At 36.0% G+C, this 72,089-nt stretch overlaps 4 protein-coding genes across 4 annotated transcripts in view; 2 read left to right on the top strand and 2 right to left on the bottom strand.

Annotated features, from left to right (window-relative positions):
* The window catches only part of LOC145567485 (T-complex protein 1 subunit delta), a 2,062-nt gene extending 1,059 nt beyond the window's left edge, over positions 1-1,003 (top strand). The window contains exon 1 of the mRNA XM_081626779.1: positions 1-1,003. This exon is cut by the window's left edge and continues 1,059 nt beyond it. Within this exon, the coding sequence (XP_081482905.1) occupies positions 1-667 (667 nt within the window). The 3' untranslated portion in view covers positions 668-1,003.
* A 9,209-nt stretch (positions 1,004-10,212) lies between these two features.
* On the bottom strand, positions 10,213-13,889 carry LOC145568724 (WAT1-related protein At3g18200-like). Its single transcript, XM_081628143.1, has 7 exons — positions 13,226-13,889; positions 13,030-13,092; positions 12,816-12,932; positions 12,242-12,503; positions 11,801-11,959; positions 11,568-11,719; positions 10,213-10,726 (listed from the first exon to the last, which is right to left on the bottom strand). The coding sequence occupies exons 1-7, from the start codon at positions 13,417-13,419 to the stop codon at positions 10,558-10,560; spliced, it is 1,116 nt and encodes a 371-aa protein (XP_081484269.1). The 5' UTR covers positions 13,420-13,889; the 3' UTR covers positions 10,213-10,557.
* A 7,067-nt stretch (positions 13,890-20,956) lies between these two features.
* LOC145566442 (uncharacterized) lies at positions 20,957-22,057 on the top strand. The gene has a single exon (XM_081625862.1). The coding sequence runs from the start codon at positions 20,957-20,959 to the stop codon at positions 22,055-22,057; it is 1,101 nt and encodes a 366-aa protein (XP_081481988.1).
* Positions 22,058-36,471: 14,414 nt separating this feature from the next.
* LOC145568723 (Protein phosphatase 2C family protein) lies at positions 36,472-64,606 on the bottom strand. The gene is made up of 10 exons (XM_081628142.1): positions 64,206-64,606; positions 60,590-60,698; positions 53,300-53,336; positions 53,178-53,222; positions 48,140-48,192; positions 40,214-40,369; positions 39,020-39,103; positions 38,011-38,100; positions 37,864-37,911; positions 36,472-36,966 (listed from the first exon to the last, which is right to left on the bottom strand). Exons 1-10 carry the CDS (start codon positions 64,535-64,537, stop codon positions 36,856-36,858), a joined length of 1,065 nt encoding a protein of 354 aa, XP_081484268.1. The 5' UTR covers positions 64,538-64,606; the 3' UTR covers positions 36,472-36,855.
* Between the last annotated feature and the right edge of the window lie 7,483 nt (positions 64,607-72,089).

Below are 72,089 nucleotides of genomic sequence, written 5' to 3'. Positions count from 1 at the left end.
GGCTAAAGCGAAGATATTGGTGATTAAGGATATCGAGAGGGATGATATCGAGTTCATTACCAAGACTTTGAACTGTTTGCCTATTGCGAATGTCGAGCATTTTAGAGCTGAGAAGCTGGGTCATGCTGATATGGTTGAGGAGGTATCTGTTGGGGAATCGAAGATTGTGAAGATTACTGGGATTAAGAATATGGGAAGGACTACAACTGTTCTTGTTCGAGGATCAAACCAGTTGGTTCTAGATGAGGCTGAGAGGAGTTTGCATGATGCTTTGTGTGTTGTGAGATGTTTGGTGAGTAAGAGATTTTTGATTGCTGGTGGTGGGGCTCCAGAGATTGAGCTCGCAAGGCAGCTGGGGGCATGGGCCAAGTCTCTTCAAGGAATGGAAGGATACTGTGTTAAGCATTTTGCTGAGTCTCTTGAGGTTATCCCGTATACTTTGGCTGAAAATGCAGGTTTGAACCCAATTTCAATTGTTACCGAATTGAGAAACAAGCATGCTCAAGGAGAGATCAATGCCGGAATCAATGTAAGGAAGGGGCAGATCACTAATATTTTAGAGGAGAATGTGGTGCAGCCATTGCTGGTCAGTACAAGTGCAATATCCTTGGCAACAGAGTGTGTTAGGATGATTTTGAAGATTGATGATATAGTTACTGTGCGGTAGACTTATGTGGTATGATTTTGCTGATCAATGCCAATTCGTTTCTTTTATTTTTGCTGTTTTAGGATTTCGATTTGGCACTGTGCTGTCCACATGATTAGCTATGGTTTTATTGTAAAATTTTGAGTGCTGTTCTCTGCTGAAGTTTACTTTTTACTTTCGATTTATTATGTTTGCTGAAGATCTTTTTATGTGCATCTGAGTTTAATCAGCTTTTAGGTTAGTTCTCTTGGTCACTGGAAGATATAGTCTCGTTTCTCTCCTCAGATGTGGATTGTATTGATTCTGATGCAAAAAATTTCTTTATGTTGTGTGTTACGAAGTTTGTACTTCATATTCCTTAAACAGATTTACTATTATGATTTTGTGAGTGACTTAAGTATAGAATGTGCTCTGATGGTGTTTTATTACACAAGGCTGGAATATTCTAGTTGTCGTTTCAGTTGAGAGTCATCTACTATGGTGTTTACTATGATGCTTATTTCACCATACAATTGCTTATTTCACCAGACAATTGCTTATTTCACCAGACAATTGCTTAATTTACACAGTTTCTGCTGTTAATGCTATCTTGTTTGATGTATCCTCCAGTTTAATCTAGGTTCCATGCTTAATTAAGGGAAGTCTAGCATGTATTTTGGATTTAAGTCTAGAGAATGTGAATACTTAGAACGTAAACTTGTTTTTCTAGGACTGTGATGTGTGATACTGAGAATTGTTGGAAGCATATGCTGTAGAGAATGTTTGCATATTCTTCCATTTTTTTAGAATGTGTGTGTGTGTGGGTTGTTGGAAGCTTATGCTGTAGAGAATGTTTGCATATTCTTCCATTTTTTTAGAGTGTGTGTGTGTGTGTGGGGGGGGGGGGGGGGGGGGGGGGAGGAGTGTGTAGACTGAAACGGCTCAAGGAGTAAATATTTTGAATTCTTTACTGGGCATGGACTTTGCTGGGATTTGAAAAGTGTCCCAGTTGCCTGTCAAGTCAAAGGTTCTGTTTTGGCTTTTGGGCTGGAGTGAAATCTTTGGATATATGACAAAAAATTATTGAAAGTCCTGCATATTGTTTTGTGTTGCTGTAAGGAAGAAGCTGGAATATGTTCATCATATTTATGCTATATATGTATTAGGAAAACCTAGTTACAGACCCAAAAAATAAAGTTTTACTTGCATCGCTTTGCCAAGTGTTACTCGTAGCTACATAAACCAAGGAAAAGTAATGATGCATGAGGACCATGCGTTGATGCTATTGGTACTTTAGTATTAAAGAAGAGAGATAGAGAGTAAGAGATTTATTAAATAAAGTTTGGTCCTAGAAAGTGAGGTTGTGGATGATAAAAAATAAATAAAGAGTTGTCGTAAAAGGAATAAAGTGAGTAGAACTTAGGAAAACGGAGGGAGTGTAAATTATAAATAAAGTTCAAGCAAGTAGAATCCATATTTTACTTGCTTGTAATGAAGGCACATCTTGTTTCAAATAATTCATTTTTCAAAATGGGCAAGCCCTTATTTATCTATGTAATTTTATTCTATCCTATGTTGCACATACTTGTATTTGGGTGAAGTGTCCGACACGGTGTCGGTTCCTTTAACATTTATCATATAAGGCCACTATATATTCGATTGTCATGTCAAGGTGTCGGAAGATCCGCACCGGACACTTGAAGTATAGCAGGGTGTCGGAGTAACATAGATTCTATCTTATTTTTGTTTTTATCTTGGGATGGGGGTAGGTTATTGCTTGCTTTATAGATATATATAAATATACATATGTATATATATATATACACACACACACACACATATACATACACACACACACACACACACACACACACATATATATATATATATAAGTATAAGACCAGTTGATCAGCAATAGAGGTAGGACACTCTAACCCTAGCTTTCCCTTGCAGTTCCATGCTGCCTTTGACTTGAAAAGTTTTACCCCATCCATCATCGCTTTAGAACATGGTTCCCTGCTCCCTTACAAAACCATTTCATATGGACCATATCCTGCATGCCTTATATTCAAATCTTAAGTTCATACCATTCACAGTAGACTGGAGAGTTGTCAGTTCTCTGTATCTACCTGTCTATCCAAGCTATGCATAAACGCACGGAACTGGCCACAGTAGCTGGAATTTAGGATTCTAGATCATGCTTATTGAGCCATGAATAATCCTGTGAACAATTGTCTATGGATTAACTGGAAAGCTGAAGTTGATACATTAAGTAAATTAAGTTGTTAAAGATGGACAGACTGGTATCTTTGAACAAAAACTGGCTGGGGCATTGTGATTCTAGCCACAAATGATGTATTAGCAGTTTGTTACCGTTGATAATAGGGATTTATATCATGCTGATTCTGACGTCTTGTGTATAGCCTCTTCAATTTTTATTTGTTATATGGATTTGCCCACTGTGCTTTGACTTGTTCTAGAAGGATCTGAGGTGATTGTTTATCGATCAATTTATGCTATGCAGTTGACAATGAGTGCTATTTTTAGATCTTATTTTTTTTTGCTTAAGTATGGTGATGACTGAAAAATGCATCAAAGCTCTAGTTTTTTTTAAAATCTAGGGCTATCTTGAATTCCATGGGAATGGATAGAGAAGATGAGGGCCAGCAGTAAATAATGTTGTTACTCATGTTACTCTGTTTCAATATTTGGCTGAGTGGATTTGATTAAAAGGTAAAATAGTAAGGCAACATGTTGATGAAAGTATGGTAATGGGACTACATTCCTATAAAGGAAATGGAGCAATTTATTAGGGACATCCAAATTGGAAAATGGAACATATAGGGACAAAGAACCACCAATTGGTTATGATAACTGTACTGTGTTTGTGACTGAGCTGTTTAAATTACTGCACCCTCTTTTTTAGCTCATGACTGCATTACAAGTGTTCGTTCTCATAGGATGAAAATGTTTATACTTTAGTCTAACTTCTCTCAAGAAGGAAGTATTGCTCCATAATTTAAAGAATGGGAAGGCTCATAATTTATTGAGTTTTACTTTTCCCCAGTAACTGATATTCCCTTCACTATCAAATTTCACTTTTCTCTGTCTTCTCCAAAATTATTCTGTCCTTCCAATAATCTTTCCTCTTGAACATCTCCCTTTTTCTATTACACAGTTAAATTTCTCCTTTAAATTCTTTTTAAATTTTTTTTTACTGTGTTTCTTTATTAATCTGTATTTGGATTATGACGAATATGTTGGAAGAGAGAAGGTATTAGCTTGCCATTATTTTAATCCCTTTTGCTTAATCTTCCCTTAATTTCTTGGCAATATTTCTATTTTTATCTTCTACTCATCTTTTATTGTTTGAATTTGTTGTGATTTTTGTTTTGAGGTATTGTTACAAGTTTGATATAGTTTTCTTTTGATAAAATTAGAGAATTTTTTATTATGTGAAAGAAAATTTGTTAGTTAAGTGTTTAAATGTGATGAACTATGTTGAGGCGACTCTTCAATATCTAGCAATAGTTTCCTACTTGGATGACAATCACGGAAATTGAATTGGTTTCATGAAGCTGAATCTAAAGTTTACCTGAGGCTCCATTTACCTGTTGATTAAGATATCCTGAGGTGTTAAAGACAGTCAAGCCACCGGAGAGTAGGGATGGCAATGGATCGGAGGTGGGTCGGGTGATGCTTCATCCGCCTCCATCCGCCAAAAATTCATCCATCACCCGACCCATCCATCACCTAATTTTCCTTCATCCACATCTGATCCATCCGTCATCCATGGATGAATCGGGTGGATCGGGTAATAATTCGGGTGAAATATATATATAAATACAACTTTGCACTTTAATAATTAAAATTGAGATTTGAAAAAAAAATGATCAATTAATTAAAACTTTTATACATCCTTCTAATACTCGTTCCTATTTACTAAATTAAAAACAAATGTCAATTGCTAACACTACAATAGACATTAATTTATTAAAAAAAATATTTATTTTTATTTTTTTATATATAAATTTAACGGGTGGATGGATGGGTCGGGTGATGGATCGGGTGATGGGTTGGATGTATCATCATCCGTATCCGACCCGATCCGTCACCCAACCCATCCATCATCCATCCGTCATCCGCTTAAGTTCGGGTTTTCATCCATATATTTGGATCGGGTGGATGGTTATCCATCGGGTTTGGATGATATTGTCACCCCTACCGGAGAGGTTTTGATAGTTAATAGCGAGAAGGGCTTTTAATGTTTGAAACTTTGAATAAACGATTTTTTAGCTGTTTGCACGAGTGAATTAGTTTATGATACACAGTGTAGCTGGCGTGTCCTTGAGATGTTAGATTTTGGTCACCGGAGATAATGTGTTGTTTGGGCATTTTAAAGCTGTTTGGTTTACTTATGACATAGATGCTAGATGTGGGAGATCAACTATATACGGGTTCCTAGACAACAGAGTAACTTTCTTATGAGTTATGAGGCAAGTAAAATCTGTCTCCCTTAACTTAACTTGGTCTGTTAACACTGAACCAACACCTATGATTTGTTTGAAGGGCAAATGAGTACAACTGTACTAAATAAATTGCCACAAATGTCTTCCACGTTCAAGATAACCCTTTGAGCATGAATCTCATCAAACTTTTTGTTGAAAAATTATGAACAGTTGATGTCTAGGAAATTCACATTGATATGAGTCCTAACGAGATATAATTTGACTTTATTTTTTTCCTTATATGTTGATGGGAACTTCAATGCAAGTTTGTGAAGGAAGTTCTTGATAATCTTGTACGTAGTAAAAAGATTTGTGGCACTATTTTGGGACGGAGGGAGTAATTCTTTTAGTGACCATAGCAAATTTATTAGTATATTGCAGGGAATTTCTGCAGGTGTTAAAATTGCAAGGAATTTCAGCAGGATCTGTTCAATTTGTCAACCCTTATATTATTTAAACCTGTAAGCCAATTAGTGAAATTGGAGGGAGGTTATTAGTGAATTTGCAGGGAATTTCTGCAGATCTTTAATTGCATATACCTTGATTCTTATATGCTGGATAAGTAGAGGAATTCTCTTTTTGTTTGAACTGGATGCCTTTTGTTTCTTTTATTTTCTTTGTCAGATACTGTTTCAAGATAGAATTTAATTGGAGATATTATGATTATAAGATTCCCATCTCAATTACTTTCAAACTAATTAAGAATAACCTTTGAGCTGTTAAATTGTCATACTTGTTGATTAATTTCCTTGATATGCTGTCTCTAACGGCAGACTTCTAATCCCTTCCTTTAGTGCATACAATCGATGGTATTACTCTTTAGGAATGTGCGAACGGGATGGTAAAACCAATAAACCTAGTAATTTTTTTTTTTTTTTGACATTATAACCAAGTTTAGCGTCTATCTTAGTGATTAGCCCCTGTATGTAATCTATGTATGCACGTTGAACTATATAATTAGAAGAAAATATAGAAAATCTATCTGCTTGTATAAATATTTTCAAGCAAAATCTGAAATGTTAACTTTGCTAACATGCTAAGCTGATTCATGAACTTGAAAAGCATATTGAGCCATGTAGGGCATTTTCTGGATATAGAGGGAATAGAAAGTGCGACTCATCCCCTTTTCTCCCCTTGGGCTTCAGATGAATTTTCGATCTAAACTTGTTAAGCCTGGATAACAATAGTGAATTTTCGATCTAAACTTGTTAAGCCTAGATAACAATAGTGAATTTTCGATCTAAACTTGTTAAGCCTGGATAACAATAGTGAATTTTCGATCTAAACTTGTTAACAATAGTGAAGGGTAAGGGAGGAATGGGAAAAAGAGGGAAGTGAAAGGGAGGTGAGGGGACGGGGAGAAGGTGAACCTTTATATGGAGTAGTTTTATTTTCATTTCAAGTCTCTCTGACAATGGAGGAATTTGGTTTATTAAAGAAGAGAAAAAAATCTTTCTAATTACCTCTATTTCCTTCTTTGCATTAGAATCCAAACAAAGGATGGTGTGTTCTTTTTCTTTTCTCTTTTCTCCCTTTCCCAGTTTCCTTCCATTTCTATCCATCCAAACATAATGTTAGGAGGCGTTTGGTTTGCAAAATGGTATGGCCGTATGAGTTTAAAATCAGGAATAAGGTTATGGTGGTATCGGGTTGGAATTTTATACTTAATACCATGTGTTTGATTCAATTTTGAAATGGAATCTCATCCCCTTAATACCATGTATTTGATATCTAAGGGTTTGAAATGAGCTAAATCCACCTTCCTCCCAAGGTTTCTAAGCCTCATACCTCATGCGTTTGAGGTATGAGTTTAAAATTCTTACTTTTGACAACCACGCATATGGTATGAGTTTTTATCATTTTAAACCCATACCTATATTTTGCGAACCAAACGCCCCTTTAGTGTTTTTTATAGTAAATGAATTTAAAATTTTTGTTTAAGGTTGGATTATTTGACTTTTTGTTTATGAATGTGTTTGCTTGTATTTTGGGTTTGAGATTGAACTTCGGAAGTCTTGTGTACAACGGGTGTACATTAATTTTATTGTAAAATGGTCAGTCTAAACGTAATTTAACCATTTTTATGGTAACTTTAACCACTTAAAAGACAACTTTTAATTTGTCGTCGGTTTGAATTTTATTTTATTTTAAAGTGTAATTTCTTATAGATACGTGATTACATACTAATAAAAACTAATATGATTGATCTAATACATTATAAGTTTTTTATAAGATAAAATTTATTAATAAAAAAATAATAACTTTTGCATTATATAGGATAACTTTAAATACTTTTAACATAATTGTAACCCGTTTTACAATAAATTAAAGTACACACCTGCCTTTTTGCAGAATTTGTGATATTGTTATATCGTAAACTATTTCTCACGATACCACTACGTAGGCTTGGATGTCATAAGCTTTGATTTTTTCTAGCATAAACCACTAATAATGATGGCGGTCTACTTAATATAGAACCACTATAGAATCGCTAATACATTAGATATGAAGAACCTCTATTACCATTGAAGGTTTACATTTTCTTTTAACTATAGGATAAGAAATATGGAACTTTACTAAGAATTGCACCATAATGAAATTAAAGCCAATATTTGAAAAATTTGTCAAAAACAACCTTTTAAAGTGTCCACTTTATTTAAAACAACCTTTTAATTTTTTTTTTTTTTTTTTTTTTTTTTTTTTTTTTTTTTTTTGCAACTTCAAACCAAATTATAATTTTTTGTTTATCAAAGACAAGCTAATGATACTTTTCGGTGTTGACTCTATCTTTTCCTCTCTTGACCACGAGTGTGCGAGGCACGTGACCGTATATTGCTTATTACACCCCTTTCCCTCCAATTCACAGGTATTAAACCCCCTCCTTCTCTCTCATTCAACTTTGGAGACAAATATCGCTACTTGTCATCAATCCCCTCTGCAATTCTTCTCAACTTCCATTAATTAAGAGATTCCAAATAGAGTTAGTATTCATTTATGCAATTTAGTTTAAAGTTTTAAAATTTCTCATATTATCGCTTATTCTCTGATTTTTTCCCTTTTTGTTTTCCATTTACTGGCATGGTTAGAGATAAAGGGAAGAAGAAAGCTCTGTCACCTTCTAGGAAATTGAGGGTCAATTATCAAGTAATACAAAATCCAATGAATGCTGCATAATTGAAAAATCCTTTGTCAATTATTTCGATTTCAAAAATTTGGGGGGAAAAAACCCTAATTTTAAAAAACAACAATTACAGGAAAACAAAATACTTTAAACAATAGAAACCACAATACCTAGTTCGAAATTGATGAAATGCTTGGTTGAAAATTTGAATTCACAGATTCAGATGGCTTTAGAGGAATTTACTCTGCAATTTTTTCCATGAACGTAAAAGAGGGATGAGAGAGAAACATGGGTTTTAATAGGAGTTAATTGGAGGGGAAAGGGCTGTAATAAGCAATATAAGAGGTCACATGCCTCGCACACTCGTGTTCAACATCGGAAAAAATAGAGTCAATGCCGGAAAGTAGCATTAGGTTGTCTTTGAAACAAAAAAAATTATAATGTGGTCATAAGTTGCAAAAAAAAAAAAAAAAAAAAAAAATTTAAAGGTTGTTCTAAATAAAGTGGACACTTTAAAAGGTTGTTTCTGACAAAGTTTTCCCAATACTTTTACCATGATTTCAATGTATTTCATGCGTAAAATAAAGATTTACAGCTACATACAAACCTTTTAAAATTATTCGTCCATAGTTTATATTTCATATGATTATATTGCTAATAATAATGTGAGCTTGTTATGTTGCACTCTAATAGAATATACATACTTTTGTTTTAGTTAGTTTTAGTAATATACTTTTAATATGGGATAATGGTAAAGTAGTTTATTAAGATGTAGATTAACCTTAGAACCATCAATACCATTATATAACCACTAGTGGTATTAGCGGTTCTACACTAGAAAAAAATAAAATAAAATTGAAGCTCAAATCCGAGCTTTTGTGGACGGTAGTGTGAGAAATACTGTAGTTTTAAAACCAACATATGCAAGGAATTAATGTATTATATAGCATTATTCATTAAAAGCGCTCCAAACATTTAAAAGTTCTCATACAAGTATACAACTATTTAATTTAATCTATATATATTTTTTTTTCTAAATCTAATATAAGAAAACCACACAAGTGATAAAAGATTAATTTGTTTAATCTTGGCTTAAATTATAAACAAGCTATTTAAGAACTTTAACGCGTCAAATGTTAATTTATTTATTCTTGGCTTAAATCTATACTTATTTTATATATTAAAAAGCGTTCCTAAAATCGTTTATGTACCACGTCATTCTCTCTCTAACAAGCATTGTGTCATGTCATTACTTTACAACAAATCATCACCACTTAACAAAACATTCCTACTATTATTGAAAGATTAATATAAAAAAGTATCATGGGTTTTAAACAGTAAAGCTTGGGGAAATAAGATCAAACTCCTTACCATCTTAGCCAATTACAAATCATGTCATCTTTATAAATAAATACAAATATAAAAGGTAGGTGTAAAATAAAAAGGAAAACTAATTTGGGAAAAAAATTAAACATTTCACAAATAATGGAGAATTAAAAATTGTTTTCCTATAGTTTATATTAATTAATAGTATTTGTTTAACAATGTTAAGTAGTAACATTATGTTTACCATTATTTGTGCACAAGTGCACAACATACTCAACAACCTATATATGCTTTATTAATTTATCAATCATAATACCATAATTATAATACATGTTTGACAAAATGAAAAAAATGATGAAAAAAAGAAATTTCTTAAAGAAAAAAAATTAATCAAAACGGTAACTCAATGCAACGTCCGAACCGAACACTAATTATCTATAAAATTCATGATTTTGCTTTAGCTTGTTCACGAGTAGTTCTCCTACTCACTACCTTTAATTTCCTTCCTAGCTTCCCTCTCACTTTTCTTTTGCAAAAGCTATTAGAACATGTCAAATAAAGTTAAAACTCAATGGGTTTCAAAAGTAAGATTGTCCTATTGTATGCAAAATATTCTAACACATCATTTTGCACAAATATGATCATTTTTTGATTCGCATAATAATTCCACAATTCACCAATAGTTTGGGTGGGAAATACATGAATCAATAATTTTAATGATTGGCATCGAAATTAAATGTTGGTTCAATTAATCAACGCAATCAAAGTTTCTAATAAACTAATACTAGTACAAGAATATACAATTGAGGGGGTTAAACTCTCTAATTAAAAACCTTAAATTTGGAGGCTCAAAGGCCTCCACCACAACCATATAGACAAGAAAACATGATTTACATTTGTATTTGCTGTCATGCTGAAGTTCTCTTTCATTTCTTTAGTAACTGTATATTTTATTAATCATTATCAACTTGCTGATTTCAAGGGATGTCAGATGTAACTGAATCTTCTCGTGCTTCTTCTTTATTGTCTATAAGATGTTTTGTCAATTGATCATCTTCTGTTTCTTGATTTACCTTGTTGTATTCATTTGATTTACCCCATAATACCATGTAAAGGCCTATTGTTATTATTATTGCTCCTAATATCCTGCATTAGATTAAAATAATAATGAATTTATTAAACATATGACGAGAAGGAAACAAGCATGGGGTATGACACAAGTAACAATGACAGATATGATAGGTCGATATCACTATTTAGGGTTCGTTTGGCATTGCTGTGGTTTTCTGTTTTTTGGTCTTTTGTTTTTTAAAAGTATGTGATATATGTCCCATAATGAATCAAAAATATTTAAACTTATTAAAATCATGATAATTTTGAAAACTGACAACAGAAAAGTGAAAACACCTTTTTCTTGTTTCCTGTTTTTGATTTTTGGTTTTCAAAAAAACTAGAAACTGAAAACCAAAAATGATGCCAAACAAGCCCTTAGATTGTGGATTAGAGTGTATAATGCTCATTGTGCACGAAAACATATTATAATTGTGTAAAAGAAGGTGAAGTATGTTTAACATTTGTAGATATTATAAATAGAAAAATATTTTTCATACTCTTTCAACGTAGTAAAATGTTCTTTTACATATGCACCTATATTTTTTGGTGCACAATGAGCATTGTGCACTCTGTCCATAATTATAAACTTATTATAATATACAAAATATTTTTGAAAAGTTTATTTATACTCCTATTTTCTAAAGTGTCATATAATTATATTTATGACTGCATTAAAAGATGAAAAATTTTACGGGGAGTTGATTAAAATTACAAAACTACTCTCTGTCAAAGGAAAATTTTCACTTCAAAAAAAAGTAGTGAAAAGAAAATTTGCAAAATTGAGTTTATATTTCTTACGAGTGGTCGGAAAAATGTGAAAAATAATATTGAAATAATCAAACATAACACATTATTCTTAAAAAGAATGACTTACCCTCCAGAGTAGAGTTGATCACCAAGAAAGAGAGCAGCCATAATAGCAACTAATATTGTTTGTACAGGTTGGAATACAGCTACACATACTGGGCCTCCTTTATGAATGCACCATGTTTGTAGGGAAATCACCACTCCAGATGCTATGATCCCCTGCACATTTTATTTGATAATACATGTAAGAATCAGGTAAACTTATTTTTGTACAAATAAAACTAGGCAAGAACTACTTACCGCGTACAGAATGGTTAAAACCTCCTCTCCTGATGCAATTTTCCAGTGCTCGATATCTGTCTCTGCGAAGGCTGCAATAGCCAGGAATTGTACTAATCCGAAGAAGCATGTGTATGATGTAAGGGATAATTTTGCAGGGTACTTCTTCAGCACTGATGCCTGAAAAATAAATTCATTTTGATCTGTTGTATTTCTAATTTTCTATTCTGGTTGTAACCACTTTAACAAATTATGTAACCATTTTCTGGTTGTATACAAGACCTACTGATTTTTCTATATTGGCGTTAGAACTGAATATAATTCACAATACAAAAATATGCAACTGTGAACTGCAATTGATGCGCGAGAAAATGAGAGAGATTTCATGTTTGTGAATTCAATTTATACTATCACCACCAAAACTTTACCAGCTAACAAAATTTTATAATTTAAGAGGCTAACCTGATAAACCATCCAACCAGCCCATGAGAAGCAATGTCCGAGAAGGAAAATGCAGCCCCAAGTAAAGTTCTGCGTCATAATAGGAGATACTACTGCCATATCTCCATTTTCTGCCAAAAGATTTATCCCCTGAGGCTGCTCAGCAAGGTGCAGCAAAGGAAAGCCTTTGTACAAAGTTATGATGGTCGCTCCACCAACACTTGCAATCGTTCCCACAACTTTTGCTAATCCGTGTTTCCTGAATATGTTCACTTCTTCTAGTCTACAAAATTATACACATTATAAGAAATACAATCAATTTCTGAAGTAGACTCACGATACCAAGAGACCAAATAAAACATAGTATTGTCAAAGTGTGAATAATGTCTGAAACTTTAACTGGTTAAGTCTGTCTTTTAACTCTTATGACCAAGAGGTCAATAACGGGTGTTGTTAATGTTAAGTACTTCCATAAAATTCAAATGACAATTGCCTTAAAAGCTTACTAAAAATTCATAAAAGTCCTTATTAACTGTTTTTATTGAGGGCATATAATTTGAACCCAAGAAGAACTGCTGTAACACCAGTTAATTACCTTAAAAAAGTGGCCAAAACAAACGTAATTGCAGGAACCGAATTTTGCATTGCTGATGCGAAAGTAGGAGATGCATAATACAAACCCAAAATGTAGAATCCTTGATTTGCAGTGACCCTATTGCACAAACAAGTAACAACGTAAGACTTTCTTTAAACATCTCTGAAAAATAACAGGGCTAGAAATTTAAGTGGTACCAAATCTTACAACATACCCCAGAAGTGCTAGAAAGAAAAATTGCACCAGCAAGGAGAAAGTTAAAGGCGGTCTCTCTTTCCTGCAATACATATGATGGAAGTGCACGATTCAAATATCGAACACATATATGTAACGTACATGATTACATGTGTCTATTATACGTACGAGTCAACATAATACAAGGGACAACAAGAAGCAACACGAATATTTACCTCTCAAGAAAATAGGCAATAGGACCTAATAAGAGCAAAGCAATGATGTTCCTATAAACTGGATATACAACTTTACTGACACCAATGTTCAAAGCAACTCTAGAGACTATGTGATAACCTGCAAAACATAATTGAAGTGCAAGTAATCCCATTAACAGCTTCATTTTCTCTGAACGTTTACTCAAATTTGCCATTTTTTTTTGGCTAAATTAGCAGCTATTTTTCTTTTTCACTTTGTGCTTGAAGCTTATGTTATATTGATCAAGTTACTTGTATAATATTAATGGACCAACTTCTCAATCCGAAAAAAAAAGTATATAATATACATAAATATATAAATAACTTAATAATGAAAAACTAAAATAATAAATCCCAAATTGACATCATAGCATAGCCATCATGCAATGCATACAATATCATTAACTGCAAATTTAGAATATTTTCATGTGCATACTATCTTATGAATTACAACTTACAAATTGATTGGAAGTAAAATAATTTAATAGTTCTAAAAAAAAAAAAGTAAAATAATTTAATAAATAAGAAGTTGTTTTTGTTGATTTGATTTGGCAGTTAATTAGGTTCCTCAAATTCATAGCATGGAATTATTCTCAAGTGATTGCATAACAAATTATCTAAAACATTGAATCTATATTAGGAGACAAAGTTGAAGCATGGCATGTTGTACAGGTAGGTCAATTACCAATCATTGTTCAATGTGTTAGGCCCAAATTGATTTCTCCATTACGTACCAACAACAAATTTATGAGTGAGATTTGTACCGTTGACTTCATAAATTATCATAACTTATTGTTATTGATTGTATTTTCGACAATATTTTTTTAACAAGATTGTTTATCTGTTTTTCTTTTCTTAAAAAAACAACTAATGATATAATTAGCATGTCTTGAATGATATCATATCAGTTTCATCAAGTAATATACTGAAATCCGATGTTGTCCACATATGAGTTGTTCTACATAGGAGAAAATCAGCAACATTAAGATTATTAACAAATTTGCAATCTTCAAGAGCTACTTTATTCATTGTAAATTGATTTTGAACTTGTAGGTGGTCTAAACTCTCTTTCTAGGATCACCAAGACCCTTTTTTTTTTTTTTTTTTTTTCATTTTTTAAATTTTTAAATAAACATAATAATAATATTATTATGAACCTGAGATTTATACGGACGTAACTGACTGTATTTCAAACATAGTAACCCTAATTTGAACATAGTAACTTTAAGTCTTTAATTTTAACACGGTAATCTTTATTAAAACTCATGTGACATTTAATATCATTGTGAATCTAAGTATGACGTTATGTTGAATATAGTGACCTTAATTTTAATATAGGGACTTTTATTATTCATATTGACCTGTATATTAAAAATTTCATTTAAAAAAAAACCCTTGTATGAACTTTATGATAACATAATGATTTTATATAATAACTATTATTTTAACCATATTGACCATTTTTTTCCATTAATAAAACGAGCATAGTGTCTCTAATATTACTTGGTCCATAATAAATTAATGTAAACCAAGGATTTTTTTATTTTTTTTTTTTTTTTTTTTTTTTTTTGGGTTTTCAGAGAGCCACAAAGGCGGGTGATGAGAATCGATCCCAAGATCTCTTGGAATCGGGAGGAGAGCTCTAACCACTTGAGCTATCCCTCACTCTCTGTAAATCAAGTTTATTTAAGAGTTTATAATAATGTAAATAAGTGAGCTTTTTTAGTTACACCTAGGTGGTCTACACTCTCTTTCTTGGATTACCAAGACCCAGTTTCTTTTATATCATATATAATTAATATATAAAGCTAAACTATTAGCCAGGCCACGAGATAGTGACACTTGGCATTCCAACTTTCGCCAAGTTTCGCACAACATAGGCGACAATTAATTATTAACTAGTCTTAAACCCGTGCGATGCACAACTGTTTATTGTATTGTAAGTTCTTATTTTAAAAAAATAAACCTTAATAAAATAATATGGGATCTTAACATTACACATAATGGGTTAATATATATTTTTTTAAATATATAAACATTACCATCAAATCTTATAGTAATAGTCAATATTATGACAATAGTGTTAGGTTAGGATTTTTAATGTACAATACACTTAAAAAGTCTGTCAAATTTAAACAATTTGTCATTTATAAATGTTGTTCGAAAATTTTTATAAAGAAATTTTGTACTCCGCAATACAATATATATACATTAATACATATAAGGGCTACAAATTTTTTTTTTCTAATTTATTGTTCTATAATATACATAAAATAGAAGAAACATGCTTGCTAAATAAAATATATGTAAATAAAAAAATTGGTTGTAAAATGAAATACCAATTAAAATTTGTCTAAAAAAAATATCACTTAAAATTTAAAATTAAAAAATAAAGCTAAGTCAAATAAAAAATATATCCACTTATAAACAAAAGTTAGGATAGGATCTAATGTTAAAAAAAAAATCAAAATAACATTTAAAAAAACTATAAAACACAAACAAAATCAGTTTTAAAAGGTAACTAAAAAATTATCTAACCCCAAATAAAAATGAATAAACACAATAAACTGAAAAATGAAACGATATTAAAGAATAAATTATAATCTGTAAATAAAACTAAAAATAAAAAAAGAAAATCTGTGAAAATTGAAAATTTAAAAATTGTACATATCTTTAAAAAATGCTTAAGAAATTCTTAAGCACAATTCGTTTCAAAATCAATAAAACAAAATTCCTTAAAAAAAATCAAAAAGGAATTTTTAGAACAAATATATTAAAGAAAATTACCGCATCAAATTTAAAAAAAAAAAGAGTTCAAAAATTCTTAAAAAATTGAAAATGATGTAAAACTAACACGAAAATTAAAAACTGTTTCTTTTAAACAATAAAAACTGGTTTTAAACATTGCAAAAGAAAATAATAACTACACTAATCTTTAAAGAAAATACAGATGAAATTCTAAACAACAATTTGCTTAAAAATGATTAAATTTAAAATCATTAAAAATGAATTTTGGAAAATATAATTAAAAAAAATTAATATAAAAATAAAAACCAAGATTTTTAATGTACAGGAAATGTATGTATAACGAAATTTTAAAAAATAGTATAACGAAAAAAAATATATTATATATTGAAAGTAAAAGTTAAAGATGAATTGTAAACAAAGTTGAAAAAATTTACCTTTGAGTGCTCTAAATTAAAGACTACCAATTTTTCTTGATGTTTGTATAGATATAGTCAAATATATATATTTTTTTTAATTTACATGAAATAAATTAAAAATTATATATTTTAAGGGTGAAAAAGAAGATTATGTGGAATGAAAAAACAAAGTGGAGAATAGTGAGAGAAGAGAAAATAAACTAAAATTAAACGTAAAGGTAGAATAATATATTGAAATTTAGAGAAAGCAAGAGACACAATTCATTGTGAATGAATGAAACATTAAAACAATATATTTGTGGGAATAAATCAAAGAAGCGTTTCACCTTTAAATTGGTTTCACCTTTAAATTGGAAAAAAAAAATAACTCAAAGAATTAAAAGATAAACATCTGATAATTAAGCAAGAGATGTATTTTTAAAATAAAAAAAAGGAAAACCAAACGTGGCTTTCTGTATTTCTTGTAAATCTTCCTATTATTGATAACTGATTCCTCACCCAAAACAAAAAAAAAAAAAAATGAAAAACAAAAAGGATGACGTGGCACTCCAGATTTCTTTTAAACTTTCTTGTTTTAAAATAATAGTATTGATATGACACGTAGGATTTGTTTGAATATATTTTTTTTAGAATGATAAAAAAGTTGGATAGATTTAACATTTAGGATAATAAAGTTATTTTAGTGTTTTATTTTTAATAAAATTTGGATGATTTATTAGGATAAAAAAAAGAGGTTATTTTAGAGTTTAATTTTCAATAAAACTTTTGGTTTAGAATTTTATTTTTAATAAAATACCAATATTTCTATACAAATGACAAACATAGAGAGGTTCAAAAGAAAAAAATAAAAAATAAAAGATCAAAGAGAACTGTTACTATACATAATCAATCTCTTAAGTCTTAACATGTGACCAACCTTAGATGTTCAGAGAAAATGAAAAGAAATCACGGCTTTAGGGCTGTTCACATTTACTAAACTGAATTGATTGGAGCTGAACTGAACTAAACTAAACTGAAATGAGCTGAAATGAATATTTCATGAGAGAAGGAAATTAGGAGTTGAACTGAACTGAACTGAACTGATTAGAGCTGAACTAAACTGAACTGAACTGATTGGAGTTGAACTGAACTGAACTTAAATTAAGCTGAAGTGAACAGGCCCTTAGACGACCGTTCTTTTTGGTTGTACATTATTACTTCTAATTTTTTTAGATTGGGTAAGTGATTATTAACCCATAAAATACCCATAAACGGATAAAATTCAAATAACATATATATTTTAAATAATTTTTTTTTTATTATAAATTCAATAAACAATTCGAGCATCGTACGGGACACAAAACTAGTATAAAATAAACATAATCTAAATAAGTGAACATTTTTAGTTACACCTAGGTATAACTAGCACTAGTTATACCCTATACAAAACGATAACATTTGGTAGGGTTTTGAAAAAGTATTTATAATACTCGTATATTAAATTTACTTATGCCCTATTCACTTTATTTTATTTTTGCTGAATTGAATTTATTTTACTGAATTGACATTAATTTTATTGATTTTCTGTTTTAGTTCTTTTTTAATGTTAATGACTTTTACTAATTAAAATTATTTTTACTAAACTGAAATTATTTTTACTGAATATTATTATTTTGAGGTGGAGTGAATAGGGTCATAATTGGAAACGAAATCTACTTAAATGGTAATAAAAGTACTTTCGCAAAAACACAAATTCCTAGATAGTTTTTTTGAGATAAGAAGGAAAAAAAAGGACCTATGAGAGATATAGAGAAAATTTATAAACTAAAAAAAGAAAGTGATACATTTAATTTGAATTTCTTTTTTTATTTAGAAAGTGATGCGTCTAAAAAAATATAGATATTATATTGATTTGAATACGAAAATATGATCCTAATTAATATAGATATTATCAAGTGGGGGTCATATAATATAGATATTATCAAGTGGAGTCATGAACATTGTTTAACCCCTTAAAGTGTTAATGCGAAACGGAGGGAGTAGTGTTAATATAGTTTAACCCCTTAAAATATTAATATAGATATTAACACTTTCATATACTATTAATTAGAATCAGTAGTGTTAATTAGAATCAATATAGATATTTCATATTGTTTGGACCTCCTGTGGGCTCACGTTCATTAAATACAGAAATTACCAAATTGTCTTTACTTAAACCCTGAACGGGAAAATTCCAGAATCATGTACATCACGCATCCCGAGAAACCCTAACATAGGCCAACAGGGCGTAATACGGCCCAAAATGGCCAGAAACCCTAATCCTAACCCTAATCAAGTTAGTTAATCCTCTCCTATAAATACTAATCTTCACATATTAGCGAGGTAATTAATTTTCTCCACTCTCTCTCTCTCTCTACAAACTTTCTCTCTAAACACAGTTGATTGACTTGACCGTCGAAGGGGCTTTCACGAGAACACCCCCGAGGTAGTTGACTTTTGTTGTTTTGCAAGACTCGGTTTGACCAGACGAGCAAGCTCCCCCACAACTCAGATCCGGTAATTCTTTTGCGGAAACAAGTGGCGATGTCTGTGGGGATTTGTCAAACAAAAAGTCATGGTTACCACCCTTCGAACCGATCCTTCTCAAAACGCTGGTGGACAAAATCAAACCCAAGGGCAATCGCGCCCACCCCGTCAGCCGCGAAATAACCAACAGTCCAATCGTGAAGATCAAGGTGACAACATGGAGGTTGAACAACCTGTTGATCAGGGAGATCAGCAACCTGTGACCAGATAAGATCTGGAAAAGCTGACCGAACATTTCAACACAACTCTCCAAGACACCCTCAAACAATTGACCGAAGCTATGAAAAACAACCAGGAAGGTCCCTCTAATTGGCCGCCGCAAGACCAAGGACGCCAAGCGCCGCGGAACAATCAAAGGGCACAACCCCACGATGTTCCCCGACAAAGTGGAGGACATAGCCGTATGGCACATCCTATTGGTGCGGCTAGGTCCGTCCATAGTAGATCTGGAAATCGTCGTCGATCACCCCAAGATCGGCCCATCATATCATCTGTCCGCATAGAGGCCAGTCAACACTTTACTACAAGTCGATACCGGAGGGATGGTGAACCAGCTAATCATGTTAGAGACCCGGATGCTAGGAAACTCATTGATGAGATGCACCTACACCGACGAGAGATGGATGCCCGAGAGCTCATTAATAGGCGTAGGGTAATAGAGCAACGCCAAGCCCGTGAAAACGACCAGAATGGGGCGTAAAGTCATAGGCAAAGCCGAAGCCCTAGGTCACCTGATCGTCGATCACCTTCTCGTAGGGAGGATGTAGGGGACTTGGAAGATCCACCAAGGCAGGACAAGTCTGAGCGAGATCCCATATCACGTCATACAAGCCATAAAACTCGGGACGAAGGGAGAAATCGAGACCAAGATGAGTACCCACCACAGTTGCCATCACATTTATCTGCGCCACTAACTCCCTTGAGTCAGGAGTTGATGAATTCCCCAAAAGCGGACAAGGTTAAGATGCTAACCATAGAGCCTTTCGCTGGAACTACCGATCCAGATGAGCACTTAGCCGCATATGCCGCGCAAATGAGTGTACAAATGAGTTACGAGGCCACCTGGTGCAAGTATTTCCCTACCACACTAAAGGGACAAGCCTTGTTATGGTTCTAGAAGTGTGTACCAAAGGGTAGTATCCATAGCTACCAAGATCTGGAATGTGTGTTTGTTAGCCGATTCAAGCACGCAGCAAGATAGAAAAAAAAAAGTGTCAATCTGATGGCTATGACGCATGGGAAGACGGAGACCTTGCAGAACTATATACGAAGGTTCAACCAAGAGTCTTTGAAAATCCAAAACTTACCGGATGAGACCACACTAACAGCCTTTTTAGTCGGGCTGAGTTCCACAGATTTCAAATTTAAGCTTATCGAGTTAGGGGTTTCAACCCTCACTGAAGCCATGGAGCGAGCTCACAAGAATATACAAGCCTTAGAAGTTTGTGGCACAAGCCGTGAGAATTCTCAACTAGAGAAAAAGAGGAAGCATGAGGATGAGCCTTCAGAGGATGAGCCTTCAAAGAGCCAACCATCCACACGATCCAACCTGATCACAGATCATGGTAACGACCCTCGGTACAACCGTAATTATCGTGAGATCTATTTGGATATCAAGGAGAAAAACATGTTTCCAAGGCCTCTTGTAGTTCGGACCCTTGAGGAAAAGAGAGACAAGAGACTCTGGTGCGAGTACCATCGTGAATGCGGGCATACCACAAAAAATTATAGGGAGTTAAAGAAAGCCCTTGATCAACTTGCTGACGAAGAAAAACTTAAAAAATACCTTAAGGGGTCTGACCATTCAAACAGGGAAAAAGAAAAGGCAAGAGAGGCTTGCAGCGACGACACCGGAGGACACGTTACTGTCATTGCCGGTGGATTAGCGCTTGGAGGATCGGTAAGCAAAGCAAAAGAAAACCTACGCACCTTACAACATTAAGTGCTCAAGGTCACACCAACTTCAACGCCCTCTTCGCCCATCATGACGTTCGGAGGAAAGTCAGAGCGCCCACTGCAAGTCCCTCACGACGACCCCTTGGTCATTGAGATGAAGATTGCCAACTTTAGAGTAAGTCAAGTGCTCATTGATAGTGGGTCATCATCAGATATCATTACCCTTGATTTCTTGAAGTGTTTAAAGTACAACAAAGAAGATTTGTCACCTGTGAGCCAACCCTTAATTGGCTTCGGGGGACAGTCCGTCTTTCCCAAAGGGACAATACGTTTACAAGTTCGACTTGGTCCCAAGGGAAAGGGAAGATCGGTGGTAGCCAACTTTTTGGTGGTGGACACACCCTTGCCCTACAATGTCATACTGGGGCGGCCGCTGATGAACAAGGTAAAGGCGGATATATCAGTTTATCAGTTGCTCATGCAATACAAACTTGAAGATGGAACAGTTGGGAAGGTATATGGAGACCAAAGATTCGCTAGAGAATGCTACGTCAATAGCTTGAAGCGGGGATCAGAAGCACCAGCTGAACCGTTAAAGAAGAGCAAAACAACCGACACTTCCGTCCTCTTCACTGAAGAATCAAGGGGAATGGACAAACCCCAGCCCATAAAAGGAGATAAGGAAGAAGTCATTGGTACCACAAAAGAAACGGTGCGGGTCGGTACAAATATCGACGCGGCATTACGCACACAAATAATTAATGTGCTAAAGGCACATCGGGACGTCTTCGCCTACATAGTAGACAAAATGCCCGGCATAGAACCCGTCATTATGACTCATCGCTTGAACATCAAGCTAGGCTACAAGCCTGTTAAGAAAAAGTTGAGACATCAAGGCTCGAAGCGCACCGCCGCAGCTGCGGCGGAGGTGAAGAAGCTACTTGAAGCAGGGTTCATCAAAGAGTGCCAGTATACGGATTGGCTTGCAAATATTGTGTTGGTCAAGAAACCCTCTGGGGCATGGAGGATGTGCGTCGACTTCACTGACTTAAATAAAGCGTGCCCCAAAGATGACCATCCTCTCCCAAAAACCGACAAGCTTGTGGATTCGACGGCTGGACATGATTTATTCAGCTTCATGGATGAAAATGCGGGATATCATCAAATCCCCATGGCAGAAGAGAACTAACCACATACCGCCTTCATCACTAACCAAGGAGTATACTGCTACAAAGCCATGCCTTTCGGCCTTAAAAATGCAAGAGCCACATACCAGAGATTCATCAACAAAATCTTCGAAGGGCAATTAGGGAGAAACGTCGAAGCCTATGTTGATGACATGATAGTAAAGAGTCGCCACGAGAATGACCATGTCACAGACTTGGTCGAAACGCTTGTGACATTGAGAAAATATGGGATGAAGCTGAATCCCAAGAAGTGTGTGTTTGGAGTTAAGGGCGGCAAATGCCTTGGCTTCCTTGTCGATGAGAGGGGCATTGAAGCTAACCCCGACAAAATTAAAGCCATCCTAGACATGCAGTCCCCTAGAAGGGTAAAGGAGGTGTAGGGCTGATCGGGTGAATAGCCGCCTTGGGCAGATTTCTTTCAAAGTCGGCGGACAAGAGCTTATCTTTTTTCAACACCCTCAAAAGAAAAGTATACCAATGGGATGCACCAGCCGAGATCGCCTTCCAATAGTTAAAAGAGCACTTGGCCGCTCTTCCCAAGTTATTTTCCCCTTTTTCTAGGGGAGACGTTGTTCTTATATTTGGCTATATCAGAATACTCTTCTAGTGTCGTGTTGGTCGCTAAGAGGGATAGGATGCAACACCCGACATATTTCATCAGCCATGCCTATAGAGGAGCAGAATCAAATTATTCCCAAATTGAGAAGTTGGTGTTTGCCTTAGTCATGGCAAGCCGGAAGTTAAAGCCATACTTTCAGTCTCACCCCATTAAAGTTTTAACTAGCCATCCTATCAAGAAAGCAATCGAAGGGAGAAACCACTCGAGTAGAATGATAGATTGGGCAGACCAACTTGCTGATTTTGGTCTTGAATATGAGCCTAGAAGGGCAATTAAAGCACAAGCTCTAGCAAAATTCATCACCAAATGCACTCATCGCCCTGATGATGATGGATCCAAACCATGGAAATTGTATGTAGATGGCTCCTCCTCCAAGGCAGGGAGCGGGACCGGCATTTTGATCATGTCACCAAGCAGTGAAAAGTTTGAGTACGCAGTCAAGTTTGACTTCAACGTCTCAAACAATGAGGCAGAATGTGAAGCTCTCATCTTAGGGGCTAGAGTTGTGCTAAGTGGCTGGAGCTATGATAGTTCATGCCTTCTCCGACTCCCAATTGATCGTGAGCCAGGTCCAAGGGGAATTTGAAGCCAAGGAAGATAGCATGCGCATGTATCTCAACAAGGTCAAAGAAACTGCTTCACCCTTGTCCGAATTTCAGATCAAACATCTTCCAAGGGCAAACAACCAACAGGCCGATGCCCTCGCACGGATGGCTAGTTCCGCCCAGGGGCTCGGCCCTCGCTGTATAATATGGGAAGTTCTCAAGCAACCAAGCATCAATGCACCAGCAGTTCATTACCTAAACCGGTCCAATACTTGGATGGATCCAATAGTGCAATACCTGCGAGACAACAAACTTCCCAGAAGATGGGAAGTTTCAAGAAACGAGCAGAATGGTTCGTTTGGTACGAGGGAAACCTATATAAGAAGTCGTACACTCATCCCCTACTCAAGTGCATCACCCCAGAAGATGGAGATTATGTGTTACGAGAGATACACCAAGGAGCTTGTGGAAGTCATTAAGGGGCTCGATGCATAGAGGGCAAAGCACTAAGGGTAGGGTTTTACTGGCCTACCCTAAGGGAAGATGCAACCAAGTTAGTACAAAAGTGCGACAAGTGTCAGAAGTTCGCCAATGTGCAAAGGCTCCCCTCGAGCTTGTTGCAAACAATCATCGCCACCCTACCATTTGACAAGTGGGGCATGGATTTGCTCGGACCATTCCTAGCAGCTTCGAGGAAAAGAAGAGTCCTCATGGTCGCTATAGTCCTACTTTACTAAGTGGATTGAAGCCGAATCCCTAGCCTGAATCATTGATAAGAAAATTCAGAAGTTCATATGGCGCAACATCATCACAAGGTTCGGGGTGCCTAGGAGTCTTGTGTTAGATAATTGGAGGCAATTCTATAGTCGACTGACTGTTGAGTATTGCGAGAGGTTTGGAATACACACAAACTATAGTGTTGTATCTCATCCTTAAGAAAATGGCCTAGCCGAAGGCGCGAAAAAAATCATACTCCATGGCCGACAAACCATGTTGGAGGGGGCCAAAGGGTCGTGGGTTGATGACCTGCCAGGTGTTCTATGGTCAACTTGAACAACTCCGAAGGATGCAACGGGCCATATCCCATTCACCCTCATTTATGGCAGCGAGGCGGTGCTACCAGTCGAAGTAGATATCCTTTCACCTAGCGTCACATTCTATGATTATGACATAAATGAAGCAAACAAAGTCATGGATCTAGATCTATTGCCAGAAGTAATGGCAACGCCCTACTCCGATCAATCACACAAAAGCAGAAAATAACCCGTCACTTCAACAGGAAGGTCAAGGAGAAGCAGATCGGATTAGGAGATTGGGTGCTACGCAATACAGAGGCCACATGTCGCAAGCTCGAGCTAGGAAAATTATCGCCCAACTGGGAGGGACCCTACAAGGTCACAGAGCAAGTCGTAAAAGGGACCTTTTGCTTAGAAACTCTCGCAGGCAAAGCCTTAGAGAGGCCATGGAACGCGGAGAATCTTAGAAGGTTTTATGTTTGATTCATATTTTTCATCATTCAATTTAGTTTATTTTTAACTCTTAAATGATGTAATGGGGGCATGGGTACTATAGAAGCTATGTGAATATTTCATCATTGTAAGACGTTTGCTCAGGAAATAAGTGCATTTGTTGCCACAATAGTAATCAATTTCTATGAATAGCAAAATTCATTTTTCCATTTCCATGTTACAAGTCACTAAAACGCCGGATATGTCGGCAGGCATCAAAGCTTTCCATGATCGCCAATCCAAGGGGCTCATTAGCCCAAGGGGCACCAAACACATCATCGCCCATCCAAGGGGCTCATTAGCCTCAAGGGGAACCAAACACATCATTGCCCATCCAAGGGGCTCATTAGCCTCAAGGGGCACTAAACAGATCATCGCCCATTTAAGGGGCTCAATAGCCCCAAGGGACGTCAAATATAACAATGAACATAATTTTGCCAAAACACAATTGTATAACAACAGACATAATTTTGCCAAAACACAATTTGCTTCAAAGTGAGTTTACATGGGAACAAGGAAATACACGAACAAAAGGAAAATAAAGGCAACAAATTAAAACGAGAAGCTAGTCATGGTGCGAGTGAGAGCTTGAAGCACCCTCCTGAGAACAGTTTGCTTTCAGCACATGGTATTGATCATTTCCCACTAGGTATTGATCATTGCCTACTTCGGATTGGTCACCGGTACCCGGCTCTTCATCACAGACCGAGAAATTTTTAATCATCTCATCGAGCTCCCTCTGGTGAATTTCTTGGTACTTGTCGTAGACAGGACTAAACTGGAGATCAGGGTGAACAAGCTCAAAGGCGGCTTGGAGACGACAAACGCATGTTTCTTGGCCCAATTCATTAGCTTCAACACTCTCGTCTGGAAGACGTTTTCGACCGTCGTCTGTCTGAAGCCAAGCCTTTGCCATCTCTCGCTAAGTGATAGCCTTCTTCAACTTCCCCTCGATGCTGGCTAAATTTTCCTTTGTCGACTCCAAATCCGCCAGAGCCGTCTTCAACTTTTCCCTAGCCTCCTTCCGCTCTCTCCTGATCCGGTTCACTTTCCAAATACCTTGTTGCCGAAGACGTTTAATTTCTTCGAGGTGCGACTCCAGGTTCGCAACCTGCTGCTTTAACGAGGTGACTTCTTAGATGGCTTGTTCTCTCTCTTGGGTCAAACGCTCCACACTAAGCCCATGCTTTGCAAATGCGGTGGCCCATACTGAAAACTGTAGCAAAGGCATGTTAGTTACCACACAAAAAAAAAGAGGGCCACTAACCTCAGCCCACGACTGCTGCATGATCCTAAATTCATTTTGGTGATCCAAGTCCTTGAAGTGGTCCGCGTCAACTCTCGAATAAAGGTGACTTAAGGCCGACTCGGCACGCCCCTCTTTACCCGAATTGTCGAGGTTCCAAAAAGAGGCCTTACTAGATGAACTATTGCCATCATCGTGCCTCTTCCTTTTGGGGCTTGGCGAACGCTGAGGGGATGGCACCATCTGGTCATTGCCTTCTTGCATTATTGAAGGTTGACATTCCTGATCCCCAGGAGCCGTAGTGGAACTTTGCACTTGTACCTCGACTGCAGCTGAAGTAACTCTTCCCGGGTCCTCTGCATAAATTACAGATCAGTGAGTTTCAAACCGCCAAATGCATTCAAAGTCAACCAAGAAAACTTACCAAAGGTGGGGGAGGTATCTCCCTAGTTCCCTTTTTTAGTTGCTTCCTAACTGGGACAGCTCGCAGGGCCAAGACTTTCTGGTTGTTCAACGCATCTGAATCCACGAATCCAAGAGCTGCACAAAAAATGGAAGAGATTTAGGACAACAATGCAAAGGCATCTACAATTATAATACGTACGAAAGACCCCCTCCCGTCATACCCTGTGAACGGAAGCCAAGGCTTACTGTACATAGCTTCCTCTCATCCTCTAAAAAGGCCCGGTCGGGTATCCAGGTCATGGGTAACTGAACACGGACGCCTTTGACCACGAGACCCTAGGTGTAGGGAATATTTCAAGCATTACCCCAAACTTGAGCCCCACTGTGATCATACACTTAAGCCAGGTGGCGTCCAAAGGGAAGGAAGCTAGAGCAAAGGAGTCGCCAACAAGTTTTAGGAACTTGTAAACCGTTCACAGGGTGAAGGTTACACCCCTTAACGATCCAGGAGATCGTCAACTCCAAAAGGTCCTGAACCAAATAGGGTTCGGGGATGAAGGTACAAATCCAACCTAAAAGAGATTGAATCTGCCCTAAAAAAGCCTCTACTTTATTATTCTCGTATTCATGTGCGCTTTCTGACTAACATGCAATCAATAGGTTAACCCTAAACCTGTTTAATCTATGTTGGTTGAATATAATGCACAAATAAAACTATTATTGGCGATCACTTGAATTATAATCAAATTAACCCTAAACAAGATTATTAATTATCTTATTAAGCGTGGTTACAAGTACAAATTCCCTTTAAACATGCATAAAAGGCGTGATCAAGCAATAACAATGAATATAATATATCAAGAAACATAATAATCATCATAATCATAATAATTATAAAAACAATAATTATAACAATAATAATCATGTTAAAACATAATAATAGCAAGATCCTAGGCATGATACTAACAAGATTAATAACAAATCCTAGCATGTCACTAAGCAATAAAGATCAAAGTTTTAGCCCTAACATGATACTAACATGATATTAGGAAAGAAAATAGGAAGCATCCTAGAAATCATAATTGATATAAGCAAATCACCCTAAATATCATACTAAGGAAAGCATCCTAACATGATACTAGGAATCAAAATAACAATCTTAACATGATTTGTATATCAAAATATCAATTAAATAATTAAAGTACTTACTTGGATGCCTCGTACCTCTTTCTAATAACAAAATACACACGTTAGTAACTTCAAGGAAAAGTATAAAATTTTAAAGAATTAAATTAAATAATTGAAAGAGAGATTTGGGACCAAACCCTCAGAAATTATAACCTTTCACGTCTAGGGCGAAGACAACTTCGAACTTGGCTAGGTGTGTCTAGTGCTAATGTATGAGGAATTTTGTAAAAGGGAAGGTTTAGAAAAAGAAGAGAGAGAAGAAAGCTTCTAGCTTTAGAGAGAGAAAGATGATTGTTGTAGATGATTGAAAAAAGGGAGATATGACCTCTATTTATAGGAAAAAAGAGAGTCTAAGAATAAGAAAAGAATCCGAATTCGAATCGAAATAAAACTCGTCGGTCAGCAGTTTTTGCGAATTTTGTTTTTATCATAACTTTTAATCCAGAAGTCCAAATAAGTCATATAATATGTCGTTGGAAAGCTCTTGAAGTATAATTTGCAACCCAATTAGAATAAGATTAAAATATTTTTTATATAAAAAGATATGGCCGAAATAGTGGGACGGTGTCAGTTTTGGATAGAGTTTTGTATTCCATTCATATCTTTTTGGTTATTGCTCGGATTTAATATTATAATATATCATTGGAAAGATAATTTCAAGATCTGTCCAACCATATAAGATTTGGATAAATATTATGAGGCACGAAAATAATATCTGACTGTCTTTGAACATCTTTAAATTCGAATAGAATTAGGACTTAAAAAAAGGAAAGTTTTAAAAAAGGAAAGTTTTATTCAATTACAAATTCTATGATCTTATCTTTTCAAAAAAAGGATAATTAAGATCTTTTAGAAAATTATAGAAGCTTCTAATTAAATCCTTATTAGTTTAGGAATAGGATTAAACCTTTGGACCCTCCACATGATCATTGGGTCGTAGGTAAAATCCGGTTTGAGCTCGGTTTAGTATTTTGGCCATAACTTCCTCATTATTCATCGGAATTGGGCTTATAATATATCGTTGGAAAAGTCTTTTCAAGCCCCGTCCAACTATACCATTATTGGACCCTAATCATGGACCAAAGTAAACTGGAATGCACGTTTTCATAAAATATGGTAAGAAAAGAAATATTTTTAAAAACAAAAAGAAGAGATATTTTAATAAAAAAATCCTCATCACTAGACTTTTCACACTTTCGCTTTGTTCGATAATCAAATGACATGAAAGGTATTCATTACTGGGTTTGGTTTTGGGGAGACACATTTTGGGTGTCTACACTAGGTTTCTAAACAAAGCGCAACTACAGCCTCTTTCTTCGTCATTGGAGGAACGTCATAATTCAAACTCAAGTTGGGTTCCCCTAAATTTGGAACCAATGGGATGTCCCAACTACGACAATAAACAAACATAAACTGACCACGCTAGTTTTTGACGTTTGATCTTAGATCTTGCACCACTTTGAAACCATTGCGAATGCGAAACGCCCACCAACCAGTACCAAAATCATCTTGGAGGGGATCAACTTGAATAAGTTTCTCCAAAGCCTTAGAGTCGGAGATCGTCCTATCATGGAACACACCACCAAAAAGGAGTACACTTTAAGCCAAGAGTTTGGCGTCAAATTGCAAATAGCTATGTTGTACTCCCATAACAGAGTCCTCACAAAGGGGTGGAGGGGAAAGCGCATTCCCTACTTCAATAAATCCCAATACACGGCGGTACACCCCGAAGGTGGAGTGGCCGGGGTGTCCCCGTCATCAGGAGCGTACCCCACATATTGGTTAGTTACACCATATTGCTCAGCCATTGACCGTGAAATTTGGCCTAGACGGTTTCCAAACACCGCCCTCAACCCATAAGCCTGCAGGCCTTCCTCAAGTGGCTGATATTGTTGTTCGTAGCCTTGGTGATTGCGATCTTCGCCTTGGTCTTCCGTAGCATCCATTACGGTAACTACACTATTTACAAGGTGCCTATAAAATAAACCGTCTCCCTCTGAGAAGGCCATAGTCACCTCACCTGGACCATAGTCCTCCTCATGAGACGAGTAGGGAGACCCACCAGGAAAATCCGGCAACACATCGGCAAAAAGGGATGCCGGAGGTAGCAGAATAATCTTTCGCTACTTCCACGGCGGGCTTACCTTGCTCAATCCACCATGTCAGTCTAATGCTAGAGGAACTGGACGATGAAGCCATTAAAGAAAGAAAGTATAAAAGAACAAGGGCGTACCTTAAAAGAAAACGTCTTTCAACTAAATGGAGCTCTTGCCAATGTTGAACCACGAATACTGCCTCGTTTACCTTCGACAAAAGCATACAAGCTTCCTTCTACCAACTCGCGTTACAAACGCCTTCTTTCAGTAATTTATCTCATTGATTTATCTCATTACTTCTTCTCACTACTTTCTCTCACTAATTTTTCTCTTCTCACTAGAAATCTTTTGAGAATGAAAATGTGAATGAGAAATGTATGAGAATTTGGCTATATAAAGAGAAACATTTGCCTCGAAAAATGAGCTAAATGACACTTGTCACTCATGCAAAAGAAGGGTGTCACAGACATTTGTTACTCATGCAAAGGAGTGCGTATAATTATACGAAATTATATACAAAAGAATATCTTTTATCATCGCCCACCCAAAGGGCTCTTAGAAAGCGTCAATTATATCATCGCCCATCCTAAGGGCTCATTATGGGGTGATCCGAGCACTACACCCTTCCAAGCCATGCCTCAAATCGAGACCGTAATCAGAAAAATGGCATTTTCACCATGCTAGAGGCCTTTTTTTGCAATTTTGTAGAGCTTGAAAAAACACACAAGTTAAAAAAAAAAAATTTGTTCGATTCGGACACCCGAGGACTAAGTTGTGGCCTCCCGCAGTTTTTGTCAAAATTTACTAAGTAACGGACAACATTGCTTTTAGTAAGTGACGAGATGGGTCATTTTTAAGCATTCTTAATAATGATAGAAGGTTCCCAAGACACTTCATTGCCCACAAGATACACGAATGCCAAAAACACCTCTATTTTTAAGCCGGAATGACGTGCAAACGTGATAAAAAAGTCCGGAGCCATTGGCCGAGGGTCGAATCATCGCCCATGAAGATAAAGGGCTGCAATGCACAAGAAAATCATCGCCCACCATGGGTTGGCCCAGCTCAAATCACCGCCCATTCAGGCTAAGGCTGCTGATGTGCAGCCACATTATCGCCCAGCAGCCCTAGACGCTTGCTGGCGCGCAGCAGACCATCGCCCAGGTCGAGGTGCAAAGGCTGGTGCGTGCTGGTGCGTGTTGGTGCGCGCTAGTGCGTGTTGGAGAGCATTGGTGCGAGCTGGTGCAAGTTGATGCGTGCTGGTGCGTTCTAGTGCGCGCTGATGCATTGCCAGGCACATCATCGTCCTACTCTCCTAGCATCATCGCCCATCATATGCTGGTGCCCAGGCTCGCCCAGCAGCCCTGCAAGGCATTATCGCCCAACAGCCCTGCCAGGCAGCTTCGCCCAGTAGCCCTACCAGGCAGCTTCGCCCAATAGCCTGCCAGGCATCGTCGCCCAGCAGCCTGCCAGGCATCGTCGCCCAGCAACTTGCCAGGCAGCTTCGCCTAGTAGCAGCACTGCCTAGTCAGATCTTCGCCCAACAACAACACTGCCCAGGAAGATCTTCGCCCAGCCAGCCCGGGCAGCAGCTCACCTAGGCAACAAATCACCTAGGTAGCAACAACTTACCCAGCCAGCTAGCCATCTTAGGCAGCACTAAGGTAAGGCTCAAAAAAAAAATATCGACCTTGAATTATGTGGGGCATAGTCTATGTTTCCAAGCCGGTTGATTTTATTCAATCGATTTTTTCCGACAAACTCCCGAACCGCAAAGTGCGCTTTACGAATTTTTCATCGGGCTAATGTTTGGACCCCCTGTGGGCCCATGTTCATTAAATACGAAAATTACCAAATTGCCTTTACTTAAACTTCCAGAATCATGCACAACACGCATCCCGAGAAACTCTAACATAGTCCAACAGGGCGTAATATGGCCCAAAACAGCCAGAAACCCTAATCCTAACCCTAATCAAGTTAATCCTCTCCTATAAATACTAATCTTCACATATTAGCGAGTTAATTAATTTTCTCCTCTCTCTCTCTCTCTCTCTTTACAAACTTTCTCTCTAAACATAGTTGACTGACTTGACCGTCGGAGGGGCTTTCTCGACAACATCCCCCGAGGCAGTTGACTTTCGTTGTTTTGCAAGGCTCGGTCTGACTAGGCGAGCAAGCTCCCCCACAACTCAGATCCCGTAATTCTTTTGCAGAAACATATATAATATAGATATTATCAAGTGGGGAGTAAAATTATATTGATTTGAATATGAAAATACATATTAATTAACAAGACCCGACTTGATATATTTTTTCCTTATAAATTATCGTACACTTAAGGTCAAAGTTTGATCAAATTTTGACAATCAGATCAGATCAGATAAAATCAAACTAGATAAATTCAGATAAGCGAAAATAAGGTAAAATTAAACAAGTCCTAAGTCATGATGAACATAGGAAACTTTATTAAACATTTAAATGATCCTTGATTTATTATTAATTAGAACCAATAAGTCTTGTGTAAGACGGGTTGTAGGCGTCTTTCGAAGTGTGCCTACGTTAAAGCATGTGTGAATATGCTTGGCACTCATAAGAAGTGGGAATTGACATAATACGATTAGGGACAAGGAAAGTAGGGAGCCGCCAACAAGTTTTTAAGGAACTTGTAAACCGTTCACGGATCATAAAAGGCAACAACGATTAAGGGACAGCCAAAGGCAACAACGATTGACCCGTGAATGTTACACCCCATTCATAATCCATGAGATTACTAACTCCATATGGTTCGGAACCACGAAAGGAGGATCGGGGATGATGGTACGAAGTGAGTCATGGAGTCACATTCGCCCATATTGGCCTCCACTCGATTCTTATAATGAAAAGTGATTCCTGCGATCTCAAAGGCATGCAAACAAAGATTCAATTTTCTCCAAACTATTATTAGGCTAAATTGGTTGAATATTAATGCAACATATAATTCTAAAATATTGTGATCACTTGAATTAATAACAAGATTAAAAAGGAACCTAAACCGGTCTTCCAAATTATCTTATTAGGCGTGATTTTCAATTACATATTCCCTTTAACATGCAACATGGTGATCAATAAAAATATAATAGAATAAACTTTAATATTGGAAGCAATTCAACAATAAATTGTTAATCAAATCAAATATAAATTAACCTAATCATTATACTAGCAACATAATAAAATAAGTAATTAAATTAATTGATTACTCACATTACGTGCGTTCCTTAAAATTGCTACATCATAAATAAATTGTTAGTAACTTCAATAAAATATAAATCAAATGGAAATTAAATTAAATTAAATTAAAAGAAGAGTTGATTTGGTCCAAACCCTCAGTTAATTATACCTTTCACGCCTCGATTTAAGGATGGAACCTCGGGTTAAGTATGGACTCCTTGGAGTGCTTAAGGAAGGAATGATGTACTTAGAAATACAGGTTTAAGGTTTAGAATATGAGAGAGAGTGGAGAATGATTTTTTTGGTGTAGAAGAGAGGAAGAGAGAATGATTTGGTGTAGAAGAGAGGAAGAGAGAATGATTTGGTGTAGAAGAGAGGAAGAAAGAATGATTTTGTGTCCCGAATTGTAGAAAGGAGGGGGTATTTATAGAGAAAATGAGTAGAGGGAACACACGGAACCCTAAAAAGATAAAACCCTAGTTTTGGGGCGCCGTGACACGGGTAGAGGTTGCCGCGACACGGAAAAATATGTCGCGACGTGGGAAAATAACTGCCCTAAAAAGATAAAACGCGTGTAGGTTTTACGCGGAGAAAACACGGAAACATTCCGTGACACGACACATGTACCGTGACACGGCAGAAAATGCCGTGACGCGGCAAAGTCTACCGCGGCGCGGCATGTGGCGCCGTTCACGGTGTACTTTGTGATACAACACATGTACTGTGACACGACAGAAAATGTCGTGACGCGGCAAAGTCCACCGTGGCGCGACACGAAAAAAGCACCATGCCACGTCAAAAAGCACCATGCCACGAAAAAACACAAAAAAAGCACCGTAACGCGGTGTAGAGTACTGTGTCATAGCAATAAGCACCGTAACTCGAAATAAGGCATATAGTATATCATTGGAAAGCTTATAAAGTCTAATTTCCAACCCAATTAGAATCACGTCAAAATCATTTGTAGATTTTAAGAAATGGCCGTTTTAGTGAAAGGGTGTCGGTTTTGGGCTGAGTTTAGTATTTTGCTCATATCTTCTTCGTTTTAAATCAGAATTGGGCTTATGATATATTGTTGGAAAGCTTATTTCAAGGCCTATCCAAAAAAATAATAATTGGATCAAAATTATAGGATCACAAAATCAGTTTTTCTCGGTTTTGTGATGTGGACACGAAAAGAGGAAAATAAGTTATGGTGTAGGGAAATGAGCTAGGAAATGGACTGGTTTATGAAATGTATTGATTGGAAACATGGATTTAAGTACTCCAAAGATTAAATACTCAACCCGACCAATAATGGCGGTGAAAGGTTGTTCATCATCGGGTTTGGTTTTGGGGAGACACTTTTAGGTGTCTACACGAGTATACGCTAATTTAATTATAAAACAGTTAGTTTAAGCGTAACTTTTATCTACTCCCTCCATTTCGCATTAGTTGCAACAGTAGGTTTGACTCATAGTTTAAGTATAGACTAGACTTATAATATAAAGTATAGTTATTAAGAGATAGATTTAAAAAAAAAAAATGGTAGTGTGGGTGGGGTTGGTGGGAAAGAGAAATAATAAAATATTTGTGAAAGTGGGTTAGTGGGAGAGAGAAAATATAAAATAATTGTGGGTTCTTTCCAAATATAATAGTGTTACAACTAATATAAAACGGTCGAAAATGGAAATAGTTGCAACTAATGCGAAACAGAGGGAGTAATTTTATAGTGACTTTAACCCCGTAAAGGGTAACTTTTAATTTGTCCCTGATTTGAATTATATTTGAAGGAAATTTTGCAAATTGCAGCAATTTAAAGTTAGTATTTTGCAAATTGCAGCCCAAAAGTTGTTATAAATTGTAAATTGCAACCTAATTCAATTTTTTCATCGGTTTGAGTGTCGAAAAATGTTCGATTAAGGTTTTAGCGGTCATTTTAGTTGTTAAGGAATTAAATTAAGCTCGAAATTGGCAAAAATTAACATAAGTGGCTCATTTTTACAGTAAAAAATAATTGCCCACAAATCAATACATTTTTACTACGCAAAACGAGAGACTTACGTTATTTTTTTGCTAATTCCGAGCTAAATTCGGTCCCTTAAGAACTAAAATGACCCCTAAAACCTTAACCAAATATACCGATGAAAAAGTTTAATTGGATTGCAATTTACAATTTATAAGAACTTTTGGGCTGTAATTTGCAATTTTTTTTTTAAATGGCTGCAATTTACAAAATATAAACTTTAAATGGCTGCAATTCACAAAATTTCCTTATTTTAATGTGTAATTTCTTATAGTTTCATAATTACATAATATAAAGGCTAATATGATTATACATTATAAGTTTTTTGTAAGATAAATTTTATTATTAATAAAATAATAACTTTTGTAGTATATAGGGTAACTTTAAAGTTTAAATACTTTAAAGATAATTTTAACCCGTCTTACAATAAATTAACATACTGCATACACACGCCTTTTTGGAGAATTAGTGAATTCGAATTCTTAAACACTTGCTAATACTGTATTATATAAATATATATAGAGAAAGTATCTATGTAGTATTTAAAAACTGAAAAAAGTAATTACTTCCTCCGTTACGCATCATGTGCAACACTTGTCAAAAAGGAAAACTACACATTATGTGGAACAAACTTTTTCTTTCCTTTTTTGGTAAGTTTTTTACATGAAATTACTATAATACACCCTGTTTAAGAACTAATAGCACAATTTTAGTTACTGATTTAAATTAATTAGATTAGTTAACATTAATAATTCAAAACCCCTTCTCTCCCCTGCCACCATCATCACTGACCACCACCAGCATCGCCGACCACCCATGAGAACCACCGTACCAGACCACGAACACCTTCGACACCAAACCACCGACACTAGATCGAAACCAGACCACCGACAGCAGATTGAAACCAGACCATCGACACCTTTGACACCAGACCGCCGACGCTAGATCGAAACGAAAAAGAAAGAGAATTAGGTGTGCGATTTCGCTGGTGGATTTCGCTGGTACAATTTCGCGTTGTTGTGCTGGTGGATTTTGTTGTTGTGCTGGTGGATTTCGCTGGTACGGTTTTGCATTTTCATGGTGGATTTTGCTGGTGGGTAGGGTTTTGGGATTTTGCAGGTGGTTTCGCGTTTTGGTGCCTGTGGTCAGGGTTTCAGGATTTCACTGGTTGATTTCGGAGTTTCTAGTGGTGGTCGTTTCTGGTGGTTGAGGTTTTAGAGTTTCGCTTGTGGTCAAGTCTGGTGGTGGTGGATTTGCGGAGTTTCAGGTGGTGGTCGAGGTTTAGGGATTTCGCTGGTGGAGTTTATGGTGGTGGTCGTGGTCGGGATTTTGGACTTTCTAATGGTGGAGTTTCTGGTTGTGGGGTTTCAAGTGGAGTACGAATATAATAGTGGTGGTGGAGAGGTGTTAGTTGGTGGTGATGTGGTAGATTATTAGTCATACCTCTCTTTCCTTCACATAATCACTTACCCTTCAATCTTATTAATCAAGACTTAATATCTTTTATCTTAGAGTCTGTGTCAACCTATTTATTGCAGATAATACGTAACGGATGAAGTATTTTATTAACACTAGCTTCTGAAAAATCTTTCAGGTATAATAAAATGTTTTTCATTTGTTATTGCACTGGGAAGCAAATGCAAAAATAATAAAAAAAATTGCTGATCCTAAGAACCTTCTGCGAGGCAGATATACACAATACCAATACAACAAATCAAATAATATCATTCAACAAGCCAAAGTGAGTAAATCATACGTACACCACACGGTAGTGTATGGCCAAATTACAGATGCTACCACACTTTCCCATCCTACGCCATAAAATTTTGTCATTTGAGAAGATACATATTGCACAACATAAATGCAAACCTGCACATATTTAGATATACAGGCGCTGCTGTCAGGACTCACAGCTCATTAAACTTACTGGAACAAATCCAATATGCCTACTTCCTGAAACACTGACTAAAAGAAGTGTGGCCTAATTGCGTCTGAAAACAACTACAACTGCAGTGCAGTTATCCTTGCAGCCTCTCTCAAGAACAGCTTCTCGGACAAGCTGGCGACACACAGCAGCAACGGGTACATTCTCCTGTGAGAGAGAGTCCACATCAAATACACCACACTTGAGATTATTAATGCCAATGATATGTTCTGCCTCTGTTACCATGCCAACACCATAAGAATTTAATTTTAAAGCTGTACCTCAAATATTGATTAATATAATAATTAAGATCCATGTTACTCTTCATTTTACACTTCACTCTAGGCCAAAATCAAGGAAGTCGCAAAATACCCTAGTCAGACACTTGGACACATACCCATAACCAAGTCCGAGCAAACATGAACAATCCTAGTTGTAAACCCTTGCAATTCTACATCTAAGCTCTATTGCCTTATTTCTATTTGTTTTTTCATCCAAAAACTAAAAACAAAGAAAAAAAATGTACTATCTTGGAACTCATGAAAGATATTCGGATGCTCTTGCCTTAAGCACATATGATGCGATGGAAAAGTGGATAAAATTATATATATTGATTCCAATCTCCTTGTATGAAGGCAAACTGCAATAATTGACAATACCCATCCACCATTATGGAAATTTATTACTCTACCTACGGAGTGCTGCTGAAAAATAGGAGCATCATCTTCAATACAGTTTATTTGTAATTCATTTCATTCCTAGACTAGAATATTCCCAATGACCAAGCAGGCACATACACAGATACTTGCATAGGGAACCACACACAACCGAGGAGTAACCAATTAACATTTGTAAAAATACCCATGGCTACTGGCCAATCATTATGTTATAGCGAAGTAATTTGTAAGATAACCTTTATGGAAATCAGTAGACATACAAAGATGACTTGGTCTGAACTCAAAGAACAGAAGGCAATTGATGGAAATACAGAAAGCAATATATTCAAAAGACTAATAACCATAGTAAAAGGGAACTCATAGTAAAAACTAATACAAAGTTACTTACTTTTAAAAGCTTGTGCACAAAATCAACAGCATCAATAGGTCCAAGCACCTAAAATCATAATCATGTAATATAAACCTCCACATTAAGGCATACAATTATGACAAAAAATAAAACAAAATAAAAAAATGGAAGTGAACAAAGCCATACCCCCCAAAGGCCATCACAGCCAAGAATAATGAAGTGATCTTTTTCGGTGAGATCAAACGATTGGATGTGCGGTGTTGCGATAACACCCACCTGCAATTAATGAGTTCATTTTGAAAATATTGACAAGTAGGACAAGGATAGAGCTATTGCCTCTGACATGTCAATCCCATTAACAAATATTATTCAAGTCTCCTTATTTTGTTATACTTGATCTATGAGAAAAATTGAAGTGGGAGCTCATAAAATAGAATAAGCAGTAGAAATGAGAAAATAAATGACACAAGTCTTAAACCAGGGTGGAGAGGAAACAATAATAAGTATGCCTAGGCTTCATTGGAATAAAGATTATCACATGCATGTGGAGTGAGGATGTCTACAACACCCTTAGGGAGTGATGAATTGCGCTCATGTACAACTTAAGTCAAAACAGAATCAATGCTACAAGCTCTCAAGGTAGAAACAACACAGCCATTCTACCAATGAGAATCATGTAGCAACAAACCAGAATTCTCATGAGCACACCAAGCCTATAAAAAATGACTCCTGTCTTGCGTGATACGGTAAAATGCAGGAGTCAATGGTGTCATCTGCGACTTCCCCATGCAAATGATCCCACCTGAAATGTAAGGCCAGGAAGCTTCTACCATCTCATCTACACCATGTGACGATCCCCATATACAAACCTAGTCTACTAGAGTAATTTGATCAGTTTGTAGGCTGGAAGCAACTAGAGTATACAAGGCAATTTGTATGTGTGTGAGTACATGTGCTACTTAGGCTCCAGTGGTGCATATACTTGTTACCCATAGGAAACTAATATTAAACCAATACAAGATGACTTCCAGATGTCAAGAAATCATGAGGACCTCAAAATGACAAATTAATCTCATACTTGCCTCATTTGACTTGTATAGTCATAAAAAATCAACTACATTATTTACAATTCTTGAAAAGCTAATTGATGAAGAATAACTGACCGAAACTTTAAATAATAGCATTTAGCATTTACCTTTTTAAATTGTCGATCACCAAAAGCTCTAGAAACTTCAAGGCGACCCTGCAAACGTCCAGTGGTGCTCACTGAACCTCCAGCCTGCAATCACAGCATGTTGAATATTCAACATTACAAAAAATGATTGGAATTTTTACAAGGCACAATAGTACAACATCTAAAAGTGTTGCCCCTAAACAAACTTGGTGATGACAATGCAATTCATAGAGTTTGCTTATGTTAAGGGTTTATGTTGGATTCTTGAAAGCTTAATTGTCAATAGTAGTCAAGGAAGATCCATAAGTGGAGTTAATCTTGTTTTGTTACTGACAATTGTACCTAAATAGTCCAATTTGTTCCTAGAAACACTTTTATGAGGAATAAAGTGGATAATTTTAACATAGTTGTACAGAACAAAAAAAGTTAAATAATAGAGGAAATAAGGGATATAACCAGCGAGAAGGGATAATAACCTTTCCTCCCATGGAAAAATAAGAAGAAACAAGAATTTTAATTGCTTATGCTGCTTTCATGAATTTAAGATACTATTGGATGGATGTGTCTACCTTTCTAAATCATTTTTTTAAATGGAGAAGCCTATGCAGAACAACATTCAGAAGTATACATCCCTCTCGCTGTTGTATCTCCCAAACCTTTCAGGCCCTAATCCCTTGGAATTATTTTGACTTATTTCATACAACACAGGTTCATATAGATTCTGACAAAAATAAGTCCATACAATGTTAGATAAGTTTGGATACCTTCTGCCAAATGATCCACTTCCTCCATTTTATTATAATCGCACCATTTGGTATAGGCACAAGATCTAAGAAAAAGAGAAAAAAGGGGGGAGTATCAAATTTTCCCATGGGATACAAACAAATGAGAGAGAGAATAGGTGGGGTAATAATGGTTGTTATCAGTCCTTATCACATGAGAACAAGGGTAGTTAGGGTATTTTGTGTGTGAACACAAGCAAAAGGTGAATAAAACATACTTAATAAGGAAATGGTGCTATTAATATGCAACTTCACAAAATAGAAAATGGTGGAGTTAAAAACAAAATGGAGAAAGTAGATGTTATCACATAAATCTGTCCCAAAAAAGGATCAAGAACTCGACAAAAATTAGTGGGTAATGCAATCACGCAAGGAAACACAACCCTTTGAATCTAATTATCTGACAACATTCTTTTCCTGCATCTATTCTGACCTTTTGAATTCGAGCACGCTCCTGCGGGTATATAGCTTTGTGTTCTCTAGTTAAAACAATGGCCCTCAAAGGACTTGAACCATTTGAGTTATTCTGGTCACCACTGTGAGATCTCGCTACCACTGCCTTTGCATCTCCAATGTTAGCAACAAATACCTATAGTGATATGTAATAGAGTGAAAAATAAGTACACAGAAAGATGCATCAAGATTGACATTCATGAACACAAATCTATATTAATAAAAATGTCAGATTTTGTGAGAGCTCTAAACCCCCCCCCCCCCACCTTTGCAATTCTACAACATTTATTATTATTTTATTAATTTTTAAATAACCAATAACTAACTATTCCACATTGTAAAAAGGGATATTCGATTTGGTACCACTAAACTTTAGACTTTTCCAAATGGTATCCTTTTTTTTCTTTTTTTATTTTTTTATTTTTTATATTTTTTATTTTTTATTTTTTTATCTTTCTTCCAAGTGGTACCACTATACTTTCACACTAGTCTCTACTGTAAACCTACCGTTAATAAAATGTTAATACATGCATAGGATGTACATAGTTGATTAATCTATTTACCACTAACTAATCTTTAGTCTTATTTCCCTTATTTTTTTAATTTCTCACTAAAATACTTTCCTATTTAAAGCTTTTAAGGTATCCATCTTAAGCATTTCTCTTTCCTTCTCTTATTCTTAATATGTCAGAAATTTAGAACATATTTTCACTCAAAATTATTGGGAAACATATTAATGAAATCAAAAGAAATTGATAACTTGTTCTAATAACAAAAATCTAACAGCTCCAAAAGCAAAATTCATTTACCAAATCAATTTAGTTCCAATTACAGAAATTGGACTCCAAAGCAAAACCAAAACCTATTCGAATCCATACAACCAAAATTAAAACATCATAGTGGTATATCTCACCTGCCAAACAACCAAGTGAACCAACTATGTAACTGCACATTCCTAGCTCCAAAAAATTGATCTAAATTCTAATAAAGACCATGGTACTGATATGAACATACACCAAATTGCATGTCAACTATTTACTTATTTATTAGCTAAAGTGCATGTCAACTGAACAAACACGAACCATACACAAAATAGAGCCCAAGTCAAAAAATTAGCAAACTCTACATTAACTTGAAAAGGTGAAAAGGGATAATAACAGAGTATGGAAAACCTGAAATCAGTAGGTTGATGGGTGGGGTAATTACGAGAATGCACAACTCTGGTTTACTATAAAGACTAATGTAATTGTTTAATGGTCTTCAGGTCTTGAAAGAAAGATAAAAAAATCGGTATCATTTGGAAAAGCCAAAAGTTCAGTGGTACTAAATGGAAAATCCCAAAAAAAAACCACCTATTCTGCAATAATTAATTTAAAAACACCCATAACTAGATTTGTTTTTCAACACAAGAATATTCCTTGTATTTCAACCCAAGGAATATATCGTGCATAAGCACGGGTTGACTCTAGTCTATATAATATTTCTAGAGCCACTTTTAATGAGATGCTCTAAAAGCCACTATCAATCCTACCTAATTTAAATTTCGAAAATAAAAACGCACTTTGTTTAGAATAGCAACCAATATTGCAGGTTACAATTTCACAACTCACACTTTCTTCCTCTCTCAACAATAAACTACTCTACCAACCATCTCCAATTTATCAACTCTCCCATATGTATCCTATCCACTTCCTCTCTAAACCTTCAATTTCTTAATTTGGGGATTTAAAAACTTTGACACAATTAAAATGCAAGTTGGTCAGTTTCCTCTTTGTCTCTCCTCTTTTCGATCTTCTTTCCACCTTCTGTGTTTTTCTTTTTATCATAAAATCAACTTTTGATACTATCATATAATGGAGTCTTCCCCCCCCCCCCCCCCCCCCCCAAATCATTTATATAGTGTTTAATTCGTTTTCTTATTCATAGATATTAACACTAATGTATAATTTCTCGCTTTTTATGGGAATAATTCAAGCAACCTTATTTCATGAAGATATTAATATATAAAGGAAAAGCATATTCGGTTTCTAATCTAGAGCTTATCCTTGTAGTTTAATCTTACAAATATACCAATAACCAAATGAGAGTGAAATGTGGTAATCAATCAATCGAAGCCTTAATCCCATAAGTGGGGTCGGCTACATGAACCAAATTTGATTATTCCGTGTAATCATCGACAAAGATGTTCCTCCTCCATCCCTTACGATCCAATGCCTCATCCTCACGCAAATCCATATACTTCATATCTTTCCGAACTCCTTCTAAACAAATCATTTTCGGTCTCTGGCTCCCGCGTTTAACCCCTCCATGATCCCACTCTTCCACTCTTCGTACCGGTGCACCATCAAGTCTCCGTCTTACATGCCCAAACCAACGCAGGAGATTTTCCGTTAGTTTGTGAACAATGCTTGCCACACCTACTTTCTTGAGAATAACCTCATTTCTGATTTCATTTCTTAGAGCGTTCTCGCACATCCACCTCAACATGCGCACTTACGTAACCTCCTTCTTTTTAATGTGCTCCTCCTTAGAAACCCAAAATTCTATACCATAAAGCAACACTGGTTTTATGTAGTCTTGTAGAATTTTCCCTCCAATCGTAAGGGAATGCTTCACTCACATAGCACTCTGTGGTCACTCTCCATTAAGCCACCGTGACTTAACCCTGTGGGCCACGTCTTGATCACTGTCACCATTTTTTTGGATGATCGACCCAAAATATTAAAACATTCGCTGAACTCACCACCTCATCGTTTGTCCCCCACCGAGTATTAAAGCGGAATACCAAATATTTAGTCTTACTCCAACTTAACTTGAACCCTCTAGATTCCAACCTTTGCCTCTATTGCTCCAACTTGGCATTAACCCAATCTTTAGTATCATCCACCAAAACGATATCATCCACAAACAACATACACCATGGGACTTCATCTTGAATTGGTCTAGTTACTTAATCAAAAACGGTTGTTAAAAGGAAAGGGTTAAATGTAGACCCTTGATGCAATCCAATTGTAATAGGAAAATCTTTTGTCAACCCTCCAAATGCCCTCACATTTGTTGACACATCCCAATACATATCCTTAACCAGTTCCACGCATCTTCACGGGATACCTTTCTTTAACATTGCCCACCAAAGTACCTCTCTTGGCATCTTGTCATATGCCTTCTCTAAATCAATAAAGATAAATATATTGAAATGTGGTAATAAGAAAAATATATTAGAATTTTGATAATTATGAAGATATACCAAGATACAATTTCAAATTTGTTGAGCATTCCACACGAGAAATTCTCCTCTAATCAGTATGTGTGTTTTTAGTGATTAATATGTACCTAATTGATATTTTAATCAGTTTTGGAGTTTTATTATTAATATGATGGTAAATATAACTCTTGAGAAGGTATTGTGGAATGATACCAAACTCGACAAATTTAAAATTGTACTTTGGTATATCTTCACAATCATCAAGCACTTCTACTATATTGATCGTATTACCCAATTTCTGTCTCATTTGGTTATTTGACATATTTGTAAGATGAATTTAAAGGTATAAACTCTAGATGAAAAATCAAATAGACTAATTCTGTTATCAAGTTGTCTTTATATATAAATCAATATCATCATTAAATCATGTCTCTCGAACTTCATCAACCTAGAATTTGAGAAATTATACATGAGTGTTTATATCTACGAATACATAGAAAACAAATTAAGCACCAAGTAAATGATAAGAAAAAAAAAATCCATTACATAATAATATCAAAACTTTTTATATGTGGCTTTATTATGATAGAAAATTTTTTCTTGAAAATTGTTACTTGTTGGTTATATATGGGTTGATATTAAATCTATTGAAAGACAAACATTTAATAGAGATGACTTACTCTACAACATAAAGTAAGAGCACATTATACAATTAAGTTACACTTGCATTATACCACAAACAATGAAATTATTATTTTTTTGGAAGGAAAAAATGAACATTTGTAATGCATAGTTTTTTTTTTTTTTTTTTTTTTTTTTTTTTTTTTTTTTTTTTTTTAACAAATCACATATTTTGATATGCAACATGAAAACTGTGAGGTTAACTTTTGAAAACACCATCAATTTATCCCTATTAAATTTCAACCAAGATTCTCTACTTCCATGGCCTTCTAACAAGTGCCATATGGTCCTGTAATCCCAATTTTCTCCATGCAAGTCATCTCCCCCGCCCCCCCCCCCCCCTTTTCTTTTTAGATTCGTACTACAAAATCCCCTCTTTCCTTAATGGTGCGAACGATGTTCTCACCTTGCATGCTCAAATCAACACAGTTAGTTATACCTTATTTTAACCCTTAAATGTCCACAACTACTTTTCTCTGAATATCTTTGTTTCTAATTCTATCTTTTAAATTGTTACACACATCCATCTTATCTTCCTTATATGATCCTTCTTAGATCCCCAACATTTTGGCACTAAGGTGCTTGAAACTCTCACTCTACATAAATGCCTTACCTCACGCGGGTTCCAATCCGAATTAGCAAGGGTTTAAGCTCCAAGCTTTGGGAATTGTTTTGTAGATTTAAAGTGACGAGTTTAATGTGAAATATGATTAAAATTCAAGGAGTAATGTTGTAAACCTAGCAAGAAAGAGCGTCTCTTCTTAGTTGCAACTAGAAGAAGATCACAAGTCGCAACAAGTGATATATTTTATTAGCAATCAAACAAGCAATGCTTTGAGGATTAATTTTAAAACAAGTAGAAGTTAGAATAGATAGTTTTACTAAGCTAAGGAAAGCTAATCCCACTTTGCCTTGAATTTCAAGTAAGACACGTCAAACTAACTAACAAAAATCATATTTAAACACTAACTTAATAATTAAAGAAAAACATGGTCAAATATATAAACTATAGAAAATAAGATTCTAATGCAGTTGAGCCCATAAACAAACCCATATGTGAGTGAAAGTGTTGTCCCACGTTAAGCGAGTATAAAAGTAAGAGTGAGTTTTGTGATGTATATCCCATATTGAAAAAAGAGAAAAATGTGGCCAATTCATAAGCCTAAGGGGTACTCCTCTTATTGCCATACTGTTTTGAGGTGGAACCTCCTTGGACTTGTAAAGTGGTAATTCGTGGCGGGTGCGACTGATGTCCACTTAACATGGTATCGGAGCTAATCTGGAATCCGATCCTAAACCAAAATTTACATTTAAAAAAGAGTCGTGAGTGAAGGAAACAAGTATCAGTCTTGTTTCATTAGTGTTTGTGCGTAATATTATTTTAAGTGAGTGAATTTATTGAAAACCATGCCAAACGATGATATCAACTCGTCGTCGCAACCCATAATTCCAATGTTTTAGGGGGAGAATTACCATTTGTAGAGTTTGAAGATGAAAACTTTGTTCAAGTCTTAATAGTTTTGTGAAATAATTGAGCAAGGTTGTAAATAACCCGAGGAAGCACCGTTCGAACCTAATCATAAGTAACAGGATCATCGGAAAAGAGATGCTAAGGCTTATTGCTTCATTCAATCGTCATTGGATGATGAGATTTTTCCGTGACTTTGGGTTCGAACAATGCTTTTTGAAGTTCTTCATTACCTTGGTCTCATAACTCTTGAGACTTGAACAAAGTCTTCATTCTTAAACTACACAACTGGTGATTCTCCCCCTTAAACATTGGAATTAAAGGTCACGACGACGAGTTGATACCACCATTTGCAATGGTTACCAATCAATTCACTAGAAAATCTCACTCAAAAAAAATTACGCACAAACACTAATGTAGCAATGCTATTTTTTTCCTACACACAACTCTTTTTTAATATGAATTTTGGCTTAAGAACAGAACGTGGATTAGCTGGAATACTAACTTAAACGGGCATGGGCCACACCTACCAAAAATGTCTATTTTAGACTTACAAACGAAATAATGCAAGTAACTCTACATTGATCAAAATAAAAAAGTACAAATTTTCCTCCTATGAGACTATGCGTATATATAGGCTAAATACCACTGCAAAAGCATCCCTAAAGAATAGCACTAGAAAAACATAATTATGGGAAACGTGGCTATACACCACTTATTTCCGTTGCTAAAGCATGGTCAATTTTAAAGCAAGAATATTTCAGTGATAAGAAGGTGATGTTGTTAAACTATAGACTCTACATAGCAGTTTTTAAAGCATGGCAATGCAAGATAGTGAAACTTTCCAAGGTTTCTTGCCTAGAGTATCCAGAATTGTAAGTCAAATGAGAATTTATGGTGATACCATCACTAATGAGACTATGATGAGTAAAGTGTTAAGAAGTCTTCACAAAATGAAATACTATAAGCATGTTGTTACTGCAATTTTAGAGTCTAAGGACTTATTAACTTATACATTTGATAAGTTGATAAATTCTTTGATGGCTCATGAGGAGAGAATAGATAAGTATACAAATGAAAACGTCAAGAGGAGAAAGCTATTCAAGTTAAGGGGCAAATGTCGAATGATTAGCATTATCACAAAGGTCAAGGTCGCAGTATGGGTAGTCGTGGCAGTGGTCATGATGGAGGTGGTCGTGGTTCATTCAAAGTACAACGTCAATTCATGAGTAGCATTCAATGCTACTATTGCAAAAGGTATGGTCATAAAGAAGATAGGTGTTCGAATAAACAACGTGATGAGAAGGCAAAACAACACACCAAATTTGGAGAAGAAAGCAAGTTCTTCTAGTCATGTGTTCTTGTTTGTCAAGGTTCATGGTCAAGCTATCAAAGTGTGCATGTCGAGTGTTTTTAGTAGCAATCATCAAGTCCAAGTCCATTCCAGTTTAAAGTCAAGTGTAGCAAAGAGTAGAAGTTAATGGAGTCGTAATGTTGTATACTCCTTTGAAGCAAGGGGGTATGTTAAGTGGCGTGCTTCAAAGTTACCAGGATGTTAGGTTCCTAGTTTTACGCTTATCCTAGGAAGTAGATTTAGTTGGTTGTTTTGTAGTCAAATAAACTTATCACGTATTTGAATTTTAAGTCTAGTGGGATAAGTGGTTTATGGCCATGTTCCCATATTTCTGTTTTCCTAGTCTTAGTCTTTAAAAATGTTTTTGTAGTGGTATTTAGCCTATACATAGGCATAGTCTGATCTCATAGGAAGAAACTCTGTACTTTTACTTTTTGATCATGGTAGAGTTACTTGCATTATTTCGCTTGTAAGTCTGAAATCTTTCGTTTTGTTTTTTTTTTTTTTCTTTTTTCTTTTTTTTTTTTTTTTTTTTGAACAAGAGAAGTCTTTACAAATGAGATTTAAGAGCTTGTAAGCAAAATCTACTTAGAAAAACATTAAAGAACTGTCGAGAATTTTCAAGAACCTTCCGGAATCTTTAAGAAAATTCTGAGAACAATTCAATAAATATGAAATCTTATTACCATCCAATGTTACTATATTCTCGCTTGATAACCTATTAGTACTAAAAGGACCATTCTATGTACTTCATTTTACTCTGATAATTCTTGCCCTCCATTGCTCCTTTTTAGCATCAATTCTAACTCCAGTCTCATCGTTATTGTTCAATATCATCCTCAAACAAAATTCACAATGGAATTATAACCCAGATAGAACTTATTAATTCAAATAATGTTTTAAAGAGAAGGGACTACGTACAGATACTAGTTGTAGCCTAATCACAATAGAAAATTTGACCCCATGCCCAAGAGCAAAATATAGAAAAAACTATTCTATTGACAGACATTAATATGGATTATTCCTTTGAAAGGGGAAAAAAAAAAATCTGCATGCATCCAATGCTTTTGGTACATGAGTACATGAATACTAGTTATCTCATTCAACTGATTAATCAAAGGACTTATAAAGTCATATCTGATCACAAGGTACCTAAGCAAAGTGACCGTAAAAATTTAAGAAACAAATGCTAACTTACTGTTTGTTCCAATAACCATACACATACAGCTGTAGCACCATCCTGCCAACCTCCTGCCAGAGATCACACCAGAAACAAAGACAGATTGTGTTATAACAAAATTTAAAAACATTACAGATGCATCAGAGCAGTTTACTTCATCTTCTGAACACTAAGATAAAAGTGAGGAAAAGTACAAAATTCTCAGAAACAAAATTGCTTATATGCTAACAAACAGAAAATAAAGTGCTTTTCATGATTCCCTCATTTGAATCCTTCCCTTTCACTTACCTTTCCCCAAAGCAATATGATATTAAAAGACAACTTTATGTCTGTATTTCTGTTTTTACCCCTTCCACCCAGGTCATATTTTGGTCTACATGGCTTTCTTTTTCTCCATTATTCAAACTCTAATCTTCCTAAAACAATGCTTCTTGATATTGGGATTTAATAAGTCAAAACTGGCATCAATTTTCCTTCATCTGATCCTTGATAACTGATACTCCGACCCTTTTGAAGTTACTTCATCTTATCCTGAATATACAACTCATAACCTAAGGAGATTTACACCATCTAACAGTACATGTACCTGGATATCTATGAAGCACTGACAGATACGCCAACGGGGACGAAAACGAGGACAGGGGGGTGGAAAATGGCAAAATAAAATTTCAAAAACGGGTACAGGTTACAGCATGGATTCATAAAAAAAACCAATTTAAATCAATACCATTAGACAGATAACTTCATACAATGTGTTGGACAACAAGTAAATTGAATAATTGATATGTATATGTAATTCTTATTTTTATTTTTTATTTTTTTTTTATTTAAATTGTCATTAGTAAAATATAGGGAATCATACCATGTAACCTTGTGTTTTATACGATTTTACTATGTAACCCTATCTTTTACCCTGAGGCAACCCTAAACTTGCAAAACATCATTAAATTGGATCGGTAAGGTAACTCCGTTAATAGTTTTCATTTTTTTTTCTCTTCAATCTCACTAGTTGAACACTCTCTCTCCATTAATGGTGGATCCAAGTAATATAATCTCTCGCCACCTCCTTTTTCTTCTTCTTTACAATTGAAAAACCTGACTTTGAACCTAACATTTTACTCTAAAGAGTGATTTTTCTTCTTTTCTTTTTATTTTAACCATTTTAATTTGAAAATTATTAACAATGTTACCTTTTCCATTCAATTTAATAAGTATTTGAAAGATTAGGGTTAGGAGGGCAATATACATAAGAATAACACGTAAAATACAAGGTTATAAGGTATAATATCCCAAAAATATAAGTATTAGGGTTCATTTAGTATTGCTGTGGTTTTTGGTTTTTTGTTTTTCAAAATCATATGAAATATGTCATATAATGAATCAAAAATTAATCAAACTTAGTATAATCATGATAATTTTGAAATCTGAGAATAGAAACGTGGAAACACCTTCCTGTTTTTGGTTTTTTGTTTAAAAAAAAAAAAAACTGAAAACAAAAAACAAAAAAAATGTGAAACAAGTCCTTAACTTTTTTCTTTTTGTTTTTGACACATTGTTAGTATTGGTACATAAGATAAGTAGCCTTATTTCTCCTCCCAACATGAAAAAATGTAAATTTGTCAAAATAATAAATAAATTACTAAGGGTCCGTTTGGCATCGCTGTGGTTTTCTGTTTTTTGGTTTTAAAAGTATATTACATATGTTACATAATGGATCAAAAAATATTTATACTTATTAAAATCATGATAATTTTGAAAACTGACAACAAAAAAGTGAAAACACCTTTTTCTTGTTTCCTGTTTTTGGTTTTTAGTTTTCAAAAAAAAGGAAACTGAAAACCAAAAATGATGCCAAACAAGCCCAAATTAAAAGAGTGAGATTCACAAACTAGTATAGTTGCCCAATTTATTCTTTTTGCTTGTGGTGAAATTTCATATTTATGAAGTGGGATGGCATAGGGATGGCCATCCCCAAGGTGCCCCAATAATCACTCAAAGTTGTACCCACAGGAGTTAGTCGTACCCATTTTCAGTGAGAGTTCCCAGGGACGTATTTTGGACGTACCTGAGTCGTACCATACCCTATAGGTCCCCGCTACGAGAAACACCTATTGATAGGCGTACCCGTGCTTCATAGCTGGATATTTGTGGCTGGATACACGTTATCCTTATAGTCATCCCTATTTAGTAACACGTTAATTTTTATCTATAAAATAATGATCTCAAAAATCTATAAAATAATACTATTGGTCCCACTTTTCTCCCAACTTCCATGAAACAATAAAACAAATCAATTTTACTCTCCTACCAATTACATTAAAAGATTACCCCTACTACCAACTTACACATAATAAAATACTAAAGTCAATTAATATGGTTAAACCTTTGTACCGGTCAAACCAAGTCAACTATATAGGGATGGGGGGAGTATTATGATCAGACTAGTGTATTGGAAACCGTGAAAAAGAAAATGGAGCAACTACTTAGTAACGCACGAAGTATATTAAATTGATAAGGAAAATTTCTACTTCTTTCCATGAGTCGTTGATAGGGATTGGTAACTAGCAACTAATAAGTTCATTGTACTTCTGATTAATGGTAAATAACATTCACATTTATTTAATAAGAAAATAAAAAAACAAAGTATTTAATTAGTTTAACCTATTCAAAAGCGACATAGGTAATATGTATTTAATTAGTTTAACCTATTCAAAAGCGACATAGGTAATATGTTACTTACGCAATTTGATTATAGTGAAAATTAAACATTGTGAAACAAAAAAAAAAAAAAAAAAAAAAAAAAAGAGTATTAAAAAGTTTGTTATTCACAAAACGGCCTAAATCCACCCAGGCACCCATATAAGAATTGAAAAAAAAAATAGTTGATTAAATTATTATGATAATGTGATCAAAAAACCCATTATAATATTGTTATAATGGTACATATAATACTATTGTACTCCCTTCGTTCCTTATCTACATACTTGTACTCTATTTCGGGGTAACCAAAACTACATGCCTATCTCTATCTAAAGAATGTACTTTTTGACATTATTCCACTCTTTTTGATGAATTGTCATCATTTTTATTTTTTTTTTTTTTTTTTGTACTTTTGATATCATTTACTAACACTTACTCTCTCCATCTCTTTAATAATTACCAACTACCTTTTCTTTCTCTCTATCTCTCTCTAACTCCACATGCATATTTATAATTCCCAATCATGTGTTTTATGGAATCTCCAACATCCTTAATTCCCGTGAAAAATGAGGAATAAGCTCTAGTTAAGTGACAAAGGGAGTAGTTTCATATAAAAGTGGGTGTATTAGTGTATATAATAAGATAACTTAAGTCAACCCAGAAATTCATAATCCATTAAAAGTCAATCATGTGTAACGATTGCCTTGAGCAAGCAAAAGGACTAGATCACATACGTAAGAATGGGTAAGAAAGGACAGAATGAGCCGTTAAGGGAAGGAGTAACGGGGCAGCCTCAAAATCAGTTAGCAGCCAAGGCTGTGAAGAACTGGCAACATATCACATTGTGACAGCTGCAACTTTTGCCTTTTGTCATTATCTTCTTTTGGATGTTTATGTACATATAAAAAGGGGAGGTGGGAGCTTCCTTAGGTAGCTAGAATATTGTAGTCATTTGGGTGAGGAGTGTTGTGACCTCAAGTAACAGAGTGAGAATGGTGGCCTCAAGCCTCCTTGTTAAGAAAGCTTTGCTCTTTATTAATGAGATACCAGCTTGCTTCTTCCCTCCCTCAATCAGTTTATTAGCTTATGTTCTTGAGTATTTTAGTTGTTTAGTAGCACTAATTCGCTACATCATCCCATAAAGGCCATCCCATATCCCATACCCTCCATTCTCACTACCCAAAGCCTCCATTTAATGACAATAGTAATAGCAATAACGTAAAAATGGGATGGAACATTGTCAAATAATTTTAATTTTTCATACGCTAAAAGTCTCAAAACCTTCTTTATATAGTTAGATTGGTTCATATTGAAGTGTTGTAGCATCACTAGCAATTAATGTAGAGATTCTTTTTTCTTTTTAGGTATAATTTATGTAGTACCACAGGCTATGTTCACAGGTAGATGCAGGTGGGTACCACAGTTCAATCAAAAAGCTATAAGCCTATAATAGACACGAATAAAGAGATGCTATCATCATTACCTGAAAATTAAGGTAGCCTCGACCCTTCCCCAAGTGTCTTTTCAACACCCTAACAATGTATAAAAAAAGCTCAAAGTGCGCTAAAGTGAGAGAAATTCAGCTGCGCCTAGGCGCGCCTCAGTATGAACAATTAAAAAATTTGGCTGTAGTTTAGTTCGGATGCGCCTCAGGTGCTTTTGCTGCCCCTAATGCGTCTAACCACAAACGCCTCACCCAGACCATAATTAATGTAGAGATTCTTTTTTCTTTTTAGGTATAATTTATGTAGTACCACAGGCTATGTTCACAGGTAGATGCAGGTGGGTACCACAGTTCAATCAAAAAGCTATAAGCCTATAATAGACACGAATAAAGAGATGCTATCATCATTATCTGAAAATTAAGGTAGCCTCAACCCTTCCCCAAGTGTCTTTTCAACACCCTAACAATGTATAAAAAAAAGCTCAAAGTGCGTTAAAGTGAGAGAAATTCAGCTGCGCCTAGGCGCGCCTCAGTATGAACAATTAAAAAATTTGGCTGTAGTTTCTTTCGGATGCGCCTCAGGTGCTTTTGCTTCCCCTCATGCGTCTAACCACAAACGCCTCACCCAGACCAACTGCCTCATCGCCACACTGCACCCTAATGTCATTGACGGATCTAAAACCTGACAGCTCCTTTTTAACACGTCATTTGGTGGTATTAGAAACCACCACCATCATCATCATGCAAAATGGTTTTATACTAAGTAAATATATATAAACACAAGGTGACAAGCATAAAATCTAAATGCTACGGGCCAAGGACCTCTGTCAATTAGAAAAAATTCACTAAAATAATAACCTATTAAGAATGTAAGTAAAGTAGCTCACATAAAGCAAAAAATCATTGCACTACCAGCTGCACTATCTAGCAGAAGACCTTCATCAGTTGTACGAAAACCTGCAAAATGGAAAAAATGTGTGAACAGATAATTATTTAATTTGTTATTCAACAAGTAGAAATTTACAGCTTTTTACCATCAAGAATCGCTTTTTTGGTAGCTTTGACATCCAACTGCAGCTTAGAAAAATAAACCAAGTAAGATAAAAATCAAGGAACATATACAGCATTATTTAGAATATAAAGTACTGAAAATAAGGCACAAATGGCAGAAATCCATCCAACAATATATCATGAATCATTTACATATAACACCAAGGCTTCATCTAGAAGGTGCAACTAGATACACAGATTGTATCTAAACTTAATTTATTCATCAACAAAACAAGAAAAATGTTTTCCCTGTGCCAGGAAAACTATCAAATCCTTGAACTCTTTCTTTCTCAGTCAACATCCACTCCCTCTCTTTCCAGAAACAGCAACCAAGAATTGTAAATTTGAGTATTAAATTATGGGATTGAAGCCCAGGACACTGTGATCAGATGACCAACAATATTGCTTTGAGCTCATATTGGCAAACCTCAGTGGCAGCTTTGTCATAGCCCTAAAAATTACGCTTTTATTTTATTATTGTATTCCAGCTAATGTATTCATAAAAGAAACATTCTATATAGCTAACAATTAGGTATTATAAGCTGTTAAGAGCTCAAATCCGAAGCGGAATTCAGTACAGGAAATCAAAACTCCATTGAAGCGCTAAGAGAGAGAAAATTGAGAGTAAAAAGAGATACACCTCGTGTTTTGTGTAAAATGAATAGATTAAGGAATAATAATGAGGGAGCAGAGTATTTATACTAGCTGACATATTACAACTAAATTGCAATAAACAAATATTGTAATAATGAGCTGGAAGCAGGTAGTTGTAACTAATTCCCTTAAATGAGGGAGTTAGTTACGTCTGACGTGGCAGCTTCACTGAAGCTGCTTCATGGGGTGTCTCAACATCCCCCCGCAAGCTAGGCATAGGCTTGAACATGCCTGGCTTGGAAAGAAGTTCTGCAAAATGGGAGGAAGGCAGAATCTTTGTGAAGACATCAGCTAGCTGACTCTGAGTAGGAAGATAAGCAATCTCAAGCAACCCTTCAAGTACTTTGTCCCTTGTAAAATGGACATCAATCTCAATATGCTTGGTTCTTTCATGCTGAACTGGGTTCTTGGCTATGTGAATGGAACTCTGATTGTCACAATGCAGTGTGACAGGCTTTAAGTCTGTGACTCCAAGTTCCTCTAATATATGAACCAGCCAAGCAACTTCTCCTGCAGCATTAGACATAGCCCTAAGACAGTTGATTGCTTCTTTGATATCCAGCTGATAGGTGATCTTCCTAGCAACGGAACATAACTGGATATAGACTCCTAGAGTCTTGGCATGCCCCCCAATAAGAATCTGTAAATGCCTGCAAAGTAAGCTTCTCTGAACCATTCATAAGAATCCCCTGACCAATAGTTCCTGCCAAATAGTGTAACACATGAAGGAGAGCCTTGTAATGAGGGATTCTGGGACTTTGCATAATCTGGCTGAGATTCTAGACAGTGAAAGCCAAGTCAGGTCGAGTGTGTGTAAGGAAATTCAATTTCCCTACTACACACCTATAAAGAGCAGGAGCATGGAATAGTTCACCATCATCAGCAGTCAACTTGAGGTGCAAGGGCAAAGGAGTGACAGTGGATTTAGTGACATCAATGTCACAATCAGCCAACAATTCCTTAATGAATTTCTTTTGGGAGAGAGTAATACCAGTAGGTAGATAACCCATCTCTAATCCCAAGAAATAACTCAGTTGACCAAGGTCTTTTATGCTGAAGCTGAGCAATACCAGTTGTATCATCTCCAGTTAGGATGGTATCATCCACATACACTGCTGCCACTGTCAACAAACCAGACTTCCATCTTAAAAACAAAGAATAGTCATTCTTTGATTGCTTGAACCCCAGAACAAGTAATTCACTTACAAGTTTGGCAAACCATTGCCTGGAAGCCTGGCCATAAAGGGACTTAACCAATCTGCAAACTTTCTTATCAGGATTAGGATAACCCTCAGGTACTTGCATATAAACTTCTTCATGTAACTCTCCATGCAAAAATGCATGGTTTACATCCAGTTGGTATAAAATCCAACCCTTGTTTGCAGCCAAAGCTATGATGCACCTCACTATAGTCATTGTAGTCATTTTAACCACAGGGCTAATGGTCTCAGTGAAGTCAAGTTTCTGAGTATAACCTTTAGCAACCAGCCTTACTTTAAACCTTTCAACTGTTCCATCAGCTTTTAATTTGATCTTGAACACCCACTTGCAGCCTATAGCCTTTTTCCCACTAGGGAGATCCACCAAAACCCAAATTCTATTCTGTTCCAAGGCCTTAATCTCTTTGTTCATGGCTTCAACCCACCTTGGATCTTAAGCTACTTCTTTGTAAGTGGCAGGTACCTGGCTATTGAAGCTTTGAAGCTTGATGTGAGGATGAGAAAGCACAAAACTGGATAAGATTACACCAGTGAGGTGTAGAAGTGGCATCAGAAATGTTACAGTAGTAACCTTCAAGATACTTGGAGGCTTTCTAGTCTGTCTGATCTTTGTAAGAAAATAGGTTCAGAAAGAGGAATTTGAGTGTTTGAATTGGAGGAAGAAGAAGAGTAGGAAGAATCAAGAGATGGAGTGGAAATAGAAGAGGTAAAAGGAGAATGAGATGAAGATGGGGAAGAAGAGGATGAGAATGGCGAGGAAGTAGAAGATATGGAACTGGTAGAAGGGATGGGAGTAGAGATAGGGTTGGGACTAGGAACAGGACTGTTGTGATCCTGTTGAAACAATTGAGGAGTGGTTGAAGGTGTATGAGATTGGGTAGTGAGATGAAAAGGATATGTTACTCCTTAAAAACATCTCTAGAAACATGCACTTTAAGGGTGTCCATATCCAACACTTTGTAACCCTTCTGCAGGGCTATACCCAATGAACACATGAATTGAGGCTTTAGGATCAAATTTAGTTCTGCCTTGTTTATTGGTTGAAACAAAACAAAGACGACCAAAAGCTCTCATATAGTCAAGGTTAGGAGGAACACCAAATAATTTCTCATATGGACTTTTATTCAACAAAACTTTCGAAGGCATCATGTTAACAATGTGAACAGCACACACAGTACACATTCATTCCAATAAGCTACAGGCAATTTACACGGGAAATATAGGGCTCTAGAAGTCTCCAAAAGATGTATGTGTTTTCTTTCAACTACTCCATTTTGCTGTGAGGACAACTTCTATGGTGTTCTATGCCTTTCTTCAAATAAAACAACTTCAAGTCACCTTCACACAATTCTTGAGCATTGTATGTTCTTACACATTTCACAGTTGCGCCAAATTGATTCTCAACAAATGACACAAAATTGGCAATAACAGTATACACATCAGACTTAAGTTTCATGAAAAACACCCAAGTCATTTTAATATAATCATCAATAATGGTTAAGAAGATTCTGCAACCGGTATGAGTGATCTCCTTATATGGACCCCAAATATCTAAATGCAACAATTGAAAAGGAGCTGAGGTCTTTATTGTACTACACTAGAAAGATCTCCTACTTTGCCTAGCATCAATTATCACCTAAGTATGGCTTATTATGAACAAAGGGAAAAGAAGAAACATACTCTATCTGCATAGAGTCTGGTGTTATTGATGTTCTACATAGAAGTAGAAGAAACTGCAGCAACCTTATTCTCAGCTTGAATCATAACAGACTCCTTTCTGACAACATCTTCCAGGTAGTATAACCCCTTCTTTAATTTACCAAGAACTTGTAGCTTCATTGAAGAACTCTAGCTTCATCGAAGAACTCTGAAGGATACAAGTATCATTAGTAAAAGTAGCTGCACTTCAGATCCATGCAAAGTTGTTTTGGAACAGATAAAAGATTGAACTTAAAATCTTCCACATAGAGCACATCTTTTAGAATGATGTTTTCATTTATCTGAACATCTCCCTTATGTGTAATATGAACTCTCCTTCCATCTGGAATAGTGATGAAATTTTCATCACCAACAAAAGAATTCCAGGATATGAAAAAGGTTCTTATCATGACTGACGTGGTCTGTAGCTCCACTGTCTATTATCCAACTGTCAAGTTTAGATGACAATAGACAAAATTTACCTGCAACATTTGCAGTCTTTTCCAGTAGCAGAAGAACCAGCTCCATCTGTGCTCTCTGAACCTTGTTTCTGCTTTATCATCATATTCATAAGCGGTTGAGCATGCCCTACTGCTATGATCATCCTTGATCATCAAAGGTGTATTCAGGCTCAAAAGCATATGTCTGTAAAGTTGCTGCTACCTTCTTGTTCTTATCATCATTCTTGAAGTGGCCAGGAGGATATCCATGAAGTTTATAGCACCTCTGCATACTATGGTCAGGCATCTTGCAATGGTCACAGTAATAATTGATACCTCTCTTGTCATTGTTGCCATTATATGATCACTAAGGAGCAGAAGAAAATTGAGGTCTGCTGTTATTGTTCCACCTATCATGAAATATGTTCTTGTTTATAGCAAAGGCCATAGCATCTCCAGAATCAGCTGCAATGTTAGGCTTGGTTTCCTTGTACAAGTGTCTATGTTTCTCCTCTTGCATTAAGAGTCTATAAGCATAGGACAACAAAGGAAGTGGCTGCATCAACAAAATGCTACCTTTGACAACCTCAAAGCCATCATTCAACTTCATCCTGCACCAAACGTTTGTCCTGCTGAGACTTCAACATTCTTTGTGCAATGAGACAGTGCAGTGACATAGTGGTAAAGGATCTACATCATCAAGTTGATCCCAAAGTCTCTTGATCTTAGAGTAGAAAGTGGACACATTATCTGATCCTTGATTGAGCTCATTTATGGCTTGCTCTAGTGCACATAGAACTGTGCCACAAGAAGCACCATAACGTTCCTCAAGATTCATCCAAATTTCCCTAGCTATGCTAAAATACAGCACGCTTCTAGCCAAATTATGATCCAACACTCCAAGAATCCATGAAATGATCCAACACTCCAACAATCGAACCTTGAAGATGAAGAACTAAAGAACCTCAAATTGAAGCACGCAATGAGCTATGAAAGCTCTAATACCATGTTAAGAGCTCAACTCCAAAGCAAAACTACTACAATGGCGGAATTAGTACAGGAAATCAAAACTCCATTGAAGAGCTAAGAGAGAGAAAATTGAGAGAAAAAAGAGATACAACTCGTGTTTTGTGTGAAATGAATAGATTAAGGAATAATAATGAGGGAGCAGAGTATTTATATTTATACTAGCTGACATATTACAACTAAATTGCAATAAACAAATATTGTAATATTGAGCTGGCAGCAGGTAGTTGTAACTAATTCCCTTAAATGGGGGAGTTAGTTACGTCTGACGTGGCAGCATCACTTCATGGGTTGTCTCAACATAAGCTAACAGGCAGTTGATTCCCTAATTGACCCTTAGAAAGCTAACTATAGTTGTATTATGGTTAGTTTTCTGTAACCCCATCCTATTCTCCTCCCTCTCTCTTCTTCAACTCAACCACAGTTCACCCACTCATAATCCTTGCCTATCAACCTCCTCCATGGCTTCATTATCTCTATCCTATGTAATATATCCTTTTCACTTTCCAATTTCAACCCAATTCCGTTTCTTAATGTTGTAATGTTGTTATAAGCAGCTTATGCTTGGCATATCCAACGCCTCCACAGTCTCATTTCAATGCAAATTCCGCAGATTAATTCTCCAGTTGCTTTGTTTGGATAGCAAAGTGGAAGGGAAAGGGAAGGGAGGGAATAAGAAGGGAGAGGAGGAAGAAGGTAATATTACATTTTCCCTCCAAATCTTTCCAACATTGGAAGGATTTGGTTTAGTAAAGAGAGGGGGAAAATGAATTCCACTTCCCTTCCCTTCCCTTCCTTCCTATCAAATGGCCAAAGAAGGAAGGATGAAGAGAAAAGAAGGGATTAATCCAAACAATGTGTTAGTCTACGTACATGGAGGAATAGACTTAAACATGGTGTGCAATTCAGCCAACTCCATGATTACAAGCTCAAGAGTTCCATAACCCATAACTGCAATCAACCATGAGCCATTGAGCCATAATCAAATTTCACAAGTCCACTAAGTTGATTCCCAAAATCCCAAAACAAAAATCAACCAATAAAAAACTCACAAGCTGAATAATAAGTTCTTAACTTAATCAAACAGTTATGTGAATATTCAAGAGAAAAATCTTGATTTGGGGAGACATAATAACAGATTAGGAGACAAACACAAATAAGAGTGGATAACTATTTTTTTAATCCATCATAATTACCGCTCCAATCAAATCCCAATCCCTAAATTTCTTTCAAATGCCATTCAGTGATTTGGCATGTCACTTAAACACGTAGTTAATAACATTTCACTCTCCTTCAAAAAAAAGGGAGGAAACTTCATGCTTTTCTAATTATGGATGAAAGATATGAGATAGACAAAGGAGGAGTAAAGTCAACCACGAGTACACTTATGAGGGGAAAAAATCCTAAACCGTGGCTGGATAAATAAAGGGTAGCATGGTCAATTTGCTACTTGTTAGATAGCTAAATAATAGATATTTAGCCAAAATATTCAAAAAGATATAAAACATGGAACATGAAGCTCTACCCAGCAGAGCAAACAAAATCAGAATGAAAGAATTAAGGAAAACAAAATCGATGCTTTGTGAATGTATGGTGACCATAGAATTAAAACAAGCCCATTTCGTAACAGAATTTCTATTTGATATCTTGAGAATAGCTCACTCCATGACTTTTGTCATAGGTCACTGTTTGTTTATTATATTATTATCCCTAATAATGCGTTTATATTACCATTTATCATATTGACACAAATTGATTTCACATGTATGATAGAACTATACATAGTCCCTATAAATGTTTAGAACCTCCCTATTCTATGGTCTACAATGTGTTTATTTAAGCCTTAATTAAAAATAATTACTTCAATAATCTTCAATAACAACAAACATATTTTCATTCCCTCAAACCTCAATTACATGGCAATGATTGCGAGGCACATCTTAAGCCCCACGAGATGCCACTTCATAAATATCAAAACTTTTACAGCAATACAATTGTTAATTTTTATCCCCTAAAATTGTAACAGCACAACAAAGAATATTAAGGGCAGCATTTGAGTATCAGCAAAATAATATATACTGTATATTTTTAGTACAAAGTAACAACCTTTGACACATATCAAACGTAAAATGTAACAAATTAGTTTTAAAGGCACAAAAAAAAAAAAAAAAAAAAAAAAAAAAAAAAAAAAAAAAATATAAAGAATCACAAGGAATGGAAGACCACATAAACACACCAACTCACGTGGTAATCCTGCTGAGAGAACATTAGAATGTAAATGTTTCTGCGCATATTCAGCTGCTAGCCGACCACCATGTCCATCATATATTGAAAAGTGTGCACATCTGCCAAGACCATACAAAAGAAATGATAATTAGCTTTATTGGGATTGACATCTTCCTTCTTTTTGTTAGATTGGGAAGAAATTAAGCCAGCTAACAATCAGTTCCCATCTGTTACACTTCAAACAAATAAAGAAAAATGAAGTCCATAAATATTTTGGGAAAGAAAGGACATGATATTAATATAGTACTTCCTCCGTTTCTAATTAGTTGACACATACCAAAATACCCTCTCTTTCACTCCCTCACGTTACCCTACCTAAGTATTCAACCTTCATCCCACCTTCTGAGTGGCTGAGTTTTTCATCTAATTATTATTCCTTACTCTCTCTCCTCTTAAATTTAAGAACATCCATTAAACTAAGCAAATTGAATAGACAAAAAAAATTGGAAAAACATAAGAACAACTTCTATGATAAATCAATAGATTTTACCAATAAACTTCTATAAACATCAACAAATTAATAATTCAATTGTTAATGTGAAGATCCAATTACTGAAAAAAGTGAAAAGGAGATTATAGAGAAAGCTCAAAGCTTAACAATGGTGGCATGGCCACCATCATTATTCAAGAAAATCTGATTTTTCTCTCAAGATTTTCCATATTTCAATTGTTAATTTGAAATTGTAACTTTTTTCTCACTGATTTTTGGCTCCATTAATCTTATGACGAGCGCCTTCAATAATAATGGTGAAGCTGGAGATCGAAAATTCAAAATGAATTTGTATAAGTGAGAAATTGTATTTGACTAGACCTTTTCATCCACTGGAGATGTTTGAAGATTTTGGAAAAGAAAAAAAAAAAAGGAGCTAGTGATAGAATACAGAAGACAGAGAGTGAGTATAGAAGAGCTAGAGAATGAGGGTCTGCTCATTCAAGAGGAGAGAGAGGAAAGAGAGTGGGTCTTTTTTTTGGGAGGAGAGAGTGGGTAAAATTGTCATTTTCTAATACAAAACTTACCCAAAATAGAAACGTGTCAACTTAAATGAAATTTCCCAAAAAGGAATACGTGTCAACTAAAAAAAACGGAGGTAGCAATAGATAAATATATGGTAATACAATCTTTTGTAGATAAACCTTGCACAAACAATTGGAACTGAAATAAATACAAAGGGGACTAGCTTAATCTATACTTAATAATTCCATTACAAACCTGTTCTATAACCACCATTGAAAGCATAGAAAAGCTAGCAGAAAAATATGCAAGGAGCAAGAGCTGACATACTCCAAAGCTTTTATACAAAACCATTGAAAGAACGGAAAAAATGGCCGAAAATGACTCCACGTTATCAAGTTTTCCACTGTCGTCCTTCGACAATTTTATTAAAGAATTTCCTCAATCTTTCCTTTGATTGATAAGTTGAAACAAACTTTATTCAGGTGATAACAATTTATTTTAAAAAGCAGCTCGGTTTGTGAAGCAACCTCTCTATTTCTCTCCCTCACCTCAGCCAAATTTTCACTCATTAAAATGTCTGAATGAGTAGGTCTTACTACGTATTACAAATAATTCTGTGCCACTTCACAGAAACCCTATAAATTAAAATTTAGATTTACAACTTTGATTAATTTGCTAGAATTGCTCTCTTTGGCTATCTGGACTAATAATTTATTAATTTGTTCTCTTGTGACACATTCTATAAAAAAAATTCAACACATGCATTTGCTTTTCTTAATTTTTGCAACACTTTAAAATGTTGGTTCTGGTTGGTTAAAACATAGATGTAAAAAAAACTTTCTCCAAGTGCATGCCTTTGATTCCCTGTACTTGAAGATGTGCACTTGTCTTTACACAATATGAAGAGTAGGGACTTTTTGCAACAATAAATTTTGCCTTAATTATAAATCCATTGCTTTTTTTGTCCATGTAATTATCATACCTACAGGTAAGGTACTCCCTCTGTTCTTTTTTGTATCTTCCCATTTGCATTTTGCGCAATCTCCCATTTGCATTTTGCGCTGTCTCCCATTTACAACTTTAAATGTTAATATTTTAAATACTCCCTCGATTTCTATTTGTTAGTCCCATATCCTATTTTTGGCGTTTCAAAAAGATCTACCCATATTGAATATATTCTATTCTTAACTTTTTTTTTCCCTATTTTACCCATATTGAATATATTCAAAGCTTGTAAATTGAAGGCACATTGGTTAATAATACGTCAAAAGAATTCTGATTGGTTAAACTAATTGATTGTGGATTGATGACTTAGCTCTAAGTAAGGAAATCCCTCGCGTAAATTATGCAATTATGGCTAATGCTTTCCCAAAAAAAAATCAAAAAATTTAAATAAGACAAACTAATTATGAGTTGTTTTTGTACTTTAAAGTTAGATTCGAAATATTCTTCTTTTCTTAATTTACGTGATTGATTTTATATGGGACTATCATATGGAAATGGACGGAGTATCATATTTGTAAAAATCTTTAAAAGCTAATGAAACTATAAATATAAATAAATCTAACTATATTTCATACGAAAATTTTTTTTTCTAATACATTAAGTACAAAATGAGATAAAAGTTTTTTAAAATTTAACCAATTAAACAGTAAATTGAATAAAATAAAAAGAACGGAGGGAGTATGTACAATGTGATGGAGTGAAGGGAGGTGGTCGCTTAGGCGGTAGGCATAGGCTATCCTTTACAGCTTTACTTACCATGGTTGGAAACGATAGCCAAAAATTTCTACAAGCTAAAAGCCTCCAACTAACAAGAACTCTAATTGCATTTATGCGAAGTGATCAAAACCTCAATTTCTTTGCACATTGAAAAACAATGACATTATGCGCAACCAACACCTCCATATTCCCCAATACCCCACACAAAAAGAAGCAAATGGAGACGACAAGAATTGAGAATGGAAAAAGCATCATAAGATCAAACACAAATTCTAATTCAATAAGTCTTCAAATGCTAGTAGAGAATCGAGAATTCACCAAGATGTTCCAATTTAATATCTAATGGTGCAATGAATAGCAATTTTTTACAAAAAAAAAACCTATAATGCACGTTATAGTTCTAAGCATACTGCATAACTCTACTCTTAACTTCATAACCAAATTACAGCTCTAACCACAGCTCCACTTTTGCTTAAAACCACATATCAACAGCTCAATAAGTTTCAGATTTTACCAATATATCTTTATAATGAAATTGAACCTATAATAGAGCCTTAAATCAATATTTTATAGTGTTCTTGAATTAACAGTGACGAGAAATGTATAAAATTTAAACATCTAAAAAGCCTAATAATATGAATAGCAATTCAATACTTCAATACTTTAATACTAAAACTGAAGTTAATTAATACAGTAACAAAAACCCTTAATAAAATTGAACCTATAATAGAGCTTTAAAACAAAATTTTATAATGTTCCAGAAATGTGACAATCATAATAATGTCAAGAACAGTACAAAATATAAACACTTAAGAAAGCCTAATCATATAAATTGCAATTCAATACTAAAATTGATGTTAATTAATACAGCGACAAAAACAAAAAAAACCTTAATTTGGCAGAGTCGTCGAAATTAGCGTCAGGAAGTACAACCCAGGCGTCTTCCATAGAGTGCCTGGATCCCTTATCCTCGGCAGCAGCAGCTTCGATGGTAACAAAGGTGCTCGCAGAGTTGTCATCCTTTGCAGAATTTGAATTTGAATTTGAATTTGGTCGGTGTTCCTCAAGATTTTGTGTGGCATCTAGTTTGGGTTTCTTTATTATAGTAGAAGAATCGGAAGATTCTGCAACAGGTTTGCGCTTGATGTTTGAATCATCGATTTCGAGGGAATCGTGGGGTGTTGCGCCGAGGGTAGAAGAAGAAGCAGGTGTTGCGGCCATATTGCTGGAGTCGGAGAAAGGAATTAGAGGGGGCTTCACTGCTTCAGGTGAGGGTGCCTAACTTTTTATTGTGGAACAATAACGAAAGTTTAGGGATTCTTTCGCATCGCTATTAGTTTTCTGTTTTCTTGGAAAATAAAAAATCAAAAACAAGAAAAATGTTTTTCCTCTTTTCAGTAAGCACAATAATGTCAAACGAGCCCTTACCTCTTTGAGTATTGAAAATAGGAATTTTGTACGCCCCAGATGTACAGTAATTATTGTACATCCAGGTGTTCTGCATGTGTGAACTTTATTTTTTTTTTTTTCCAAAATAACGATCTTTGGTTTATTAAAAGCGCGAGCTATCGAACAACAATGGAGGAGAGAGAAAACATGAATGAAGAGAGAGAAAATGCAAGAGCGAATGAGGAGAGAGAAATAGGGAAACCTCTTACCTCCAATTTTCAATCATCAATGGAGAAATCACTCAATTTCGAAAATTGTGAAAACTTAAGTCAAGTTTTTATGCAATTACAAAGGCAAATTCAAGCACCATTAATGGAAAAATCAGAAAATCTCGAAAAATCCTACAGATTTTGACCTAAATCACACAATCATAGAAGATGAAATAGAGATTTTGTAGATGAAATTGCTCGAATTGATGATGATGATAACAGCTAGAGGTGGGCAACATGTTGTGCCGGACCGCCACGAGCCATGCCTCGCCGTGGCTGGTGGTGGCTCGTGTCGTGCCGCATCTTGGCGTGGCATGATGTGCCGGTCCACCATTTAGCACACCCCAGCCCACGGCACGGCCCACGTACCTGGCGTGCCGTGCTGTGCCGGGCACCAAGCCGCCCATAATATTTTTTATTTTTTTTAATTTTTTTGAACAACTTTTAAAATGGATATACTATTTAAATAATTTTGTTAATTTATGTTTATGTTTTATTATTATATTATTATTGTTCTTTTTATTATTATAGTTCTTTATTATTATTTATGTTATTTTATGACTACGTCGGGCCGTGCCTGGCGGGGCAAACTACCGTGTCGCCCGCGGGTTTGTGTTGTGCTCGTGCCGGATTCTTAAAATCGTGTTCATGGCACGGCCCACTCCCCGATCACCGTGTCGTGCCATGCCGCTGGTGGGCTCGTGCCGTGCCGCCCGCGAGCCGGCACGACCCATGCCCACCTCTAATAGCAACATGTTTGGGGAAAAACATATGTTACATATAAGAGCAAAAATACCCTTATAAACGAATAAGTTACCCTTATAAGCGCATAAGTTATCCTTAATAAGGCATAAGATACTTTCTTATAAACAAAAGTTACCTTTATAAGCATATAAGTTACTATGTTAAGAACAAAAGTTACCCTTATAAGCGCATAAGATACTCTTTTAAGAACAAAAATTGACCTTATATGCGCATAAATTTTAAGTTACTCTTTACATGCATAAGTTACCCTCAGAAGTGCTTAAGTTATCCTCAGAAGCGAATAAGTTAGCCTCAAAAGCGCATAAGTTACCCCTAGAAATAAGAAATCGAACATGCACTGAGATGAACATCATCTAACTCTAAATTTTTACTCTTATTCTTCACCATTGCAGAATTTACTAGCTAGTAAATAAGCACTACAAAAGAGCGCAATAACAAAATCAAATTAAAAAAAAAAACAAAAAAAGTAACGAACCTGAAATTAGCGAGAAACAAGCTCGCAAGTGAAAGATGTTTAAGGTAAAAATACCCTAGACACGTGGCCCAATTGGAGAGGGACATGTGTCAAACCTTGGCAGGTCCAACATGGGCTACTTACCAGCTAACACGTGTCAGCCTCATATATCAACTAGAATTGCGGCCTTCAAGGCCCAATTCCTGAGAAAGCCGCAAAACAACGCAACGTATCCACATGACCCTATAAATAGGGAGATTTCCCCCATTTTGGGAGCACATTCATTTATTACATTACCCTACATTCTCTCTCATCAGAGAAAACACCTGATCTCGGAATCCGAGAAGATCTTACTTTTCCACACTCTTTACATTCTCCTACACGTTCTAACTTGATTGTCGGAGGCAGAGCTCCTACCAACCGGAGTCTCCGTGTTTTGTAGGTACGGACCGCGCCAGACCAGTCTTGGTGACATAACTTTCCTGAGGGACAAAAACACCCAAAACATTTGGCGCCGTCTGTGGAGAGAATACCTCTAAGATGGTTCAAGAGTGTGTACCGCCACCTGAACCCAACCGGCCTAGAGCCGATGGTGAGGTCTATTCAGACCATGATACAGACAACGACTGTGAAGTCGAAACCCGAGTGGGCCTTGATGGGTCACTCTTCTCTAAACACATCTGTCCTAGAGACAAGCTGGAACGAGTCAATAATGAAGCTGGTACCAGCAAGACTGCTAGACCACCGCCTGGTAACACCCAGGCTGCAAGAGGTCAGGCTCCAGTAACCCGAGATGAACTCATGAAATTCATGACAAGTTTCAAGGGTGAAATCAAGGACCTGATCAACAAGCGGACGACTGGCTCTAACAAGGGTCAGTCGGCCAAGAAGACTCCTCAAGTTGAGAGGAGAAAGTCAGTCAGAGACAGGCAGCCTACTCCACATCCAAAGGAGAAGACTATGCTTGCCATTGACTGGACAAAGATCCTTCTGCCCTAGACGGGCAAAAGGAAGGTCATCCAAGCTGTTCAGCCGGATGGCAGCAAGAAAACCTTCTCTGATGCTCGTCACATCATCGAGCACAACTGGAGCCAGCAGCTATTTGAGTCAGCCTCTACATCGAGCTTTCCAGACAGCTTCAAAATACATCTGCAAGGAATTCTCAGTCCCTGGATAAGAGTCATACAGGCGGCAAGTCCGTCCATACTGGCCCTCAGATGATTGGGTCAACCCCGTATGTGCCTCAGATGCCATACGGGCAGTACACCCTTCCTTTCATGCAGCCGGCCCTCTTTGAGGGACAGGAGGCATATAATGTCCAACCCTTGGACTGGTAGCTCCGTCTGCTTAAACTTGGTGAACAAACTTCTGCGTTCACCAAGGATATAACCGAGGCGGCACAGCCGGCCAAGGTTAAGAATGTGTTGGTTGGTGCCTATGATGGTACCACCAACCCTGAGGACCACCTCATGGCCTACACCAACCTCATGCACATGTAGGGGTTGGAGGATGCTATGTGGTGCCAATGCTTCCCGGCTACCTTGAAGGGCATAGCCCAATAATGGTTTGGCAACCTACTAGCCGTATGCATTGATAGCTTCAGGAGGCTTGCCTTCCTGTTTGCCTCCAACTTCTCGATGAACATCCCTGCCAAGAAAACAAGTCTCGACTTGAGCACCATATGGCAGGGAGAGAGAGAAGGACTCCGCTCCTACGTCAGGCGGTTCAATCTGGTGAGAATCCAAATACAAGGGCTATTTAACGAAGTAGCTTATACAGACTTCTTCAAGGGTCTGAAGGATGGGTCAACCTTTAAGTTTGACCTCGTCCGAAAGAGGGTCTTCACCCTCCAAGAGGCGTTGATAGAGGCGGAGAGCTTTATTCAAGCCACCGACCTCTGCTCGTCCAGCCATCAGTCAGACTCCAAGAAGTCTGACAAACAAAAAGAGAGTCAGTCTGCTCAGCCGGCTCAGAAAGATGAAGAGAGCAAAAAGAGAAAAGAAGTTTGGGCGGTTGATGAGCCTGATCAGCCGTCCAAAAAGAAAAAGAAAGAAAAAGAATTCAAATTGTACGTTTCGAGGTATGAGTTTAATAAAGACTACTACTCCATCCTCATGGAGATAAAGGACTGGCTGACCATTAAGAAGCCGAATCCGATGAAGAGTTCTGTCCAGTCACGGAACAAAAATAAATATTGTCACTTCCATGAGGAAGTCGGCCATTACACCGATGACTTCTATAGTCTCAAGCAGACGTTGGACTGTCTGGCTGACAAGGGGGTGCTGAAATCCTATGTCTTGAAGTCCAAAGTGACTGTCAAGACGAATTCGGGACAGTCGTCTAACAGGCTAAAGTCGTATCACCTAATCAAAAGTAATTCTTAAGTCCTCTAAGTAAGTAGATGGGGAAGTAGGGTCGAACCACAGGGAAACAAGTCAATTTATTCCTAATTAATTAAAATAATCTAAACTGTTATGTAACCAAAATTGTTATTATAAAAGGGGAATTAAACTATGGAGATTAAGAATAGGGGAAATTCAATAATAAAGAAGTCTAGGGTCACATGTTCACTAATAATTAATATTCCGGGATAAAACATAACAATCAATAATCAACATTGCACATATAACATGATTAACAGGCTATCGCAATTTATTAATCAACATAGATCTAAAAGGCTTTAGCAATTTACTAAATCTAAGTTCCTATTGAAAATAGCCTTTAATATCAAATTAACATGTGCTCGATTCATCAATTCAATATTGCTATACTTTTACAATCAAATCACATCTGCTCGATTCATAATCTAATTGTAAAGAATTAAAACAATTCAATAAGAAATTATCATGCAATATCAATAATAACAAATTATCCCTTCATATTAATTATGGATCCCCCAAGAACCCTAGAATTAAACTATTCACACATAATTAATTCTAAAAAAATCAAAGCATATGAAAAAGACATGATTAAGATTAAAATAAGAAAATAAACAATGAAGGAGAGAAGAAGGAGTACCAAAAGAAAGAAAATATGGAATTGCACTAAAAAGGGAAGAACTCGAGTTTAATAATAATCACCAACTAAAAAGCTCTCTAAAGTTTGAGTATGAGATAGGAGAATAATGAAAGTGTAACTGTAGACATCTACTTTTGGCCTCCTGTCCCGACAGGAAGTGCAATGACGATAAAAAAAATCATCTTCGTGTTGGATTAACGTGAAAAATACTTATGGATAACTGATTGAATTGCAAGAACATAAAAATAAGCTAGCCTAACCCAAAAACCAAAGCATTAAGGTCCAATCAACTAAGCCCGATCATAATTAGGCTTAAGCCCGAGCTTAAACCCTAAAAATGACGGATTTAGAGGCTCCTAGGTTAAAATTAATGCTGCCGTAGATAAATCAGCGCGCATCTCAATGAGTCGCGCTGGTCTAGCGCGTGCAACTCACAAGGTTGCGTGCAACACCCAGCGCAATTGCTAGTGATGCGCTTGCAAAAGATTCAGAATTTCATAAAATATATGAAATCGAATCTTACCGTAATACCGCGCGCAAGACAATTAGTTGCGCTGCCTATAGCAGCGCAACCAATCCACTTGCACTAGTCTGTCGCGCGTAATCCATTCAGATGCGCGTGACACTTGCTGCAGCAGAATGTTCAAAACTCTAATATTACCCATTCTTTATAAATAGGGGCTTAGTACGAGGCTCAAACAGACAGAAAATAACCAAAAAACGCTGGCAGAAACTTTGTGAACTTGTGTGCTACCAAACCCTCTTGTCCTAAACACTCACCCCCTTTAATACTTGTTACTATAGTGGAGGTTCCCGAACAAGAAGAAGTCCATAAGTGTTCTAAACGAAGATCTAGCAAAGAGAAGTGGTAAATTCCCGAGCACTTAGATCAATCACCTTTATTCTATTGTTTAAAACAACTTTAATTAATTAATTAGTGTTGTTTGATCACTTTAAACGGATTTCTAGTTAATCAATTCCACATACTATCTTGCGTTAAATAAGAATAGAATTGAATAATTAATTGTTGATTGACCACTTAAGCCAAGGCGAATCTTGTTTATTTTGTTCTTCTCACGAATTTGAATTAAATAAAGAATAACGACTTTGCAATGTAACTCCTACGTGATCAATGCGTGTAAATAAAATCAACTAACTCAGTTTTAGGTATCGCGTTGCATATATTGTTTGGTGATGAAATTGTGAAAAAGGAAGAGCTAGTAGAGGCCGTAATTAGGGTTAAAATAGCGATTCCTCCCTAAAAGGAACGTTATTTTAGTACCCTCGCTCCCGAACTCATTTCTGGTACATGCAGACCGATTTGGGCATGGGTAAACTTACGATTCGTGCTAATTATACCTTAAACTCTACTTGGGAGAAAGGCATGAACGAGGTTTATGAGTTTTCCTAAAACTCATTGGCGACTCCTACTTGTTTCTTACAAAAAAGCGTGATGAGAGTATCATTTCTAATTCAAGGTCCCCCAAACAGTCAGGAATTCAAATCCTAATACACCCTAACAAGTGTAAAGTCCTAGGCTTTTACAGGGCCATGGGCATTTAAGGAGAAAGATCCCCTACGATGGGAACACCCTCCTTACAGTGGCGATTCCACTGGGGACTTAAAGGTTACAAGATTAGTTCTTAGTTATGGTTCAAGGTTTCCAACGCTAGGTTGCCTATGGATTGTAACGAGAATTAACTTGGACAATCTCTATTTAGAGAGCGAGACTCGAATGCATAATATCTTCCTTTTTCACAAAAGTAAAAACCAAACAAGCAACATTGCATCATGCATAATCGTAGCACACTTTAACCTTTGGGGATTGGCTCATTGACTAGGGGTTGCCAACACTAGACTTCTATCCCGAAATCAATAACAATCATCCCACCCATATCACCAACAAAATGTTGGGAGGGCTATGTCATGAGTCAACACATTGAGTGATTGATTTGTGCATTGTTCCTTAAGATATGGTACCTTTGGACACCCAAGCTTATGACCTTAGAATGGCATTGTATGAACTTTGGCTTATTGTATGCTTATATGATTACATGAATATGTGCGACGTGTTAGGATAGCTTTTTCTTTTTAGTTTGGTTTAAGTTCCCAATTACGAAGTTGTCTCTTTGTAATTTTGAGTCATATTCGAAGGGTAACAAAAAAAATATCAATAAAAGAAAAAGTGATGAAACAAAAAAAAAAAAAAACTGCTCGAATTAAAAAAAAAAGTTGCACGAGCAGGTGGCGCGCGTAACTCAATGAGTTGCGCGACCACAACCAGTAAAAGCGCTTAGGATGCGTGCGCCTTCCGCGCGCGGCCTAGTTACTTGCGCGCGCCTACTGTTACGAGTCTTTTTGATTTTACAAAAAACAAATTGGCTCGTTCAAACAATATCTTCATTAAAGAATTATTTAAAGGTGATGTTATCCGTTCGAATATATCTTGCGTTCTCTCCCCTTCTTTTGTCTCTTAAACAAGCGTATTGATTTACTTATCCTTTCGTACATCTTTTAGGGCCGGTTTTCAAGCTTGGGAACAAAGTCTCCCGGGCGCTTGCATTCTACGTTTACCATCAAACAATCCACCCCTTTCAAACCACCTTCCCTCAACAACAAGTTCTAGTCCAACAACAATGTCAATCATAGAGCAAGTTCAAGAAGAGATTACTCGCTTGAGAGAAGAAAAGGCTCAAGAGGCCGAGGAGAGAAGAGTTAAAAAACTTGAAAAGACTGAAAAGAAAAATGCCGAAGCTTTAGCCTTGCAACAAAAGATGGAACAACTATCCATCAAAGAAAAGTCGTTAGAGAAGCTTGTTCTTCGTTCTACAATGGGGAACAAGTACTTCAACGCAGAAAAGTTTGCTCCTCCTACAGG

The sequence above is a fragment of the Chenopodium album genome, chromosome 11, assembly GCF_948465745.1.
Source record: "Chenopodium album chromosome 11, dcCheAlbu1.1, whole genome shotgun sequence".
NCBI classification, from domain to species: domain Eukaryota; kingdom Viridiplantae; phylum Streptophyta; class Magnoliopsida; order Caryophyllales; family Amaranthaceae; genus Chenopodium; species Chenopodium album.
Note: the sequence above shows the minus strand (reverse complement) of the source record. Positions and strands in the feature narration are given on the sequence as shown.

Excerpts from the sequence above, each read along its gene's own strand:
- LOC145568724 (XM_081628143.1), bottom strand. The coding sequence starts at position 13,419 with ATGGCAAATTTGAGTAAACGTTCAGAGAAAATGAAGCTGTTAATGGGA. Across the intron at positions 11,960-12,241 it reads CTGGTTGGATGGTTTATCAG|GCATCAGTGCTGAAGAAGTA; the intron begins GTTAGCCTCTTA and ends TTTATTTTTCAG. Across the intron at positions 10,727-11,567 it reads GATCAACTCTACTCTGGAGG|GATATTAGGAGCAATAATAA; the intron begins GTAAGTCATTCT and ends AATCTAATGCAG.
- LOC145566442 (XM_081625862.1), top strand. The coding sequence starts at position 20,957 with ATGACGTTCGGAGGAAAGTCAGAGCGCCCACTGCAAGTCCCTCACGAC.
- LOC145568723 (XM_081628142.1), bottom strand. The coding sequence starts at position 64,537 with ATGGCCGCAACACCTGCTTCTTCTTCTACCCTCGGCGCAACACCCCAC. Across the intron at positions 60,699-64,205 it reads GACGACTCTGCCAAATTAAG|ATGTGCACACTTTTCAATAT; the intron begins GTTTTTTTTGTT and ends TGGTCTTGGCAG. Across the intron at positions 36,967-37,863 it reads TTGTGCACAAGCTTTTAAAA|GAGAATGTACCCGTTGCTGC; the intron begins GTAAGTAACTTT and ends TCTCTCTCACAG.